This window comes from Ursus maritimus, unplaced genomic scaffold, assembly GCF_017311325.1.
Source record: "Ursus maritimus isolate PB19 unplaced genomic scaffold, ASM1731132v1 scaffold_3, whole genome shotgun sequence".
Lineage (NCBI taxonomy): Eukaryota > Metazoa > Chordata > Mammalia > Carnivora > Ursidae > Ursus > Ursus maritimus.
This window is the reverse complement of record NW_024425563.1, coordinates 57,537,948-57,592,484: the sequence shown is the minus strand read 5'-3', so window position 1 is coordinate 57,592,484 and position 54,537 is coordinate 57,537,948. Positions and strand designations below refer to the sequence as shown.

The 54,537-nt window shown below is 36.7% G+C and overlaps 1 long non-coding RNA gene across 1 annotated transcript; it reads right to left on the bottom strand.

The window, feature by feature from the left end:
- Positions 1-542: 542 nt before the first annotated feature.
- On the bottom strand, positions 543-47,509 carry LOC103658837. Its single transcript, XR_567290.2, has 8 exons — positions 47,399-47,509; positions 33,728-33,902; positions 31,885-32,019; positions 24,993-25,088; positions 16,612-16,913; positions 14,011-14,109; positions 12,693-12,818; positions 543-581 (listed from the first exon to the last, which is right to left on the bottom strand). It is a non-coding gene; the product is annotated as an uncharacterized LOC103658837 (long non-coding RNA).
- Positions 47,510-54,537: the final 7,028 nt, after the last annotated feature.

The window sequence follows — 54,537 nt, the reverse complement described above, 5'->3', positions numbered from 1 at the left end:
CATGCCCGTTTTCCAGAAGGAAACTGAAGCCTAACTACTTGTAACTGATGGAGATTGACTTGGTTTGTTTGATCACAAATGTCACATGTAAGCTTTCCACAGCATCAGGATCTTTCTCAGGTTGTACTGGCTTTCCCACAACTATAGAAAAGATGCTTTTTTTCCCTGTGTAACTAGTTTAGTTTCTTCTCAAGATGTCTGATTCAATGGACATACTATTCTCTCATGAGGCATTATAATGTAGTGCTTGAAAGTTTGGGCCTCTGGACTTAGTCTGGATTTAAAGACAAGCTGTTGACTTCTATTGTGTAATCTTAAAAATTTCTTTAAAAAATCTTGTGCCCAGAACAGTAAAAGGACACTCAGTAAGAACTAAGAAAATCTGAATAAAGTGTTAAGGCTTTAGTTAAGAATAATGTATTGAGGGGCACCTGGGTGGCTCAGTCGTTGAGCATTTGCCTTTGGCTCAGGGCGTGATCCCGGGGTCCTGGGATCGAGCCCCACATCAGGCTCCTCTGCTAGGAGCCTGCTTCTTCCTCTCTCACTCCCCCTGCTTGTGTTCCCTCTCTCGCTGGCTGTCTCTCTCTCTCTGTCAAATAAATAAATAAAATCTTTAAAAAAATGTATTGATATCAGTTCCTTAATTGTAAGCATATTTATGTAAGCTGTTAATTATAATGTTAACAACACTTTTGGGTGGGGAATATATAGTAACTCTCTGTACTGTCTTTGTAATTTTTTTGTAAAGTTTAAACTCGTCTAAAAAGTAAAAATTTATTAAAAAATACTGGTCTTGGGGTACCTGGCTGGCTCAGTAGGCAGAACATGTCTCTCTTGATCTCGGCGTTGTGAGCCTGAGCCCCACATTGGGTATAAGAATTATTTAAAAAAAAAAAAAAATACTGTGCTTTAGTGTCCTCCTGGTTTTCTTGGGAAAATTTGAGGAATTAATACATATACAATACTTAGTTCCTGGTAAATATGAATATGCAAATAAGTGTTAGTTATTCTGGAGCATTCTTAGGGAAGGGAGAGGTTTGGGCTGAGAAGGAGGCTCCCTTTTTATTGGAAATCTACTCAAAGTGTGCAAAGAAACAGTAGGCACGACTCAAGGGTTCCCACCTTCCTATGCACCCAAAGTTTGTGTTATAAAGGTCTCATCAGGAATGTCGTTCCTAAGATCAGGAAGTATCCCTAGATTTTCTAAGTCGAGTTTATCTGCCTGCTTGTCTCCAACCTGTTCCCAGTTCCAAAGAAGGTACAGGTGAGATTGAAGAGAAACACAAGAAGAGGAATTAAATGAAGCACTGAAGAGAAGCAGATTAGTCCCACATACAAGTTAAATATATTTAGCTGAAGGTTCACTGTGGCTCTCAGGGCCTGAACTATGAGACTCACTGTTGGAAACTCAATATCCTGCTGCCCAAGTCTGCCAGCCACTAGTGGCCAGTCACCAAATTCCCTCATTCCTCGATATTTGGCTGGAATGCTTTCTGTTGCAAATTTTTTTACATACGATGAAAAATTCCATGTAGTGCCAAAGAAAGAAAGCATATGTGAAAAGATAGCACTTTCATTAGTAAATGAAAGTTGGTGTCAGATGAAAGGAATTCATGACTAAAGTGACTGTGAATCAGCTTGAGAAAGCTCGCCACTTGGTTGACTTCCTGCACATCAAAAATTTGAGGGGCAATGTGCCCCTGTCCCTTCTTAACAGTGCTTGTTTCATTTCCTAGTGCAAAATTAGATCACAAAAACAGTAAGCCCCTAACTTTCCCCTATTGGTGAAATTATATCAATGCTTCCCAATCTTAAATGTGTATGCAAACCTCCCAGGAAGTCTTGTTAAAAGACACATTATAATCCATTGGTTCTCAGATGAAGTCTGAGATTCCGCATTTCTGACAAGCTTCTAGAACTTTGAACCCCACTTTATTGAGTAAAATTAGGAAGGGTTAACCAGAGATACACTCAGGCCCGCACATGAAGTTTGAACTCAGCTAAGGACCAGCTGCCCATCTGTCACTAGGAAAATAAACTTGCAGTGAAACTCAAAAGATACACACATGCCCTCACTTCTTTTTTAATAGAAATGATTGTGGAGCTCAATAATTCTCAACCCTGGCAGTGCCAGGGGAACAGACACAAATTGTCCCTATGTCATCTACAGAGATTTTGATTTAGTTGGTCTGGTGCAGGCCTGGGGATTAGTATTTTTTAAAGCTTGCCAGATGACTCAGTCATGCAACCGAGATTGAGAACCACTATGGAACTGACGTCACCTTAATTAATGCCTTTCCACTTAAGCTTATTTGTTGGCTGGCTTTCCTATGTCACCCAAGTGGTGCTAATTTCTGAAGCAAAACAAATTAAGTGGCCACCAGCTTCTAGGATTCTGAAATCAAAGATGCTTGAGAAATGCTGTATCTTTCTTTTCCTTTCTTTCCAGATTCACTATGCATATATTAAACCTACATAGATCATCAGAATTTCTGTTGAATGTGAGTGGCATACTTGAACTCTGTGGATGATGTAAAATGGACTTTGGGCAGACATCTGTGTAGGCTTGACACATCTATAAGGTGTGTTTAAAATCTGTCCTATCAAAAACCAACCAGACTCTGGAGATGACACTGAGAATAATGTGGGTGACAGAATCTCCCTGGCCTAACTAAAGGACAGGAGTATCATTGTAATATCAGCATATCACACATTAATGATACAGTGTTTACATAGTGCTATCACAGCTCTCAGCCCTGCTGCCTGCCTATCAGAAAGGACGAGAAAATTTTAAAGGTGTTACAAAGAGTAGGGACAGACCTTGCCTGTCCTTGGATCTGTGCAAGGAAATGGAAGCAATGTCTACTGTACTCAGCATAGGACTCTGAGTACAATCAGGACGGACTGCTGACAGATTTCTCCTTCACTCCACCCTTGGAGACAGGCCAGAAGCTAGGCTTCAAAGTATATCTAAGTGAAAGTTCATTTCAGTTTTATCAACAAACATGAGTGCAGCCAAGTAATTCTGAATTACCCTTATATAAACAATGTTTATCTGTATTTCCCTTTGAAAATAACTATTGTGTTTTTTGAATAAGCCAATAAAATATTGTTTTTCTTTGTGATTCCTGACATGTTTTTTTATACAAATTCCACCATTAAAACATACTTTTGAAGGTTCCCAAGATTTGAAAAACATTTAGTGTTTGGCCCATGAATGAGAGTGCAAACACAATAAGGAATACTCAGTATCACTGAGTTGTCAGAAGTGTCATGATAGTATTACCATGAAGCATTTCCCCCCCTCATCAAATTTTAGTTTCCTTATCAGTAAAATGGGGCAAATGCCACCCACCTTAGAGGATAATGAAGATTGAGAAAATATGCACTCTATTTAATAAGCTTGGAAAGCCTTCTTCTGTTAGTGGTTAGCTGCATGGAGCACAATACACTCAAATGAAGTCTGTGCTGTCCCACACTGAGTTTGTGCATGACCCAGTGGTGGAGATGACAGTCGAGTGAAAAAGAAATATGTCGTGCAGTTAGGATTAACCCAGGGCACTTCTTAGATCTGCACCAAATTCAAACGGACATCCTTTCAACTTTATGTACTCTCCAATTCATTGCGCTTCATTTTGCTTTAAATCAGTGCAAAGAGGCACAAACAATTGCATTTACATCTCCTCTTTGGCCTTTGATTTTCATTACTGGTGCTTCCCAAACATGTCCTCAGGGAGCCTGAACACTTCTGCAGAGGTATTGAACAGGGATGAGGAGGAATGAGCATGGCTTCAGACAGGTGCCTCCTCCTCCCAGCGTGACTCCTACTCACTTATAGTTACTTCTCTCGAATAAGACATCAAGGAAGGAAAGACTTTTACAGCTAAAATAAATGTGATAGCTGCTGCGATAAGGAGAATTTCAGATTGAACGCTGCTTACAACCTGAACCTATCTCATTCCTCAATCAACAAAATAACAAATGAATGCATAACTTCCTATTTTCCTACCAACTCTATTAATATTTCTTCAAAGTGGTATGTTAAGTGGCAACATGTATGTTAAGCTTCATTTCCACACTGACTTCTTATGTGACTTCAGATCTTTATGCCACTAAAAAGTGTTTTCCCCCTCCTATCTCATTGAAAAGCTTACTCAACAAAAATGCCCTTGCTTATTGTTAAAATATATTACGTGAAATCTAAATTTATTGGAATATACTACTGAAGCAATCTTTCTGGACAGTCAACAGTTAAAAGTGTGCAGAAATCAAATCAAGAACAGAAATGGCCACATGGCTACATTTTCAGGGGCTGTGCAAGGGGTCTCTACTATGTGCTCTGAAGTTTCCTTTAAACTGCTGTTGAGCTTTTAAAGATATTTGCTGATCTTTGCATAGCAGCCTTTGTGTAATTGCTGGCAAGCAAGATAATTCCAAATATAAAGAGAGAGGCACCAGATAAACAAATCAAATTACAGTAACACTTCATTAAATGCAAGGATGTGAAAGTTAATCCAATAGATATGAATACAACAGACTGATCTATGGAGCATGTTTGAAGACTATTACTTAAATACAAAATTCAAAAACTGTTAATGCTATAAAAGATTTTTCAAAAGAATTCCAATTATTCAGTAAATCTGATTCAGACCAGTGTACATATTTGGACTGATTTTATATTTGGATTGATAATCATAGGTTAAAAAGACTGTTTTCTGTCAAGTTAATCCAAGTAGGCTTGGGGAAAGGTAGGATTTATTTCTCTTTCATTAAAAGCAATGAAAAGAGAATAATTTTCTTTTCTCTCCTTTATTTTTCCCTTTTCTTTTTTTTTTAAAAATCAGCTCATCACTCTAGAGAGCACCAAGGAGGGAAGAGATGAATTATAACAACTATTGCATGGAATAAACTATACATCTCATAAAGGGTATCATAAACAGATTTCTTCTGTATTCCTAAGATCACCAAATAAATGACAGAAATTCTGAAGCCCCTATTCTGCTTTGCTAAACTTTGTTTTAAATATAAACTGATCTGTGCAGGCTCATCAAAGGATATGTAAGAGGATATCTATTATGGCATCTTTTTTATGGTGGGGATTTGGAGGCAATCTGGGACTCCATCCCGGCAAAATGGATGGTAAAACATGGAGGGTACACAAGCTGGAGAACGGTGAGGCAGTTTGAGGTTGTGGGTTAGATGACACATTGCAATGTAAATTTACTTTAAAGACATAGTTGTCAATGAAAAGTATAGAAAATAATGTGATATGTAAACTAAAGATATGTGCACCTTAAAAAAATACATATTTTGGGGCACCTGGGTGGCTCAACTGGTAAGTGCCTGACTTTTGGCTTCAGCTCAGGTCATGATCTCAGGGTTGTGAGACTGAGTCCTGCATGGGGCTCTGCACTCAGTGGGAGTCTGCTTGAGATTCTCTCTATCCCTCTCCTATTGCCCCTCACCACCCTCTCTCAAATAAATAAACAAAGCTTCAGAAAAAAACAAAACAAACAAAAAACCCCAAAACAAACGTATTTTGCAAAAGTAAGTATATATAAACCAAAAAAAAAAAAAAAAAGCAGGAGACATGATGAAAAAATGATGGTTTGGAAGCAACCTTGAAGTTAATTTAATTTAATCATTGCTCTGATATTAAAATTCTCTTTATAACATTCCCTCCAGGTGCCTGTCAAGCCAACATAGGAACTTGCACTGGGAAGCCTCTGTGTCTTTTGAAGGAGCACACTTTTTGGAGTGTACAAAGTTAATCCCTTAAAGCAAAACCTACAGAAGCATGAATGAGAACAAACCCTTTGTCCAAAATTTCATTCTCCGTAGGTTATAAAGCAGTATTTTCTCAAAGTTGAGGAAATGACCATTGACATTAGTATCAAATGATAGAAAGAGACAGTTGTTTAAAATGCAGATTCTTCGACTCTACCCCAGACCTACTGAATTAGAATCTCTGAGTCTAAAACTTTTGATTTTTAACAAGACTCCACCCCCATATCCACTAAGTGATTCCTATGCATACGGAAGTTTAAGAACTACTTGTATAAAGAAGCAACATTAAAGTATAATTCACTCTATGCATGTTGCTATTCATAAAAAAATATTTAAGATGTTCTGGGGGTAAGCTATTTTATATTTTTCCCACATATGAAATTCACACTTCATCTTTCTTTTCATTCATTCCTCTAAGACATTGGATTCACCATTAAATTTAACACAGAGGAAACAGAAGTCTACTAGCATATTTTAAATTTATGGGTTTTTGTTGTTGTTGAAGAAGAAGCCCAAGCCATCAGGAATAAACTTAAAATGTTATTACAATGATCTCCCTCAGTCAGAGCAACAAAGAATTATTCCATTAGTAAATATTCCTGTACTTATCCAATTCAAAAAAACCTTTTTCAATTCTGCTGAAGGAAAAGGAATGAACATTCATTCACTGGCAAAGCTGAAAGAAGGCATTAGGATAAAATGTTAAGGTCTGGCACTGAAGTTACATTTATCAGATGTGTATATCTATTTCACTAAGACAGCATACTATATGAGGATTCAGACAAGAGCAACACTTTTGAAATATAAACTCTGAAGCCAAAATTCATTGCCCCGAGCTAATGAGAGGACTCCTCTCTCTCTCTTGTTACTCTTACATCTTTAAAATCTGAAACTTTATATCTATGCTGAGGGGAAAAAATAGTGTAGGAAAAAGCAATACTTTTCTAACCACATTCAGCTGAAATGGACAGCATCTCCAGGTATATAGTGATCAGGTAATTATGGTTTGTAAGACTCTTATCTTCCTCACTGATTCACTTCTGCAAATTTTGGAATTCTGGCAATGAAGCCAGGACTTGAGACTTGCAGCATTTTTTCCTTATTTTCTCTTTCCAAAAACTAAAAGAAAACTCCTCATATTGCCGACACACATAGATTGACTACACACATGCGTGCATATGTGTGCACACACACATGCACACATGCACACCCTATCCCTCTGAGAAGAATCTGGCCCTTTGGTGCATTACAAAGAATACTAAGGGCCAAACCTTTTAGGGCTGGAAAATAACTAATGTTCTTGCCAGTGAGTTAAAGCTGGAGTATCCCCTTTGTCATAGCCAAATTTATGACATGGATCAAAAACTATAAAAAGCTATGTTGCATCCTGCCATTAAGGAGAATTAATATTTTCAGTGGTATGTTAACCAACGTTTTTCCAGTGTCTCTTGTTAAAAGCAGATTGTTGACTTTTCATCATGGTGTGCCAAACATTTTCATTGAAACCCTAACAAGACTTTCATCTTAGAACCATTATTTCTTAATGGACTTGGATAAGGGCAACGTAAAAGAATGGCTTTGCTTTGCAGCATTGCCGCATGCGGCAATGGCTCGTCATTAGCGTGTTGGGCCTTGCTGAATCATTACACATGTAGACATTTAAGGCATTTCCAGTGTGACTTGATTTTTTCCTTGAAGCACACTTCATGTTTAATCTTATGCTAAAGCAACATAGGTCCCCCCCTCATTTTCATGTATTTTTTTTATGATTCTTTCTACTTGACTATCCAGTGAAACTATAATAAATGAGATCATTTATACACACACACACACACACGCACAGAGTTTTGTTTCCTTTGTACTTTTTATTGAGGATATCTATCTCTGGGATATTCTTCTGTGCTTAGGGAATCAATGCATCTTTTAAAAAACCCTAAGCCCCAATAATTTAGCAATAAACTGTATGACATCAGCTGTTCAGAATCTCCAAATATATCTATATTCTTGTACATCAATGTCTTTATGTGAACTGGAGCCAACTGTACCATAGCAAAGGAAGCCTGAAGGCTAGAAGACAAAAGGTGCCATGAAAATAGAATGTGTCCTCTTTCTGAACCTTCCATTCAGCTGAGTTTTGAAATATGTAATATAAAAAAGATATGATAGAGCTAGTGGGCTGATGCTGACAGACTCTAATTTGCCCAATAATCTTTCATTTCTCTCAAATACATATTTAGAGTCAGTGACAATTACACACAGAGACGGAAAATTTGGCTTTTGGCTTGGGTTCTCACTTGAATGTGTTGGCCTATATCTCTATAGAGTGTTTTATGATGTGGTTGATCAAATTGTAAGATATGACTGTAAACCACACCACTGACTTGAAAACCAGCAAGCTGAGAGTCACCTGAAGCTAGCTATCGAAGTCAGATAAACTTTTGAAATCCAAGAATGTGTGGGAGTGGGCTGTTTATCCAATAAATAATATTTAATTCTAGAATCTAGATTTTATAGAATTTAATATGCCTCCCAGGAAGTTTTATGATTTGGAAAACTGCATGAATTAAATACATATTACAAAAATCCTCTATTTGGAATGTAAGTATAACCATTCAATCTTTATTCCTAGGAAACAAAAATCATTCCACTTCCTCTAAACGTATTATTTCAGTTCAGGTGTTTTTGACTGCCAGTAACATTTCCAAAACCAAAGCGGATTAAACAAGGAAAGTTATCAATATAGCTCATGTAAGAAATCCAGAGGTAGCCCATCCCAGGTGGGAAATTGAATAGCTCAAGTATACAGGGCTATGGTCAGCACCTCTGCCATCAGCTTTACCTTCTAATTGCAAGCCTGTTGTATCTCCAAGCATCACTACCTCACACAACCACATCCAAGGCAAAGACAAAATAGTTGAGACTTTCTATTCATGTTTCTCTTTCTTTTTCTCAAAGAAAAAACATTTCTCAAAAACTCCTCAGTAAATTTCCCCTTATTATTTAGCTAGAAATAGAACACAGATAGGTAACTAAAATTAAAAAAAAAAATTGTTGGAAGGGATCTTGAATGATTAAACTCTCTATTGTGTTCAAACAAGTATGCTATTAAAAATGAATGTACAGCTTGGGGAGTAAATGGGAACAGATGCAGTGACCCATCAGAAAATCAGAATGGATGTCAGGTGCCATAACCCAGAGCGTGTTCAGTTGAGAGCTGGCTGAACTGACGTGTCTTCATCTAGCCTTTCTAAGTGTTTAGATAAAAGGATTTAAGATAGCAGGTGATAGAAACCCAAATTGCCTTGTCTTCCACCAAACTGTAATGCCTTGGGGGCAAATAGTGTGTTTTACTCATGACTATATCCCTAATATCCAGAATGGGGCTTGAAACTCAGAGGGCACTCAGTATTTGGTGAATTAATCAATAGACAAATGTAGTCAATCACAGAATATCTGGATTTGCTTCACACCAAATTAAGAAGTTCTTTTCCTTTTTAACTTCCATCATCTGTTACATTCTTTAACTACATTTTCAATAGTTACCATTTTTAAGCTTTTGTCTTTTTATGCAGTAAAACTATAGTTGGTTAGAATATTTTATTAGTGAGATGATGAAATACCTAACCAGTTCATCATTGGGATTATAGAGTTTGGGCGGTCTGTGACTTTTGAAGGAAAGCAGAATTTGACATCCTAAAATATTTCTTTTTGGCATAAGAATTATTTTAGGCTGAGTATTTTTAAGAAACAACAGATACAGGAATAGCTCTGGAAACTGAGTAGAAGTTACTTAACATTTATGAAGGAAATCTCCATTTGTAAGGGTATCTTTCTCTCTGCACTAGGAAGAGAAGGAGGACTCTACATCTCTAGAAAATTTTATCAATAAAGAAGGTCACAACCTAAATCTGCATAACAATCACACCTTTATTTACTGTACTTTTCCTTATAGCCTCCCTTAAGTGGCACCCCTACCCCCAACATCTTTCCTCTTTAGCTGGAGATGATATTTAAGGTGGTGGCTCAGGCCACCTCAGGAAGTTACTCAGTTTTCCTGGGTATTTCCCATGTATACAGGAGGTATACAGCTAATAAACTTGGTTGTTTTTATCCTCTTAATCTTTTATTACAGTGGGTATCTCAGCCGAGAACCTAGAAGGGTAGAGGAAAATTCTTTTTTCCTTCCCTACACTGTATTTTTGAATCAAATAAGTATAATATAAATGTTTCAAAATAAGTATATTCTCCCTGGGTATATTTTGCTTCTACTGTGATGGCAGTTATGAGGTTAGAAATAACAATGAATTTTATAGTTAAGCATAAAATTTCTGCTTCCTCTTTGGGTGGAGACATATATTAGCTAGATTTCCTAACTTTATAAAGTCCAAAATAAAAGTTATCTTTAAGAAACACCTTGCTTTAGTGTACAAATATAGTATGCCTTAAAATATGGATAAATAGGGCTATGATAATGAAATTGCCTTCAAATTATAAACAAAAGGCTGATTATGAAATTAACATCTCATTAAATAGGTCCAAAACAAATTTATACTTTAAAAGAAACTAACTGCACCAAAGGAAAAATACTATGGGAAAAACAAAACTTTCAAATGTGATTAAAGAAAAAAAAAAATCTAACCAGAGAACACTATTAATACAATATTTGATGTGCTAAAATACTTTTAATTATTTCCGAATTCAAACCTGCTTTCTCTTACTTGAAATTGTTGCATAACTCAAAAGTGCCATTATAATTCAACCCAAATGGTAGGGTACTTCAATGAGCTGGTGGAATTGATTCTGGACATTAAAGAGATGCCGGCATAGTTATAAATTGCTATTCTAATCGGGACTGAAGAGGTTAATTCAAGATTCCACTAAAAAACAGACTGGCAGAAATGTTTCCAGGGCGTACTCCCCCCCCTTCTTTCTCTCTCTCTCTCTCTCTCTCTTTTTTTTTTTTTCTCAGTAGGGGTTTGGAGAAGAGGTTTGGAAGGGAAGGAGAGGGCTGGTTCCAGGCCCCCTGCATTCCCCAGAGCACCGTTAGGGAAGGGGGAGGGCTTCCTGCCCAGGCAGCCATCTGTAACATTCTGCGAACAGCAGGAACCTGGGCTGCTCCAGCCAGTAAGCCCTGGTGAGGATTCTGTCTGCATTCAGAGAGGAGTTTCCCCTCTTATTTCTTGCATTCTCTCTGCCTCTCCGTCTTTTCTTTTATCTGTCGCAGGTGAGCAATGGGGCTGGGCTCTAAGTAGTTGCTTGTATAAATAAAATAGCATCTCAAAGATGTCTGAACAATACTGTAGGGGACACTGGTTTGACCAGTACCAAAATACCCAGCCTGCCTCCTGGAATGTGCTGGCAGCAAGCTGGGAATGTCATCATTCCAGCTAATGTCACACTGTGGAACACTTTCTGGGATCAGTGGACGTGTGTCTGATGTTCCCAAAAGTTACTGCTTTCTAGGCTTGAGTCAATTAGAGCTGGCTTTTTTGGAAGTGGTGTCATTTAAAACTTATTTTATGCAAGTTATTTTTGTGCCTATAATTTGGGGCTCACACGTCTGTTATTTCCTCCCGTCCTTGGCGTGCATAATATGCTGCCTATGGAAAGTGGTAAAGAGTGACTATGGAAAAAGTAACAAGGGGTTTTTACTTTCAACATCTGGAGAAAACACATTTAAGGAAATGCTAACAAATAGGTACAGGGATTGATAAAGTCATTTATATAAAAGAATTTTTCAAATCAGTTTTACATAAAGCATACAATAAGAAGTTAACAATGAGCCTGATCTCACTTAAGAAGATGCAGTTCACATCTTTTTGTAGGGTCAACCAAATGACTAATGTCAAATCTCCAAAGCACATAGGTACAAAAAATTTTCTCAGAAAAGAATAAAGGCATAGGATTCCAATTTTCAAATTTTCCTACTTTCCACTTTTCAGTAAAGCTTTACTATTATATTTAACTTCCTGGCAGCAGACTAAAGAAACAAGCAAATTATACTGCAGAATATGAAACTTAAAAATCAGAAAGAAACCTTCAAGAAGCATTCCAGTGCAGAGATAAATATTAAGACAAACCATGCACCCATAGTTTTATTGAAAAAAAAAAAAAGTACAAATGTGAAAGTACTCTAGTCTTATACACCAAAATTACTTAAAGACAAAGTATGATTCAAGGGAAAATAAATCATAATGAATATCTACTACTGTATTAACCAAAAGAACGGTGGCTACATTTCAGCACAGTTTTCTACTTCGATTCTTTCACATTTTTATATCTTAAAGTAAGCATTAGTAAATATTCCCATCTGGTCTAAGTTTTTATTTTGACCCTGAATCACAATCTTGTATCAGTATAGCCTAATTGATAAAGGCATTGCATCAAAATTTGAAAACACGAAGAATCAAATATAATAGCTTCATTTTTCCTAGAATTACCTGGTGTTGAGATGAGAAAAAAATTTCAAAATCTGTATTTTGTGAAAAAATATGTATCAACAGAATAACCAAACACTGAAAATTGCAAGATCAGGTTTGTAGAAATTTATAAAGCTTTAGAAAATAAGTGGATTGCTTCCAGGTGTGTGGGACTAGTGCTTATGGGGTTACAGTACCCTTGATGGAGGATGGGGGAGGCACTTCCTGAGGTTGCACTAATTCCCTTCCTGTGTCCAATCATCTTGATGTCAATGTCCAGGATCAAGCTGTGAGTTTTAACATCTCAAAGCTTAATTTCTGTTAAATATTGCAAAGCAAAGGACTAGTACTATCACCAGGATGATGTGACTGCCATATAATACCAGAAAAACAAAACAGAACAGACTATTTGTTTATAATTTCACAATGACAAATAGTTATTCTAAAAAGGATACTGCCCTGATCCACACCATCAGTGCTCCTTACCTGTAAGACAGGCCACTGAGGAATCCAACCAGTTAATGAATTTGCAGTGAGAACTTGCTGTGTAGGATAAGAACAGCCCAACTCCTTGTGACCAGCACATTTCCTTCACGAAGGCAGATTTTCCTTCTTTAAATAAATGGATACACAAAATAATGTTACAGTCCAGAACGGAGGTCCTGGGATCCATTTTGTCTCTTTAAGGAAAATTAAATGTTGGCTGATGTACAATTCTAAAGTACAAGTCTCAGCAAATGATTTTATCTCCTTCATGCCTGTATTTTTCCAGACATTGTTTGTTTTATATAACTTCTAAGCACTGACAGCAGAGATTACTTCCATTTATTGATTTTTTCAAGGACTATTCTAGAGAAATGGTTATTGTGAAAATTCTCGAAACTTATGGAAGCCTCAGTGTTTCTGGGCTAGAGTAGGATATTCGTGAGCTCTTAGCCATGTATATGCCAGTAAGAGACTGAAAGTCACTATGGGGATGTCTATACCTGGTTAACCACTTTACATTGCCCATGGGGTTAATCAGTAAAACCCATAAGTAAGAATAATTCTTCCTATTTTTCAGATGAGGAAATTCACTTTAGGTAACATTTTCTAATCATTCCTCCGGTAAAGACAGAGAAAGTATTTGAATTAGATCTCTCTGACTTCTTGGTAGGACAACATGGACATTCTCTATTTTGACCTATACTTGGCTAAAGAAAGATAATTCCCCATAAACTAGAGATAGGTTTTTAGAGAACAGGAATAGTGAGGTTTAATTTATATGTTCCCAGAAACCAGTACAGTGAAAGCAAACGAGAGCCTCACTTAGTATTTGCTGAATGAATAAATGAATTGTGTGAACTCAGTAGGGTTTAATCGCTACCTTGGAAAGCTGTAGATTGAACATAAGATAAAGTGATTTGTACTTTACTAAGGTGTTTCCTTCAAATATATAATAATCCTTTAAGGATAAGAATAGTGTTAAGATTATGCTCACAGTTTTGGAATTTCCTCTTTATTTAAATGGTTTTCTTAGAATTGTCATATAGAAGAATAAAGGGTTTCGTATCCACACAATTTAAAAATATAGTCAGAGCATAGCATCACTAATAATTAAGAAACTGCAAATTAAAACTACAATGAGATACCACTTACGCGCATTAGGATGGTTACTTTAAAAAAAAAAAAAAGGAAAATAACAAGTGTTGGCAAGTGTGTGAAGAAACTGGAGCCCTTAAGCACTGTTGGAGAGAATATAAAGTAGCATAGCAACTATGGAAAACAGTATGATGGTTTGCCAAAAGGTTAAAAATAAAATTACCATATGATACAGCAATTCCGCGTCTGGGTATATGCTCAAGAGTTGAAAGCAGAGCCTTGAAGAGACATATGGACACCCATGTCCATTGCAGCATTATTCCTAATAGATAAAACATGTTAGCAACCCTAGTGTCCACTGATCGAGAAATGGATAAGCAAAAGGTGGGTGTATATATACAGGGGAGTATTATTCAGCCTTAAACAGGAAGGAAATTCTGACACATGCAACAACATAAATGAGCCTTAAGGACATTATGCTAAATGAAATAAGCCAGTCATCAAAAGACAAACGGTATGATTCCACTTCCATGAAGGAACACTTAGGATAGTCAAAATCCTAAAGACATAGAATGGTAGTTGCCAGGGGCTAGGGTAAGGGAGGAATGTGGAATTATTAATGCTATAGAGTTTCAGTTTTGCAGTGATGTGGTTTTGGAATATAGGTGAAGTTCAGTGGGGTGGAGTCCAGAGCCAATGACCAAGAAAGAATTCTTGAGGCGTCTTTGGTGCAAAATGGTGGTTTATTAAAGCACAGGGACAGGACCTGTGGGCAGAAAGAGCTGCTGCCCTGGGGTAGTGAGGGGTGGCTGATTTTATACTATGGGGTTGGGGGAGTTAAGGGAAAAGGAAGGTTTCAAAAGGATTTTCATGTGTTAAAGAAGACTCAGAGGATATCAGAGGCCTTGCCATTGTCAAGTTAAGGTTGTTTTTCCCCTCCAGCAAGGCATTAACATTAAGGTAGTCAGGAGCTTCCCGGAAGAATAACACATGTGTATCATCCAGGAATGGGGGGTGGGGGAGGTTGCCGAGTGTCAGATTCTGCTTTGTCCTCAGCTTGCCTTCTGTTCCCTCATCAGCAGGATGAAAAGAATTTTGAAGATGGTTGGTGATGATACTAACAGCACTAACAATGTGAATGTGTTAGTACTGCTGAACTGTACATATAAAAGTGGTTAAGACAGTAAATTTTATGCTATATGTAGATTACCAAAATAAAAATACTGGAAAAACTATAATAAGAGAAAGACATTGGTCCATACAGACAAGTCACTGTTTGGACTCTACTCAGCATTAGCCCTTCCCCGTTATTTGGTTTATTACTTTAATGTAGCTGAGTCTCATTATTTAATTGTACTTTTTAAATTATTATTGAGAGGGAGGGGGTGAAGATCTGTGGACCTTGCTTAACTATGTAAATGAATTTAGTAGCTTCCAAGTTAAAATAATCTCTTTTGTACCCCAAAAGTTCTTTAGAGCCAGTGCTTAGATATCACAGGAAAATATTGCTGAGGATTGTTAAGAAAACCAAGCTATAAGAAAATTCAGGTCTTTAAGAAATGCCACTATACTATGAATTATTTATTGTCAGTAAGATGTAAATTATTAAGGCCTAGGCCTAAAGAGACAACAGGAGTTAATGAGCTTTGTCTCTTGTCTCACGTTATATGGATTCTATGAATTGATTTTGGAATTCTAGCCTTTTGAGCAATGAAGTTTCCAGTGGCCATATGATAGCTTATTTAGCCAGCAGCCAATTAAAATATGTATTTAAAAAATTCAATTAGTAAACATTATTGATCATATACTCTATGCTAGCCCTGAGTAAGTAGGAAGTATACAAGTGTGACAAACATGGCTATCTTGGTATATGTATTTTAGAAAGTAACAGTTCCTAAATCTAAATAGTTACTGTGTATGCATGTACATGGTTTCTCTTTGAAAATCAACTGCCCAAAATTTCAAATGTTGTATTCTTCTATTAGAGTTTATAAGTAGTAGAGGTCAATTCACACATTTACGGTTAAAAAGATCTTTGATGAATTTTGCTTTAAACCATTTAATAAAGTCAAATAAAATTTTCTTCCTTCAGGGGCTCCTGGGTGGCACAGCGGTTGAGCATCTGCCTTCGGCTCAGGGCGTGATCCCGGCGTTCTGGGATCGAGCCCCACATCAGGCTCCTCCGCTATGAGCCTGCTTCTTCCTCTCCCACTCCCCCTGCTTGTGTTCCCTCTCTCGCTGGCTGTCTCTATCTCTGTCGAATAAATAAATAAAATCTTTAAAAAAAGAAAATTTTCTTCCTTCAAATTTTATCTTTTCTGACTAATTATATAAATTCACATATTTAAGAATTTATTTAAAGGGACCAGTAAGCAGGTAGAGATATGTAGAAGGCACTCTCGATATTGATTGAAATCATCAAGCCTGCTTTTAGCCATGGAACATGTTTTTATGTGTTATTAAAGAAGTTATTCAGAAGAAGGCAGTGTGGTACACTGTCTTGATTTTTCAGGAGAGCCCTGGTGTCCCACAGCCTTCTTCAGGTGTCATGAGGACACTTGACTTTCAAAGAGAAAACTGAACTGACAGAATGTGAACAGTTATAATTCACACACAAGTCAGCTCCAAAAACTCCTAGAAATAACCAGGTGAAGTTCTTTTGAAGGATGAGGTAAGTTTTTGTCATCATTCATGTGCAGGTAAAACCTTCCAAATTTGAGTTTTAGTTTCAGAATGAGCACAATTACTCCCCCCCCCCTAAAAAAAAAAAACAGGCCAGGCTGGGGACATTCATAGGAGACAAGTCTCCATTGATACATTTTACCTGGCATTTATCTTCTACCCACTTTGGATTCTTATTCACATTCCTGTGAAGAGATTTAGTTTCTTAGATTCAGTTTCTCTGGAATTATAAATGTGTTCGTGATACATGGAAGAGGTGGTTGTTGTTGTTGTTTTTTCAGAGAAGTTCAGCAGGTACATCAGCAGGAGGCACTTGTGATACCAAGGAAGCTTAAGCAGAGGAGGCTGGGAACCTCAAGAGCAGTATTCATCAACTGAAAGATTCACAGCACTGGCTTCTGCTCTGGCAAAGTGTATGTCTGGTAAAGGGTAGTAGTAAATAGTCTGTGGAGAAAAAAAGAGATGGGTCAACACTGGGTTGTATAGATGAGTCGTTACTCATCTATGACCGGTTATTAATGAAAGCAGTCACTAAAAGCTTCCAAAAGGTATAGATATGCAATTTTTATTTCCTAATTGCCAGTTGTGGAAAGAGCTTTGCAGAAAAACAAATCCTGTACTGGTGGGGAACAGAGACAAGGAAGGGAAATATCTGGAATATGGTGATCTCCTTTCTGGCTGGCCCAGATTAATTTGGTCATTCCAGAGTGGTTTTATCCTGGCCAGGCAGCACCATCAAGGAGTGCCAGTATAAAGGTGGGTGGGAGAAGTGACCACTCTCCCCCACAATGCACATGTTATAAAGTTTTTTACTAAGGTGGAAGTAGAGACATGACAATTGCAAGACTGTCATCTGATCTGGTAGTGATAGATTTCACCAAAAACTGGAACCTATATTTTATATTTGTTTTGATTTATACTTAACATTTGTAATGTTTAGATATAGCAAAACAAGTTAAACTGTACATATGTTCCACAACTTGTGTAGCTAATATCATGCATAACCCACATAAGGTTAAGTTGTCACCTGGAGGTGAGGACAGGGGCAAGTGCCCTGGTTGTTGTTAGTGGTAAATTTATCATTACAATCAGGTTAAAACATAATTACTATAACAAGGTAATTTTCATATTTGCCTAGTGACAGCCAAGGGGATTACATAATTTGTGAAAAGTAAAAACAGTAACAGAGTAACTTTTCTTGGTTTAGAGTTTTTTTGGTTTAACAGTGACCTCTTGGTGCCTGTCCCACTGTTTATTTCTACAGTCACATTGTTATCTCATCCAATCCGCACAACCATACTATATGAACTCCATTTTACAGATGAAGAAACTGAAGAGGCTTTATCCAGAAGGAAATAAAGCTGGAACGGGAGCTCTAAGTCCAGGAGTCTGTACACCTCTCACCAAGCAGGCTCTCAATAAACACATTCGTCCACAGAGACTGAGGGTTGCTTCCTGAATGTCCTTGTTTTCCTGAAAGACCTTTCAGCAAGAACGGCTCTGAGAAATAAATTGGGGCAGAGTAATTTAATGCTCTTGTGTCGCTCTCTACTCATTGCCTCTCTTTTGAATAAGAACGCATTGTGCATTCATTTCTCAGCAATATTGCAGAAGATCACTAACTAATTTAGGCTTCATTCAGGAAATAAATAGCAGGTTCTAATATGGGCTTGTGAGGTGCAAATACATGTGTATACATACCAGCATGAATGTACATCAATCCCTTTGCTCTGCTCAGTCACAACAATTACTATGAAAGCTTCAGTAACTTCAACTTGGCAAACAGAATGATAGGTCTGGGAACCAAATGTTAGCCTTAAGTGTGTTTTTCTGTTAGATCATTAGGTTTCTTTTTTCTCTATTTAACAGATGTGTAGAAATTAAATGGGTCTGGAGTCACTAATATTTTATGAATATGAAAAGCACTGTCCTTCCTGTGAATAAAGCCAACCATTACCCCACTAATCGATCTAAATAAAAGATTTTCCTGCACTAACAAATAGTATTTTCTGATGATTTTAGTTCCACTCTTTATCCTGTTCACCTCTAGAAACCTAAACAAAAAAGCCTATCAGGCTGTGAATAGGAGAAAATCCTTACTTTCGCATTCTCCTCTACTTGCCTATTTAAACTTGGCTCATGTCCTCTTCGAGGAGGAGTGAGTGGCAAGTCTGCTGCCCCCAACATTGTAAGCAACACCAGAACATGTGTTATGTCATCACAAACGAATCAGTGTATGGAATAATAGGAAGCGACTTTGGAAATTACCTGCTTTAATTTCCTCCCTCTAAGGGCGCCTGGGTGGCTCAGTTGGTTAAGCGTCCACCTTCAGCTCAGACCCTGATCCCAGGGTCCTGGGATGGAGCCCCACGTCGGGCTTCTGCTCAGCAGGGGAGTCTGCTTCTCCCTCTACATTTCCCCCTGCATGTGTGTGCACATGCGCGCTCTCTCTCTCTCTCTTAAATAAAATCTTGAAAAAAAAAAATTCCCTCACTCTATAGAGGAGAAAACCAGGGTACAGAGAGGGAAGTCCTCTGCACAAGGCCACAAGTGTAACAAGGGGCAAATCACGTTTATTGATATTAATACAGTTCAGCCTTCACTGTTCGAGGAAGGGCTGGTGGCTGTGAGTAGCTGTGACAGGGAAAAAGAATAGCACCGTTGCTACATGAACAAATTTCTTTTATTCATTCGGTGTATTCGGTCACAAGTTACTATACATGTAGTGAGCCTTCCAACACGCTAAATGTTAGGGATGCAGTTCCTAGCTTCCACAGGCATCAATCAGAATGAGTTGTCCTTAACAAGCCAAGGCCATTGAGAACTCTTCATAGCAAATGAGTATTGGACCAAGACAGTATCTCCTGCCACACAGAGTAAGAAGATTCAAGGGATTGTACATTAATATTTTCAAAATCAATCATGGTTGCCACTTTCTATTATCATGAAAGACAATATAGCAAAAATAGAGCTAGGACCCTGACTCACATAATTCACTGATTCTTGAATTGCAGTTTTCCTATTGTTTAAAAACATTCTGTCTCTCTCTCTTTTTAATTCTTTTAAGCTCTGGAACAGAGGTAAAAAGATGGGAGGGTTCTTTTAGCCAGACATTCTCAAAGAGCTAAAGGAGAGAGAGAGAGAACAACAAAAAACTCAATTTATACTCCTTTAAGAATGCCAGGTTAGGTAAAAGTCAATATCACTTTCAGCTAAAAATTCAATTTCAGGAAATACGTCACATTTTTTATAGAAAATATATTTTATCATTCAATTTTTTTTAAGAAACAGAAACATGTATGAGTGATTATTTTTTTGTAACAGGATTACAAAAAATGGAAGAATTAAAAATAAAATTCCTAGAAGGCAGGGGCAGTGCCTAGAATGTCTTTGTATGTCCAGGTCATAAATGATTGCTAAAATGTAGTGAGCACTCAGAGACTTTTGGCAAATCTCCGGAAGTATTAAAAAATCCTAGAGATAAAAGCTAATAGAAAATATGATTAATTTCAAATAGAAAATTGCCTCACTCATTCCACAACCAGTTCACTAAGCAAAGAAAATGGAGAGGCTCTAACTTCTAATTCTAAATGGCACAGTGTGCTGGTTGATCCTGGGGAAGACAAATCTGGTTTGAAATACTTGTTCTATCATTGTCATTTCAGGAAGATTCAATAATGCTGGCAACTATGAAGACCAAGTAGCAGAAGGTGATGTTTAAATTCCTAAATTCAAATACAGTTAAAAAGGCCAAATTCTCATTTAATATTTTAAGCAACGTTTCAGAAATGATACAGATCATTCCCTATATCTCCTTTATTCCAGTGAGATGCATTATTCCCCAAACATTAGAAATCCTTTTCTGGTTTCCTCACATTGAGATCTTCTACAGCCAGTTGTTATTTCTATCTCTTAAGGACATGGACAGTTGTTATCAAAGCAGAGAAGAAACTGAAGTTACAGAAGTGACTGAGAACCAAAAAGGATTTACTTAATCTGTTATTTTATGTGAAAACAGGCCAAGGGTTCTAAAGAGGAAAGTGAGTCTGTTTCTTGACAGATAATTACCGGGAGGATAGTTTTAGTGACCGTTCCACTGCCAGAAGAATCCACAAATTGGGAGCCTGGTCCATCCATTCCCCTCTTCTGCTATTTCAGCAAGATAAGGTGGTGTCCATTATCCCCACTGTCTATGCCCTGGGCTTTCCATCTTTCTCTAGCAATCAAGGACAGTTGCTTTCCTTGTGTCAATGCCAGTTGCCTCACCCAAACCCCATTTTCAGAAATCAGTGGAATCTGCCTTCAGTTAGAAAATTTCCAAAAAACTTCCTAGGCAGAATCATGGAAATTAAAGATGTGGAAGACCTCATTAGATCATCTAGTTCATCTATTTCCCATTAAGGAGTTTTCCAGATGGAAGGTTTTCATATGCTAGATGCCTCCTCTCATTTCTGCAGAGCCTAAAGTCAGATTTTGAGCATCCAAGCCTAATGTGGAGAGGTGAATAAGGCCTGCATTCAATAATTTCATAGACAGAAAAGTGCCTTATCCCAAAGGTGTTATCATATTACAACAACTTTTGGATGGAAATAGGTGACACCTCATCAGCACAGTTATGTGAGAGTGTTGTATGGTCCTCCAAGCACCGTGGCCTGACATTTCTCTTGCAGAGAGCAGGTTTGGTTGCTGTATCCTGAGCACAATGGAACCCATTGGGAACTCAGTTTTTTTCTTTCCGTTTCTTTTTTCTTTCTTTCTCTTTCTTTCACTCTTTCTCTTTCTCCTTCCTTCCTTCCTTCCTTCCTTCCTTCCTTCCTTCCTTCCTTCCTTTAGTTTCCTACATAAAGGAACTGCTGCTTGGGGGATTCTCCCAGAACTCTTTTGGAAGAGAGGAGTGATGTCCTATGGTACATAGGTAAATCTGCAGGAAGACATCAGTCAGTAATAGACACTGTTTTCACTAGCAATTCGTTTATGAATCTTCCATTCCTGTATTTCTATCAGCATCACATAATGCTGTCAAAATATGGTTTGGATTTCATCCTTACTAATTATATTAAAGGGCCACCTTAGGTAGGTGCCATTGTGGTTAGATGGTTATGATCACATTAGGGCCTAGAATAACCTTCTGATTTTTTTATAATACAGAAACCCAACTTTAAAACTAGTAGAGGGGGAATCCTGGCTTACTTTCTTCCTTAGCTGTATATATTTGCATAGATTATTTAGCCTGAGTTTCAATGTACTCATTTGTGCAGTGATTTTTCATAAGGCAAGATAAATGTTAAACTGTCTGGCCCGGGCTCAATGCAAAATAAATAATAGTTTCTTCACCCCCCCTTTTAATGGTAATTAATCTAGGAACCTTGGAAGAATCCCCAAAATAAGAAATAAATGTGAAAATATTTCCCCCCTGCCTCACTTAAAGAAAAAACCCAAATTAATTTTACATTATTCTGGTTATAATACTTTGTTTCTGATGACACAGCTCCTTGTGTACTTTTTTGGAAGACAAAGGAAAATCTTGCATTCAGTGTAAACAATTAAAAGAATTTCAAATATTAAGCCTAAATCCTATAGTACTCCATGAAGCCCTTGCCCTGACATATTAAAATACACTTTAAAACACTGAATAATATTGGAATTGTCAGACATGCCTTACTCATGGGTCGAAATGGTTAAGTCTCTTGTTGCAAGTAGCAGGAAACAATTTGAACTATTTGAACTAATAAGCACAAAGGCAACTTACAGGAGTGATTTGGAAGCATCTTTTCTTGAAATACTCTTCCCTCAGATACTTCAAGTTTTTCCTTTTCTTCCCCCCAACTGTTATTCAAATGTCACTTTCTCAGTGAGGCCTTCCTTCACCTCCCTTGAAACAATTACAATCCCCTGCACATTCCCAATACACCTTTCCCAACCTGCTATATATTTACTCATTTATATTGTTGATTTTCTACCTACACTTACAATATGTAAGGTCCATAAGGGCAAGGATTTTAGATCACTTTATTCATTGATTTTTGTCTCAGCAACTATCACAGTACCGGACACGTAGTGAGAACTTAGTAAATATTTATTGAATAAATGAATGAATCTGAATGTCATGGAATCCAAAGAAGAACAAAAACTTGGCTTCAGAAAGAACCAAGGTCATATGCTTTAGAAGCAGGATTATTTCAATCTTCCCCCTGGAGCTCTGCCATTAACAAGGAAGTCTATTTTTATGGGTAGAATGTGTCTTCTGAAGTCCCGAAGTTCATTCTCTGTCAACATACTCAAAAGAATTTGTTTGAAGGTGGGTGTAACTGACTTGCCTGCCATTAGCATCAAATGGCACCTCAAATATTTCTGCTTAGATGCAGGAACAGTGGCCAACACTCAAATGCTTACCAAGTAATATGAAGGTGTGAAGCAGACTGGGTGTGATCCACTGGAGAATAGTGTAGCCTAGTAGTATACAGCAGGGGATAGTGTGTTGAAGCAGTGAACAAATTCTCCGTTTAAAGGGTGAAGCCCCTATCCAGTCTGGCTGACATTCTATTGGGCCAGAGCCCACTTTTCCCAGAGCCTGTGATTTTCAAAAGAAGCTGTAAATAGGGATCTTGCTATACAATCTCCTAATTTCAAAATTGCGACAACTGTTTGCAATGTTTTATTAAAATACACCTCGAAGGTCATGCAAAACATCTTTAGAGGACAGATGTGGCCACAAGGCAAGGTGTTTGTAAGTTGTGGGCTAGAGAATCATCCAGCTCTAGTTATTTGAATTTTATAATCTAAGCCATCTTCACTTTATTTGTAACATTGATAAAATTACTAACAAAACTTGTTGCTTTCCAAGCGAGATTTCTAATATACATACTTTGTAAGTTTTTTCCTTCTAAAGAACCTCTTACATTCCCTTGATTATTTTAGTGATGTCCATTAGGACCTTTTCTAGTTCTTTCTACCTCCATCTCCCTTGAGTGCTAAGTAGAACAGGTGAGAGAATATTGAATTTGCACATGGGAAATTCAGGTTCTATCCCTGGATTTGCCTCTTACTGGTTGTACAAACTTGAACAAAGTTATCTAAACTATTTACAGCTATGCTCTTCCACTCTTAAAATAAGAATGACAGCACCTGATTCTTTTCACCTGATGTGAGGCTGTGAGCATGAAAGAATTTATAAACATGAAGGGCTGAAAATGTAAGACTTATCTGAGTATAGCAACACCATTGCTTTATATGACAGTTAAATCCCACTGAATGCTTTATTTCTAATAAAATGCTTTATTGCCAATAAAATTTTTTATTTCCAATAAAATTTAGAATGCATAATTGCATGGTTTTGTTGTTGCTGCTGTGACTGCAGCAATATTCTGAAATGTTCTCCAGACACTATGATCTTTTCCTTAGGCTATAATTTATAATTCATAGTGTAGTACCTTATAAATTTATCTTCCTTGCAATCTAACTCATCCCATTTTTATTTTCAAATCAACTTTCTGCATATCCTCTTTTCGTTGTCAATTATCTCCTTTCAATCATCCCCAATTGTATTTATGAAGTCATATTTGATCCTTCTTTCTCATTTATTCTTCATTTTGAATCACTTTCCTTGTTAATCTCTAACTTTAAAAATCATATCCAGATATTATGAGTTGCTCAAGTAACATGTTTTTCATGAAGCTCCCAATTCCTCCAACTTAAAATTATCTCTTACTCTTCTAAGTATCTATATATAACTTTGTTGATTTAAAGCTTAATACATTTCATTTTGATTACTGTTTGTATTCACATATCAAAGTAAGTACAATGACTCAATCTTGTTCCGTTCTGTAGCCTTCACAACTCTTAAAGTAGGACTTTATATATAATAGGTACTCAAAATAAACTGGATGAATGGATTTGTCCTTAACTCTATTTTCTTTATTTTCCTATATCAAAGTTAAGTGTTATTATTTTTTTATTTTCACTGCTTTCATTATATTCTTGTATGTTATACTTGTCAACTCAGTATTTCATCAGGCAGAAGACCCTGGAAATTACAAAAAATAAAACTTAACGGATTCTCTCTTTTTTTTCTAGGTAATATATTTAACATGTTGGTTAGGATTATGTTCCAGCATCAGTCCCTAGGGAATCTTGACACTAACACTCTTCTAAGTAGAGAAATGATCATTTATTCCTACACATTGCTTCCTGTCATTAAGCCATTTCCGTACTTAAGACAAAACATTTTCCATAACAAGGAAACCAATTTTTTAAAAATTCTTTGACCACCTATAGGATGCACACTTGTCAAGTCTTTCTGAAAGTAGAAACAGAATTACATCCTATTTTGTCAATATCGCCTCTGAGAAATCTAAGAGACTCATGTATTCAATAATCTTTGTGGCGAAATTGCTAAGTGTCAGGCACCGTAAGAAACCGTAAGGTCACATAGAAGAAAAGCCCATTTAGTGCTCAAGAAGCTTGACCTTGACAATTGGCTAAGTGCTCAAATGAGAGGAAAGAGGGACAAATCTCTAACTCTACCTTGGAGGGAGGCCCATGAAGGTTTAATTGAGGTAGACACTTCAGAAGAGCCTTCAAAGAAAATCCACTTGGTGTTCAAAAGGCAGGAAGTGCATTCTGTAAAGAAAGGGATTAGCAAATGAGAAGGCACAGAGGCACGCACCAGCATTCCAGTGCGGTGACCTACATGCAGGCTGTCCGGCCTTTCTGGGAAGGAGCCGTGGAGTATGATACGACCAGAAGAGACCCCATTGCAGAGGCCTTTGAAATATTTTATCCAATAGTCCAAGTACTTGAACATTTGCAAGCAGGCAAAAGGAAAAATAAGATATGTCCCAGAGACATTACTCTGACGGAATAAAGGAAGTCCTAGGGAAGGTACAGTTTGCAGGTTATCTAAAAAATCTAGTTCAATGCTCTAAGCCATCAGCAGCAACAATAAGGAAAGGAGGGGACAGGATGTATTACTGTGGAGGTTTAATCAATAGGAACATACAATTGTGATTGAAATAATTAGTGGAGCATTATTTTCCCCTTGTAGAAGCCACGTTTCATATCTCCCCCAAAGTTATATTTTTCTAGGAATCTGAGATTCTATCATTTTTTCCAGGTGCTGCCATCCTGACGAGCATGGGGATACGAATCACCACTCTGAGGTTCCCAGGTTTGCTTCCAGTTTCCTCCCAATGGACACTGTGCACTGGAAACCATTAGTCTTTGCTACCGCAAGTCAGCTTAGTATGACAGTTTGCACATTGTAGCCAAAGTTTCACCGGGGTCCCTGATGACTTATTTAGATCTAGTCTTTTAATTCAATAGAGAACATAATCTTTACTTACTCAGTACAACTTTGTTTTTAGATGTGAACCTGCCATACTTTGTGCATCCTTTGTTTTCCTTTAAAGATGATCTTATTTTCCCTTCAAAGATTGCTGTTCACCCCCAATTTCTCATTTAACTTACCCATGAGCTATAGTTGAGTTACTGTTTTTTTATGTGACATGCATTTTTTTCTTAGGTTTCTACTAAGATTGTTATAGGTGACTCCAGGCTTCCTGTGTTCTAATTGCTCTCTAAATGATTCCTATTTCCGTTACTGGTTTATGCCAATAAGTGAGGATAAGGAACTATGAGACAGAATGGCATTCTGATACATTACATATTATATACCATGAAATTAAAACTGTTGGGTCTACCCTTAATTCTGTAATTTTGTTTTTTTTTTCCAGAATCCTAGAAATATAATTAAAGTACATACTAATTGTTCTAGTCATTGCATATATTCACCCTAGTATTGTTTTTAAGCACAGAAAAAATTGGAAACAACATAAATGTACTAAGATGGCATATTCAGTGATTCAATTATGTGTATTTAGATGATGCACTAAGCAGACATTAAAAATTATTATTTTAGTCTGCATATTTTGACACGAAAACCTATTCATTATATACAATGAGGGAAAAACACATTGCACAATTAGATGTGGAGTATGGCCTTACTCTGTGATAGCTTTCTTTTTATATGACTTTGAGTGATAGAATTTCAGGTGACTTTAGGGGCACCTGGGTGGTGCAGTCAGTTAAGTGTCTGACTTTTGATTTCAGCTCAGTCATGGTCTCAGTGTCGAGATCAAACTCCACACTGGGCTCTGCACTCAGCGGGGTGTCTGCTTGAAATTCTCTCTTCCCTCCCTCTGCTCTTGCCTGCCTCCCTCCCTCTCTCTCTCTCTCTAAAATAAATAAATCTTTAAAAAAAAGAATTTCAGGTGACCTCGAATTTTAGCTATTTTGTATTTTCTGTCAAAGGGAGCACATTGAAAATTCAGAACACTTCTCTTTTTATTTCATAATACTTGTCTTGGTTTTGAGTTTTGCTAAAATTTTCAGAATAAGGTATTAGTAATACAAATGATCAATGGTATATTTGAAGAATGTTTTTATGTGACATTGCAAAACAAAACAAAATAAACCAAAAACCTTCTGTAATTTTCTCTAAGTTAGCAGCCCTTGTCTGACTAGAAAGAAACACTGGACCTCACCTGTCCTAAAGTCCAGTGGGAGTTCATTTCACAAATGGTAATGCTGCCATGACTAAATCTGACACTGCAGAATGATTACTTCTAGGTTTATATTTAAACTTTAAGTTGTGTGTGTGTTTTTTTAATGTAAACAGGGTTGTTGTTGTTTTCTTTTATACATTCTTTGTTGAAAGAATCCCAGCTCCCCACCCGCCTGTCCAGGGCACAAGGACATCAATTAACATTACTATTCCGTACTAAGAAAACGAAAGGACAGCAACTGGACAAGTTGACATTCAGATCTGTTCTTATTTTCTTGGTGGTACACATCCTGACATTTTCCACCTGATAACTAGTGTTGATATACTGGGTGCATTTCTCTTTCCTTTTATTCGATTCCCCTTTACTCTGGCAAGTCTAATAGGAAGGGGAGATGACTTCTTCCAGTATCCAGTGGGTTTTTTTTTTTTTTCCTTCACAATCTGGAAAATTTCATTATGAAATCTGAAACTCAATATTATGCCACCAACACATTTTGCATGTTAATTTGCCAAGAAGATAAATCACATTTTCTCATGTTTCCAGAATCCCCAGGATTATAGGGCATCCCACACTTGCTCCCTGGATGCTCGGCACTGGAGCCCCATCTGGTTTTCTTTTCTAAACATGTTCCCCTGAGATTTTCTTTAATTTGAATTGTATTAAATTCATCAAACTTCTTAATGAGCCTTGGGCCTTGTTCGACTTGTGTGGCGGTCTCTCCTGGATAGTAGTGGAGGGGAATCTTAACTGCCTTCAGTCCGTGCACTTCTAGGCGTTCCCATCAGGTCTAAGCCCTGTTTCACATTATGTGAATGTCATAAATAACTTGGTTGAAAGGGTCAGTGTTTTCTTATCTTGAAGAAAGTCAAAGGGCAGTTTGCATTTATCTAGGAAATGTACCTCACAGATGCTAGTCTTAAAAGCTCCTCAGGGGACGGGTGGGGAAATACTATTATCCTTACATAATTCTAAAAACCTGGGGGGTAGTGAACAAACTGCACAAATTCTTCTCTTTCCTTTTCATCAAGGCCACAAAGGAAGAAGAAAAAAAAAACCCTGGTAATTTCATTTTTCTTACAATTCGGTTTCTTCTCAGTAGTGTATACTTTTCTTGTCACGTCTTACCTTATGTCCTTTAGGATATCTTTTATTTGTACACAAAGTGGGTTGTAAGAGGTTTCCTTTGGTAGTATCCTGGAAACTGTCTCAAGTATACCTCCCCAAATCACAAGAGCAAAGCCAAGGTTTTTTCCTTTTGTTTTGTTTTGTTTTGCTGTGATGAACTGGAATCTAACCTAAGAAATTTAACTCAAATCAAGTTTTTAAGAAAATAGAGTTTTGTAACTGTATTTTAAAGGCCCCCTACACAGTCTCCAGCTGTCTGGATCTGTTCCTGGATGGAAATCGTAGATGAAGTCTGTGATAGCTCCCTATTGAATTTTCAGGCCACCACCCAGTTTTAGTTCATGCTATCTGCTCCTCGCCAAATTCCACTTCCTTTAGACTATAACCCACATTCATTTATTTATGTTTGAAGTCTGGGAAAACCAGCTTCTAAATACTAAGAAAGTTGAATTTTACCAATTCACCTTAAAGAACTGATAAATGCCTGCAAAATTCTTCTTTAAACAAATATTTTGAGATAATTCTACTGTATTGTTGACTTCTGTAACTGAATACAGGTTCTTTTTTCTTTAAATCAACTTTGTTGAGGTATATTTTACATACAACAGAATGCACTAAAGTTAAGTGTAGGGTTGGATCAATTTTCACAAGTACACATACCTGTGTAGCAACCCATTCAATCAAGATAGAGAATAATAGTTCCAAACCCCCACCCCCAGAATGCAGACACTACATAATTTCTGAGGTAGGAATGAGGCTGGCAGGTATGGGAGACTGAAAGCCGGCCAGTATAGCTGGCTTAGTTGAAGAAGCAGAGAAGAATGACATGAAAAGACGTCAGACAAGCAGGTGAGATCTGATCTGCATGAAATAAAGTTTGACCTTGTGTCCAATATAAAGAAGCCACTGACATGTTGCACGGAGAAGAACAGTATGATCTGATTTACATCTCATTTTCCTTCCATCTCCATCTGTCCAATCCTACACTTTCCACTGGCCTAGCCCCTATTTCAACCTTCCTGATCTCATCCACAAGAATCTTTAGGGCTTTTTAAAAATATTTTTGTATTAAGCAATCTCTACACCTAGCATGGGGCTCGAACTCATGACCCCAGTCGAGGCAGCCAGATGCTCCTCTTTGGCATCTTTTTTACCCCCTGAACTTTCCTACTACGTTGTGTGTTCCAATACTTATGCCACTGCTTCCATTCTACCTTCTAGCATGTAAAAGGGATGGAAGCAAAGATGAAAGGAAGAACTTTTAAAACATATTGTCACACTGGCCATGACACTACACTGCATAATTATTCTAATTGGCAATTTACTGCTATGTAAGTAGTTATATGAAGAGTGGGACACTGTAGAGAAAACAACCATTTGTTAAATGCATACTTTCTGGCATTACTCCAGATACTGTCGGAAGCACTATACAGTATAGCATTTAATTTAGTAACTACCAGGCTTAGTAGATGCTGTTTGCATTAGCGAATGAAGAAATAGTTCCAGAGAACTAAATCAACGTGCTCAAAGTCACCTAAGTGGTAAGAATGCCCAGGTCTTTATGGAACCAGAAGCCATTCTATTTTCCTAATCCATGATGTCTCCTTAAAATTGAGATTTTCTTTCTCAGAGAAATAATATCAGCACTTTAATTTGATTCTGTTATGTCTGATTCTGATACCCATGCTCTTTGCACCTAACCCTTCCACTTTCAGAAAGGAAAAGTTGGCATGATCTCTAGACTGAAAGGTCCAGAATAAATTTAAATTTATTCTGCAGAAACTTTTATCCAGAGATGAAACAGAAAAACCTTGCACCAGCAGGGAGGAGGCCAGTAATCTCCCTCTGCGTCCTCGGTGTCTTTGAAAGAGAACATGGTTGTCAAGTACCCCAGAATTAATGATATCTTTTGATGGAAGCATAAGAAGTTCTGTGCTTCAGGACCCCCAGCCACAGAACAGGAAATGAAGCTGCTTCCAAGAGAAATGAAGTTGCCTCTCTGGTAGGGGGAGTGAAGGGGGAGGACAATATTTGAATGGGCAATTGATCAATAGGAAGACTACTATAAGGTGATAAAAGAACTGTAAGTCACAAAATTATTGGCATACTAGTTTAAATAAAAGGGATTGTCTCCAGCCATGCTTTATGCAATGAATTCTTTGACATATGTTTCTAAGTATTATCTTTAACAACGCAGGTGCTTCCATCCAGAGCCAACCCCTCTCTTTACCTAGGATAAAAGGATTCCCTTGGACTATTTATCTGATCGACCAATCAGGATATGTGTTTATTTTGTTACTAATTTTAACTAGAGTGTTTGCTGCTCTCCACTGTCCCAGACATGGTGTGCTACAGTTTTGGATGTGTGACTTTTCACTGACTATATCCAGGATTAATTTTGAAATCGTTAAAACATAGGAACTCACTGAAAATTCTTTTTTTCAATTAGATTTCTACCTGGCAAAAATTTCAATAATTCTGGGTGAAGTATAAATGATCCAAGTTGGTTTAACATATGAAAAACATGTCTTACAACATTAAAGGAAGTTAATATTTAACATGACCCTTTGCTGACATATAATTTATTTTGTAATAATTAGATCAGAATCTAGAAATGATAACTAGATCATATAAAGGGTGTATAACAATTACAAATGCATTACATGATCTATAATATCTCCTATGAATATATTATTAGATGGCACAGAACCATACTAGCTGGTAAAGTGATTTTCAGCTCAAAATAGAATATCTGAGTTGTTACTAAGAGTTTTCAGATTGAAAAAACAGTGGTAGCTCTGGCATCAAATTATTCATCTTGGTGAAGAATAAGAATCTCTTTGCCTATGTAGAAACAGGTTTGTAGCATGGCGTGACAATCTTGGTGAAGTTTTCTTTTTTTTTTTTTCCTCAATACATTTAGAACTAAAATTCATCTGGCTTTCCCTAGGTAGTTTTTGATTTCAGTAGTACTGTAAGATAGTCGCTTCTTAAAATTGGTGTGAATAAAAGACCCTAATCCATACGCCCCAGATATTTCTTTCTTCCTGAATCTACTGGAATACTATTTAAAAGACCCTAGAGAGATTCAGCAACACATCAGGACCCTTTGTCCATTGTAACTGACTATAAAATACATTGAAATAGTATAGGTGTCATCTTTAGTGGTTTCGCGGGGAGGGAGCGGGGGGGGGGAGCAGGCAGCAGAGTCTTTTGACTTTGTAGATTAAAAAAAAATGGCCCTGACTTGTCTACATTGCTTCTATTTACAGTCCTTTGGAAATACTGCCAAGAATACAGGGAGAATGAAAATGAAATTCTCTCAAACTGTATCTATCTACCTACCTACCAATCTATCTACCTACACAATATTAGATTTATCTGAAGGTTTCCTGCAATACACCAAATATTCTTTTAAGAATAAAGAATGCATTAAGATGTTAAGAATGCTTCTCAACAAACACAAATCAGCACATCAGAGCCCTGATGTGTGCTTGGTCTGAGTTAAACCATTACTTCTTGGGTCTTTCTTAGGGACCCTTCTAGAGGACCCAACTAAATAATAATAATTCAAAGTACTAAGAAATTTTAAAATAGGCTAATGTGGTTTAATGTTAAATGTTTATCTATCTATCTATCTATCTATCTATCTATCTATCTATCTATCTATTAATCAAAGGTCTTTGCACTGCTACCACCCAAGAGACAGATTTCAGCCCTTTACTTACCGAACTTCATCGTTGCTGTTGCTGCTGCTTTTACTACAAGCAAACTTTCCTTTACTCCCATTACACTTTACTTATAACATTTTTCAGACCTTTGAATATAGATCTGGCAGTGGAGATACATCTGGAACCGATTATCTAAAAGAAAAAAAAAACTCATCAAAATAAATCATATTTAAGAAATTACTTTGCAATTTCTCATCCTACTCATTGATTGATCACTTCAGCATTATTGGGTGAATTGCATATAAAAAAATGAATAGAAAGTTTTGTTTTTCTTTGGGTTAATATTAATCAATTCCATCAAATGCTTACTATTCGGAAGTGTTTTTGCAGGATACTTGATCTCATCAACTTTGAAGGTATAAACATAAGATTCATATCTCTGATGAAAGCAGTATCAGGGTTCTCAAAATTCACGAATCCCCAAGAAGGTAATGCCTCAAATGTAAACACTGCTAGTTGCATTTATTCACTTGATTCCTCTTGATATGTTAAAAACAAAAACAGTGACAATAGTAGTCTTCATGAAAAGCATTGTTATGGTGGCCTCACTTCTCCAGAGCATCAGCTAGAATTTGTGTGAGGCCAGGAACAAGAGATGGTATTTCTTTCTAAAGTTACCTCTACAGGGACACCTGGGTGGCTCAGTTGGTTAAGTGTCTGACTCTTGATCTCAGCTCTAGTCTTGATCGCAGCTCAGGTCTCTATCTCAGGTCAGGTCTTTATCTCAGGGTTGTGAGTTCAAGCCCCACACTGGGCTCCACACTGGGTGTGGAGCCGACTTAAAAAAAAAATAAATAAATGAAGTTACCTCTATAAATGTATCTTTCAATTTCTCATTTTTATGTTTCTCCTTTTTGGAAATAATTAATCCTTTGAGAAAATACAAATTAAAGTGTGTTTGCTCAACTGAATTTGAGACTTTCTTTAGAAGAATTCCTTTCATAAAGCATGGATCAAATCTAAGCTCATATTTTGAATATGGAAATTCTCTTGGTGATGAAAGTTATACTTAGCAAATGTGGAATGTGTGCTTCATACTTTAAGTGTTCTTAAAAATAATAACCATGCCAGTGAACTTCAAGATGATGAAGTTTAATGGGCCCTGGAGTCTGAACAGATCTCACTGGTTGGATCCAAATATAAACTTGCAACCAGAAGTGTGTGTAGAATCAGCACAAATCAATAGAGAATCATGGCTCTGGTGGGAAAAACATGTGTGCCAGTCAGAGGAGCCCCTGGCTGGTGTAAGTGATTGAGGAATTGAGAACTTTGGCTCCACTAAGTGTAACTGGGTGCTAGACAGAATTCCACTAGGAAACTTTTGCTGAGATTAGAATAGTTTGTAAAGGATGCCAAGAAAAGCATAGTTGGTGCTGCTAGGGCAGACTAAGGCATGAAAAGTGAAATCATTAGACATTATACAGGATTCTAAAAGATGAGGAACTGTCTAATAAAAAGTGTTGTCTTTACTCTTTGGACCTGCTTTTTTGTTTGTTTTCTTTTTCCTTTTCCCCCTCCTGTCATGGTCAGTGGTTGACCTACAACTAGGTTCAGTTATTTGGAATCTCTGGCACTAATGTCATCTGGCCTCGGATTTCCAATTAATTATTTTGTGAAATAGCTACTATCTTAAAGCAATTCATTTATACTGGCAGAAGGTCAAAGCTAGTGTCAGAGTTTTGAGTGCCTAAAAAAATGGGAATGTTTCCTTCTTATCCTGACAATGAAAGCGAGTAGGTAGTACCAGAGGGAAGTATGGGATTTCTGGCATGATTGGCTTTTGCTCTGCACAAGAAGGAGAAGGAATGATTTGGAAAGGCATAGGAGATTTAGCTTTTACCTGGATGGATCATGTCAAGTTTTGGTTTTCCCATTTCTCCTGAATTTCATTTATCCTTTGGACAATGCTCTAATTTTACAAAATGGTTGTGAAAACACTGCTGACAGCTGAATTTACACCCAGGGGTTGTCGTGGTCACCAGGAGATTGGGTCTGCAGTGAGTGAGCAGAAGAATCTGGGAAGAGGCAATGGGCACGGAGATATTATGTTAAAAAGACTTTCTGTTAAAAATCCATCTTAAATGTCATAAGACACCACCACGCACCCTAACTTTTTCCAACCAATATAGTTACAGGGTAGTTCAGCCCTCAAAAATAGTATGAGAATATGAAAAAAGTAAACCAAATTAACATGTTTATCATATTATTTTAAGTCTTCAAACATCTTTACTATTACTGTATTAGGAATTTAGAATTAAAAGCTGAATTTTTGCCATAGACTAAGCAGGTTACCTTATTTTCAATAGAGTCACGGAAAGAAAGGAATCAAACCAATCAACTGAAAACGATTATTTACTGAATAGTACTCTGTTGATAGTTTAGGAACTAAACAAGTCCTATGACTTATAATCTAGTAACAAAGAAATGTTATCTATCTATTCCTTTACCATTCTTTGTGGAAAGCTGTAGACTTTTAGATATTCTTTACATTTCCTTGGAGCTGTGTACCTTGCTGTGAAGGAAGGAGGCAGACAGCTGCATTTACAGACTGTCTACTTTAAGTCAGGTGTTTTATACACACTATCTCACACAATCTGGATTAACTGCTACTTGTGGGAAGCAATATAGTGATCTTTTTAGTGAATAAAAACACAAACCTCAAAGGGAAAAAATAACTCCATCAAGGACATATTGTTAATAAGTGGTGAAGTTGGATTTTAAACCAAATCATTCTTAAATACAAATCCATATTTGATTTACTTCGCTGACAAGCTAGAAGTGGAAAGCAATTAAACATATTTTTAAAAACTTGTACTTTTACCTTTAGCACCCAGGAGTGGAAAAAAAAAAAAAAGTCTGCTTCATCCGCACTTCATTCATTCATTAAGAATAGCTTGGAGCATGGTGCCTGGGTGCCTTAGTCGGTTAAGCATCTGCCTTTGGCTCAGGTCATGATCCCAGAGTACCAAGATCTAGCACCACATCAGGCTTCCTGCTCAGTGGGAAGTCTGTTTTCTCCCTCTCCCTCTGCTCCTCCCCCAACTCGAGTTCCCTCTCTCTCTCTCTCAAATAAATAAATTCAATTAAATTAAAAAGAGAGTAGTTTGGAGCAACAAACTAACCAAGGCCCAACCAAATAAACAATAAATATACCTGCAGCCTTGGCCACATTCTCTCACTCTGGAAACGCCCAGTGTTTTATACTTTTTTAATGGGATGGTCAGCCAAGTACAGCCACAAGAGGAGACGTAGGAGAGTCTCAGGAAAACAAAGATTATTATACTCGTAAGTCCAAAACAGAAGGCATGCCAGGCCAGGCAGGGCCACATAGGAAAGATACCAGTGTGGTCAGGAAGTGGAAGACAGGAGTGAGGGAAAAGCATTGGACCAGAGCCTTTACTGGGGGTTTCATGGGAAAGACAAGGCAGGGCAGAGGGAACAGTTTAGGGACTGCCTAGTTTGATAATTTTGGTGGGCTTATGTAGCTATAGTGGTGGTCCCTAGCTGCCTGGTACCCAGTCCTGGGATGATTAAAGCAGAGGAATATTTTCTTCTGGGGTGTATGCCAGATAGAAGAACTATGGCTTTGGTTTGGTTAGTTTGCATCTCAAGGGCATGCTCCAGGCTGGACACTTTGCTATCTCTAAGAATTGGCTGGCATTGGAACGGGCAACCCCTTACCAGGTGGAGACATTTTCCAAGATGTCAAAACATAGCATACAGAAAACAAAAGGTATATTACAATACACCAGACTGCTTATCTCACCTGCCATGGTTATTGCTGTCTCTTGGCTTTCAAGTCACTATCCCTTCAGGAATTTGGTTTGAGAATATACTGAATGTTCCTGACCACCTGATTAGCAGACATTCTTCCTACTACCTCCCAGAAAGCCTGAATCTGAGTTTGTTCTGGTTTCTGACTTCCTTGATATAACCGACATAACTTGAGAGAAAGGTGATCACGTTATTCTCTGCTCGTGGTTAATTGCAATTGTGTAAGGGTAACTGGCCTCCCTTATTAGCAGTTGAGTCAAGTTTGAGCATGTGACTCTATTTAGACCAAAAAGATGTAAACATTTCTGGAGGGTTCCAGAGAAGCTCTTCATGATCTGCTGAGAAGGATTCAGGAAGCTTCTCTCTCTTATGTTGGGTGTGAACTAAAACACATGTGACCTCAATGCCTTGGTTGGCCATTCCATGAGCACAAGGGGAAGCATTCTCAGGATGACACCAGCACTGCACAGGATAGAGCAGAGAACTTGTGAACTAAAGGCTTTGTGGGGCTGGGGGCACTATAATCGTCCCTCTGGGTGTCCTCTTACTGTTTAAACTAGGTTGAGTTGAATTTTCTATTGCACACGTGGTTCTGAAAGTTTGCTACCTGTGACAGCAGCTTTAGATAATTAGGAAAAGGCTCGACAGGACCCCTACTCCAACAGTGGCTCTGGTATTAACCCAGAACCACTGTGTAGAAGCCCTACTATTCCACTTCTGCCTTCCAGGAGGTGTTGTATTGAAGGGAAAGAGTACAAGGTGAGGCATTTTCCATGAACCTGTCCCAGAACTGGAATCACATAATAGGAAGTTAGTTGAGCATCTATACTCATATATCTCTGGGTTATGAAGGTATAACACAAAAGCAAAACAAAATATCCAATAACAAGTTAACTGTTTAAAAGGAGGAGAAGGGCGATAAATAAATAAACAGATAAGTATATAATGCCAGGTGACATGAATATTTTCATGTAAGGGCAGAAGAATATTTTAAGTAATTTTTTAAAAAAGTGCTGTGAGGAAGAGCAGGAAAGAGTCAGGGGATAGACAATGGTAGTGGGGGTGCTATTTTATTTAAGGTGGTAAGACAATGTCTTTCAGAGAAAGAACATCTAAGCAGAAACTCAAAAGAATGGAGAGCAGCAGTGGTGAAGTTATCTGGAGGAAAAATCTTCCAGGCCACAGGAAGAGCAAGTGCAAAGGCCTAGAGGTGGGACCATGTCTGGTATGTGAAAAGAAAACCAAAAGACCAGAGTGCTGGAACAGAGCAAGTAAGGGGAGTGGTAGACCATGAAAACAGAGACAGGGCACACACGTCTTGCAGGCAGCCTCGGAGAGAGTCTACCTAGGTTTCATGGGCTATAATAAAAACTTTGCACGTTCCTCTTTTCACAAGTTTTGTGTAGAGTGATGACATTCTCACCAAAGTGAGAACATAGACTACAGCGAGGCCAGGTTAGACAAGGAACATGTTAGGAGACAAATTCAATAGTCCAAATGAAGAAAATCATGGCTTAAATTTGGGAAACAACATGAAGGTAGTGAGAAGTTGCCAGATTCTGATTATGTCCTGAGAATTACTGAAAGATCAGGTATGGAGTGTGAGACAAAGAAAAGCATTGGGGATTATTCCATGATCTTGGCCTGAATAAACAGAGTCACCTTTTTCTAAGATTGCCATAACTAACTGCAAGATGGGCGATTTTGAAGGGGGGAGGAGTTATAAATTCTATTTTGGAATTAGCGATTTTCAAATTTGAAATCAGTGAAAGAAAGAAAAGAAAAAATCAGATTGTTGTAGACATCTGGAGAAGTGTTGATAAGTAGACCAATATACAACTCTATAATTCAGAAAAGAGGGTTAAGGTTAAAGACCTAAATTTGATGGGGGGCCTCGGTGGCTCAGTTGGTCAAGCGTCCAACCCTTGGTTTAAGCTTAGGTCAGGATCTCGGGGTCATGGTGAGATTGAGCCCCAAGTTGGGGTCCATACTCAGGGAGCAGTCTGCTTGAGATTCTTTTCCTCTGCCCCTACCTAATGCCACTCGCATGCTCTCCCCTCCCCCCTCTTAAATAAATAAATAAATAAATAAATAAATAAATAAATAAATAAAAATTTTAAAGGCCTAAATTTGAAAAGTATCAGACTATGACTGACTTGAACATTGGCAGATAAAATCATTTGGGGAGTAAGCACAGTTAGAGCAGAGTTCTAAGACTTGATTCCTGGGTACCCCAGTGTCAGCAGTTAGGAAATTTAAACATAACCTAGGGAGGGAGGTTAGAAGGGGAGTCCCGTGAGCTAAAAGAGAAAACAAAAGAAAAGCGGAGACAGGGATGTTCCAGAGGCCAAGGGAAGAATGTGTTTCAAGCAGGCAGAAGTGAGCAAGGGCATCATGCACTGCTAATTGAAAGAATATGATGAAAGCTGGAAAATGACCATGATTGTAGAAGGAAAAGGTCAAATTCAACTTCCTTGGCTTTTCTTTTCTGCAGGTAACACCTTATCATATTTCTTCAGCATTTGGAACGCAGACTAATTAGACTATTTATTTTGGGGATTATATTTGATTTTTTTTTATCCTAGCCTAAAATGAGAGCCAATAAGGGTGTAATCCTGAGTGTGATTAGCAAGCTGAAAAGCTCTCTCTGTGCTTCCAGCTAGAGTAGAATTCAATGAGTGGATTAGAAGTCTGAGGGTTATTCGACACAGTTAATGAGACTCTTGAAAATATGCAAATAACCCCCCCAAAGCATTATATCTCTCATAGAACATTAATGCACACATTTTCAAAGCTACCAGGAGACAGTTTTAAAACCAACCTAATTGGATTTAGCAACAGTAAAAGGACAAGGACAGCATAGACAAATGCTTTCTGTGGACACAATTTGATGTGTGATATGGTTGAACAGTGGCAAGCTATCTGGAGATTTTTATTTAACTTTCATTATATATAGATGTTAACTTATCAGAGGACCTCATGCCAGTTAGATAGGGTGGGTCTTCCAAACAAACACATTTCCACATCTCTGAAACATCTGAATGCATGTTAAGTTTGTGAGCCTATACAGTTATAAATTAAGTTCCAAATGATATTTTAATGAAGAATTTGGGCTCCTAAATTGAGTATATACTCAAATTTGGAGGTTTCCTCTGTGTACTATTTAATATCGACAATTCAATATTCAAAGTAAAGGCTTTGAATTTTATTTTTTTGTCATAAAAACAATGTTTTTAGGCTAAAAGGAGGTTACGGAGTGCAGTACAGTAAAAGGGAAGGATACATTGTTGTTTAAATAGTAATTGGCCATGAACTTTATGTTCCTTCTTGATTACTTCTCTGTGACAATAGGACTAAAAACCAAGAAATGGATGGCTTTTTATTAAATTTCAGTTCTTACTGGCTGTTTTATGCAAAGAGATTATTTTTGTCTTCTAATATAAGATTCACAGAAATGTTAGTTTTCACTATTTTGGCATTAGTGATTTTCTGTAGCTGAGCATTTGAGAAATACCTCAGCAATACTGAATGACCTAAATAGGAATATATTGTAGACAATATATTTGTTACTGATTAGGGATAAATGTCAATCAATTTTTTAAAAAAAAAATTTTTGAGAGAGAATGAGAGAGCACATGTGTGAACGAGCCAGGGGAGAGGCAAAGGGAAAGAGAGAAAATCAAGCAGGCTCCACACTCAATACAGAGCCTGACTCAGGGCTCCACCTCAGGACCCGGAGATCATGACCTGAGCTGACATCAAGAGTTGAACACAACCGACTTAGCCACCCAGTCACCCCAAATGTCAGTTAATTTTTAAATAAGAGAATAAATGATTGTGTTTATACGTAATTATAGTACCAAATGATTATTTAAACTTAATATTTTATGTTCCAGACACTGCCCTAAGCTCTCGACATACAATTAATTCCTTTGAAGAATTCTAAGATATAGGACTATTTTACCAAGGAGCCCTATTTTAAATAGTAAAAACTTGGGTTAGGAAATTTGAAGTAATTTGGTGAAAATCACAGTATGTTGGCTTGCCAGGTTGTTAATCAATACCGTACACTGTGCTACTATGTACAAGTCCAAATGTACAGACACAAGGCTCAAAGTATGAGGGACTTGAAATCTTTGTTACAAATATGAATTTCTCTTCCCAACAGACTTAACATTTAGTCTTATGATTCTATAATTAGGATAACTTGTGAAGGTTTTCTGGGCTCTTTTAATGAACTAAGATATGATGTTATCTGAGGTTGACACTACCTCTAGCCAACACAATAGCACAGAATACTCATTAGCAGTCATTCTTTCCAGGAGAGTCTAGAGACTAGGAATAACACAAGTTTATAATTTCTTGGTATATGAGCCACTAAAAGAATTTTTCTAGAAATGGTGGAATGCCTTAGACATGCAGAAATATATAGTTCTTGGAATATACTTTAAATAAACCCATCATAAGGAAAATACAGTAGTCATTTGACATTCTTCATAATCTATCAAAATATTCATGAACAAGCTTTTCTTTAATATCTGGAAATTTCAATCCATTTTCCCCTTGAAATATTATTTTCCTTCTCCTTCCCCTAACCAAAGTTTATCCTAATGTAATTTAAAAAATTTTTAAACATCTTTATATAAACCACCTTTTCATCTTTAACTGTGACAATAATGCACATATTTATGCATCTATACATTGATACTGAAATTTTAAAAGTTTGCTTTGATGATATGCTCTTAAAAGCTAAACATTTTAGGGGCACCTGGGTGGCTCAGTTGGTTAAGCGTCTACCTTTACCTTCCCTGCTCAGTGGGGAGTCTTCTTCTTCCTCTCTCTGCTCTTTCCCACACTCGTGTTTGCATGCGCCCTCTTTCTCTCTCTCAAACAAATAAATAAATACCTTTAAAAAAAGTTAAATATTTTATTCTGGATTTAAATTTATTATTATAAGTACTAATATATAAATGACCAAATTATTGTATTTTAAATTTTGATAACTATTCATAAGAACATAAAAATTAATCTATAAATACATCTCTTAAAGAAGTGGATATTAATATTCCTTTATTTCATGGTCTAGGTTTTACACATTGAGATAATATATTATAGTAAGATTTGGTGTGGGAAAGAGCTATACTTCTTATTTCAAAAGTGTAAGTATGATGATTAGGATAAAGGAGGTAGAGAAGAAGATTCAACTTGTCTCTTGACCACAGACATATTCTCAAGCAGATGAGTTTTGGGGAAGAATACATACAGAATTCAAGGATACTTCAGTGAATTAATAATAAGGTTAGGGTTTTGTGATGAGAATCATCCTGGATTTAAGGGATAGCTGTGTGAAAACAGAGGCAGAGACTGAAGTGATACGTCTATAAGCCAAGAAACGCCAAAGATTGCCAGCCACCATCAGAAACTAGGAGACATGTGGGACAAAGTCTCCCTTTAGAGCCTTCAGAAAGAATCAATCCTGCAGGCACTTTGATTTTTGGACTTCTGGACCCCAGAACTGTGACAGAATAAATTTCTGTCATTTTAAGCCACCAAGTTTGTAATAATTTCTGGTAGTAAGAACTAAATATTATTTTTAAATGCTGTATTTCAGCTTAAAAAAGCAGATTTCACTAAATTATATGCGTTATAGACAGTTTAAGAAGAAACAGAAAGGGCTTCTTCATAGCTCTAGAAAATAGAAAGTTAAAACTATACCAACATTATGCCAAACAAACAGTCCCAATAAATTGTCTTCATCAGTTTCTTACTCGATTCCAGGAAATAAATTCTTATTTCTTGGGTTAGTGGTCTAATTTCATGAAGCAGTCTACTAGGTTAGTTTCAAAGTCATCTGTGATGTCAGCCCCAAGGCCAGCACTCCACAGTCAATTCTTTGAAGTGTCAGTCATCTAAAGTCAGAGATACAACTCTAGCTTTTGGCTTATGGCAGAGACTACAGGCAAACATCAAAACCATCTATAGACTTAATGGCTTTTGTTAATTTATCACTATAATCAATAATATTATCATCATAATCAATATCCAAACAAAGGAAAGTAAAATTCTCTATTGGAGTATGGCATGTAACTATTTTATAGAAATTTTGATCAGTTTTCCTTCTGGGAGTAAAAACATACTATTGATAGAAAGGGCAATTGGCAAATTTCTGGGTACTTCCTCTATTTCCTTAAATTGACAACATTTTACTGACACATACATTATCTAGGAAAGGCTGTCTTTTCCGAACTGACAACTTTTCCCATGAAGCTTCTGCAATAGTAATAGATCAAACACACATAAAGTTGTCTCGCTTCTCTTTATTTACAAGGTGATAGAACAAATCTTTGTGATTTCTCAGACGACTCCGAGAACTCCTGAAAATAGTTTTAGGTATAAAATAGATCCTGAAAATGTTTTCATTCTTTTCTAAATTAAGGGACAAGTTTCAGGAAGGCAAAACCAAAAGAGTCGTTAGAGAAAATTTGGGCACTTTAATAAAATAGAATAATGGGTGTCTGAGAAACAATTCCCAGTTTATTTAATCAAATTGACAATAAAGTTTTTTAAAAATGAAATTAGAAGATAGCAACATTGTAAGAACTTTAGCTCTTTCATAACTGAGGAAGCTATGTTCTTTCTTGTTTGTTTTTTATTTTAATTTGGCAAAGACATAAAAAAGTCAGTATAAAGCACCGAAAATTGTTCCAGTGAGACACAGTTTCTGCTATTTAAGCAGGTTACAGAGAAAGTGAAAAAAATCCTCTCATAATGTAAATGAAGGCACGGATCAGGAAACCAAAGTAAGCCCATCAAGTGTGAGCAAATGTTCCTAAAATTTTAACATATTCCATCTCTTCTTTTCAGATTTAGGTAATATAAACCAAAGCTAATAAATTCCAACTCTTCAAATTTTGTCCTATACTCTGCTCTTTCATATTCTGACCCATTATTGTAGGACAACATATGATCTGAGGACCCCTGGGGAACACTTAGGAGGTCAGTGAGGTCAAAACTATTTTCATAATAATGTTAAGATGTTATTTGTCTTTTTCATTCTCTCACAAGCGTGCATTGGAATTTTCCAGAAGCTACATGATGTGTGATATTACAACAGATTAAAAGCAGACTGATAACCCAGCTGCCATTTATTAATTCATATATTAAAGACATTTACAAAAAAGTAAAACAACGTTACTCTTCTAACTAAAACTTTAAAAATGTCATTTTCATAAAAATATGTTCTATTAACATGCAATTGGTTTACCACTTCTATCTTTAAATAAACCAATAAACCTGTGTTTAAAAAATTTCTCAGTTTTAAAGTTTAATATGACAAATATTGATATTATAACCCACAAAATAATGCTCTTTGGCCTAGAAAATAACTTGTAATAGTTTAAAGGAACTCAGAACCAAAAAGTCTGGGAAACGCTGTGTCAGGAAAAATGGACTCCTTTTCTTTAAAAACCAAAAGCACAGGCAGAGTTGTTATTTCTCTGTCACTATCACTGCCTGAATAGTCTCTACCACCATATTAATTATAACTTTTAACCAGAGTAACTAACTTCTAAAGTCATGCAAAGAAACACATTTCTTAAAATGTAATTTGAATATATATAGGCCCTTTTTTTATAGACTGAACAGAAAATCTGAACTATACTGACAGACAAAATACTCACATCTAAATAACAACAATGAAAAATAGCGTGGGAAGATGAGGGGCACTAGACACAAAGGAGCCCATGTTTCAGAGAGTAACAAAATTTCATTAAAATCACAAGTTATCACGTAGAGGAATGCAATATTCACCAAGAGACAGGCTCCCTGTTTTATGAATGTAGCCAGAAAACTCTAACAAGCGCACAGGAAGGAGGCCTGTCAGAGTCACAGCCAAAACAAATAAACTTCAGTTAGAAAGACTCGTGTTAGCCCTACTGAGTAGCTCCATCTTCTACCTCCCTAAAGGGATGGGAAAGCCACTCCTACCTAGAAACTCACTGAAGATCTAAGGACAGAGAGGAGCTACAAGCGACTTCCTTTGTCAAGAAGATTAATTCAACTACGATGCCCTTTGTTTGCTGCTTTTCTCTGCTAAAACGTTAATATTAATCCTGTTCTTGGATCGTAGGAGGAAATGGTGGCATGATAGGAGAATACCTTCAGTCCAGCGAATGGGAAGAGAGCACATGTGAATGTGAACAGTCAAATCTCTTTGAGGAATTTATAGGAACTGCCCCGCCCATCAGAGAAGGTGCCGCACAACTACTAACAAAAGCTTGTTCCCTGACAGAGATGCTACTGTCTAGGCTGGTGGGAAACTTTATTTGTAATTTTTTTATGTTTTATTTGTAGTTATTTATTTAAGTTGCTTGAGTGTAAAACAACAAGAAATCAAATTTTTAATACATATTGAGAAGTATTAGAGAGAATGGTTATACTCACTATAGCCAATGCCCTGGAATAGAGATACTCACACACATGGCTCAGGCATATGACCCCACATATTTTGTGGAGGACTACCAGCACATAATTAAAGCCTTAAAACCGTGCCAGTCCTTTAATATGGCAACTCCACTTCTAGAAACTTCCCTTATATGAACATCTAGGTGTTCAGAGAGTGTTAATATAGTGTGTTAATAATAATAAAGAGAAAGGGGGGCCCGGGTGGCTCAGTTGGTTAAGTGTCTGACTCTTGATTTCAGCTCAGGTCATGATCGCAGGGTCATGAGATCGAGCCATGCATCAGGCTCTACTCAGGCATGGAGCCTGCTTAAGATTTTCTCCCTCCCTTTCCCTCTGCATCTGCCGCCTCTCTAAAACACACAAACATACAAACAAACAATAATAAAGAAAAATAACAAACTAAGCATGCATGAATCCAGAACTGGTTGAAAAAAGTAACAATTCATCAATGTAATGAAATAATATTAGTAGGTACAAATAATGATGGGATTTCATTTATTTCTTCATTCATTAAACAAATATTTCAGTGCTCATAATATTTTAGCCACTGTTCTATAAGCAAGTCATACAGAAATAATAAAACAGGAAAAAAAATAAAACCCTGCCCTCCTGGATCTTACATTCTAGCTGGAGAGACAGGCAAAAACACAATAGTTAAGTAAAAATACATAGTATATTAGATTGGACTATATTCTTCAAAATAGTACTAAAAAGAAAAATAAAGCAGGGAGATGGGATGGTGGGATTCATGATAGGGTGGATGAAGGACCCATGGAGAAGGTGAAATTTGCATCAAGATATAGGTCAGAGAATAACGACAAGGATATCTGGAAAAGTAAGATATTACAGAGAGAGAAGAGCTAATAGCAAGGTCCCTGAAGAACAGCAAGGGGTCAGTATGGGCAGACAGGTGTTAGCAAAAGGTGAGTCCTAAGAAACGAGGTCAGAGAGGAAAAGAGATTCTAGTGAAGACCTTTAGCCATTGGAGAGAATAAAAGAGAGAAATAATGTGATTTGTCTAAATGTTATAATAAGCTTCCCTTGCTGCATAAAGAAGAGATTAAAGTGAGCTAAAGGTAAAAGGAAAGAGACCAGTTATAAGTATTCTGTAATCATCTAAGCAAGGGATAAAGATGCTTGGACCGGGGCATTGCAGTGGAGGTGGTAAGTGGTAAGATCCAGGGCTTATTTGAAAAGTCAATAGCATTTTTTATCAAATCAGATGTAGGATGTCAGTAAAAGAATTCAAAGATGACTTGAAAATTTATTTCGTGAATAACAGGACACATAGAGTAACCACTTACTGAAACAGGGAAGATGAGCAGGTCTGGCAAATAGTATCAATCAGATTCAAACTTTCACTGTGACGTTTTGAATCTTAAGTTTGATATGCCTATGAAATCTCCAAATAGAGATGTCAAATAGTCAGCTGTATGTATTTAGCCAGGAAAACAGAAGAGGCAGCCAGGCTGGCGAGTTATATTTGGGAGATGCTATCTCGTAAATGGTATATGGTAAATGGTATATGAGCACCACGGGAATGGTTATAGAGAGACAGGAGAAGAGGTGTAAGGACTGAGCCCAATAAAACTCTAATGTTTAGAGACTGTGGGACTGTGGAATTGAGGAGAAATCAGTAAAGGAGACCAAGAAAGAGCAGCCAAAAAAACAAAACCAGAAGTAGATCTGGAAGCCAAATGAAGACAGTGTTCAAGAGAAAGAGAAGGATCCACAGTGTCAAGTAAAGGTCAAGTAAATGAGCAATGAGGATTGAACATTGAATTAGAAGTTAGTGGTGATCTTACAGAATAGCTTCAGTGAAATGGATATTGAAATCTAATTGAATCTATATTTAGAGATATTTAACATTTTTAAAGCCTATTAAAGGGAAAAATTAGGGCTTAAAATGATACATATTTAGAAAATACAGTATAAATTCATTAAATATATATATATGTTTTTATCTGTGTTTTATATGCATATGCATGGTTGGTTGGTATTAAAATACATATACAAGAAAAGGATAAAATAAAATTCACCAAGATACTGAAGGGACTATTTTTTCATCAAGTGATAGATTAAATTCTTTACTCTTTGTACTTTCTCTGTAGCTTTTTTCTAACAAGTATCTATTACTCTTGCAATCAAGAAAAAAGAAAAAAAAGAAAGAAAGAAAAGCCTAAACAATTTCCTAAAAAATAAGGAACAAAAATGTGCCATGAAACAACAAGGTAATCTACATTATGGTAAAAGTATCTGTAAGATAAAGAATAAGCTAAAAAGATTTTTGCTTCCTTTTAAATTGGAAATGTTTTGGAAAAAGTTTGATTGTAAAATACATTTGTATTTAAACACTTGAAGAAGTTCTTAGAACTCTTTCTTCTTATGCTGTTATTATTTAGTAAGGAGTGTTCTTTTACTTAAAAATAAAAATCTGATTTCAATTGCTTTTCATGGTCTAAAAACAAGATGCTGCATTTAAAAAACTCATAAGAATATGCATTAGAAAGTTGTAATTTTATTCTTTTTTTTTACACAAATTTCACTATTATTTTTCCTACAGCTCCATAAGTGTTTAAGGTAGTAAGACTTATATGTCTTTACACATTTTCATAATGATACTTCAGGAAGGCCTCAGTTTACCAAAAAGATCCTCAAACATAATCATGGCCCAGGAAGCAGCTGTATCCCATTTCCAAAGGGGGGAAAAATACATCATGCTGAATTGTTTAAAAGAAGTAATATAGTGGTGAATTTTTTTCTTGTGATTTAGTTTGAAATACTGTGCCTAAAATGCTGAGCTTGAAGTCCCATAAAGCTTGGTATGCTTTGCAAAAAGCACTCCCTGCTTAATTTAGGCCAGGCCTCCTTTTGCTTTGAAGGAACAAAAAAGAAACATTAACTGTTCCTGGCCTTGTTAGGAATTGACTCAAGATTTCCGCAGTGGTCATGGTGATGTTACTAGCAAACTGAGCTACTTTTTGAATGAATGAATGAAGAGAGGAAATCAAAAGAAGACAATTATTTATCTTAACAGAATGTAAATGTAAATACTTGAATGTAAATGTAAAGGCTAGCAGTCAAATCTATTTTTCTTTTATGTGAGATGGTTTCTTTTCAAAGCTATAGTAGCTAAAGGCATGTGCTACTACATTTAGATCAAGTATCATTGTGCTATGTCACCTGTCTAAAATCTAATATCAGATAAATTTAAAGAAAATATTTATATATTTAATCTTGAGTCCAAATAATATAAATGGAGCTTCAGACTTACCTGATATTTGTTATTTCTGTCAACTTCTTGTTTTCTCTCCTAAGAGTCACCTTTTTTTCTTTTCTTGTAGTCACTCTGAAAATAACTGGTCTTCCAATTATCTCCATAATCTGAGCTTAGAACAAAAAATATTAGTGTCAATAGCCAAATATCTACTTCTACTGATCTTATACAGAGGAAAAGTTCAAATTCAAAAAGCAATCATATGGAATATACATTCTAGTTTATAAAATAGTCTCTAGAAATGTAAAGCAATGAGGTATAGATAAAAAGTCACCAAAGGGAATAATATGAAAGACTTGAACAAATTTCATTGTTCCAAAGGAATGCAGGAAAGAAAGACAAAAGAACAAAAAAAGATGGGACAAGTAGAAATAAAAAAGAAAGATGACAGACTTTGACTTAACAGTGCCAACAATTACATTAAGTGTAAATGCACTAAACACCCCTATTTGAAGGCAGAGATTTTCAGAGTAAGTTTTCAGAAATATTAAATATATAAATATAAAATACACTGCTCACATTGATAAAGTTGAACAAAGATGGTGGACTTAAAGATTTGTTATAAAGATACAATATATAAGAGACTATCTTATGTGGCATTGGCATAAGTGCAATGGATCAGAATAGAGTCCAGAAATAGACCAATATATATATAGTCAACATATTTTTGAAAATATGCTAAAGCTATTTCATGGAAGAAAGGAAAGTCTTTTCAACAAATCTAACAGGAAACTGGATAAACGTACAAAAAATTAAAAACTAAATGTGATTCACAGAATATATACATGAGGAGAAATTATTAGTGCAATGTGAAACTGGAAACTATAAAGTGCCTACAAGAAAAAAATAAGAGAAATATATTTGTATATTTAGATAAAATTTTTTTAGAAATAAAAAAGTACTAATTTTAATTTTTTTATATTTATTTGACAGAGAGGGAGAGAGAGAAAGTGGGAGAGTGAGAGAGAGGCACCAGCCAGGAGAGGGGCAGAGAAGCAGACTCCCTGCTGAGCAAGGAGCCCAGTGTGGGACTCGATCCCAGGACTCTGGGATCATGACCTAAGCCAAAGGCAGACACTTAACTGACTGAGCCACCCAGGCGCTCAGCAAGTACTAATTTTAAAATAAAGAATTGATAAGCTGGATTTAATAAAAATTCTCAAAATTTTGCTTGATGAAAGATATCACAACATGAAAGTCAAGCCATACAATGGGAGAAAATATTCACAAGATCTCACAAAGAATCTGTATCAACAAAATATAAAGAAATCCTAAACAATAATAATACAAAGACAAAAGAACCATTAGAAATGGGCAAGAGACTTCCAAAAGTCTCATATATTTTTTATTATCAGGAGATGCAAATTAATATCACAATGAGGTACTATTTTACAAATACCACTGAAATTGCCAAAATTACACACACACACACACACACACACACACACATACACACTAATTCTAAATGTTGGAGAGTGTACAGACCATTTGGAATTCTCATGCATTCACTGCTGGTGAGTATTTAAAATGTTACAAATGCCTTAGAAAGTTTGTCATCTTTTTATAAAGAAAAGCCAACCTAATGGTCCAGCAATTTCTCTTCTGCATATTTATGAAGAGAAATTAAGGCAGGTTTCTACAAAAAGATTTGTACAAGAATATTTATGGAAACTTTATTTATAATAGCTTAAAACTAGAAACAATCAATGTCTACTAACAGGTGAATGGGTAAACAAATAATGACATATAAACTGACTCATCAGTGAAAAAAAGAAAACTGATACAAGATGAAGCTCCAAGATTTTACAGGGAGCAAGATAACCACAAAAGTGTGCATACTGTATTTTCCATTTATACAAAATTTCTAAAACATCAAAACTAAACTATAGGGATGGAAATAAGAACAGCAGCTGCCCGGTGGTAGAGGGATGGAGACAGACTGGTAAAAGGGCATGAGGGAACTTTTGAGATTGGTGGAAATGTTTTATGTCTTGATTAATCTAGTGGTTACATGGGTGTATACATTTGTAAGAATTATCAAACTGTACACCTAAAATCTGTGCAATCCTATTCTCCTTAAGTTATACCTCAATTTTTAAAGTGTGATCATATTATGGAGCTCTAGCTGCAGGGATTCAATCACTTACAGGGTTTGGGGATATGAAGTAACATACTATCTTCTCTTGCCCAAGTATTTTAAAGAGAACTCTACCCATAGGATGTAGTGACAATAACCCTTTATAGCAATCTGGTACCTAGATTTTTAAAACAAACATAACTTCTTTGCCTTAAAATATAGTCTCAAGGTAGGTAAGCAGACATCATTATTCCATATCATCACTGAGAAAAATAAGGTTTGTTAGCAGGACGTAGGGTTAGAAGGAGAACCTCAGCTTTCTGGCCAATAACCAATTCAGCTCGTATTTCACTATATCTATACAAAACAGTTGCCAACTTCAGATATTGATTGATTGCCCCCATTCAACAATCAGCCACTGATCTGGCTGGGCTGTTAGGTTATAAAGATCAATAACACAAGGCCTCTCTCCTCAAGAAAATTTTAGTCTATACTCATTCTCCTGCAGCACAACGTACGAGGCCAGCTGTTTTGAACAACCTTTACAGATATTACAATGTGGATGCATTTTTCACGGTATTTGGTATGCTAAAATCAAATGAGTCGTCTTAATCAATAATCTACCAGAATGCATTCATTACAAAAAACAATACTTTTGGAATTCTAATCCATCACTTGTTCAAATCTTCCAACTTTGAATAGTTTTTATTGCAACAGACCAACCACTACATGTGTGCCTTTATTTCTCAACTAGAAGTGCAGGCCTCAAAACCCCAGAAAGGAAACATTTGTTTTGGCCTTTTTTTAACTGTCCTCATTGAGACTATATGCACAGCTAGGAGAAGGAGGGATCCTGTTGAGTTTCCATAAAACCACCAAACCTGACACCACAGAACAGTTTGTTCCTCTTGTTGGTTTTTACATTCCTTGAAACTTGAAGGTGATGACAGGAAGAAGGAAGGTTCATCAGCAAAGAAACAGGAAAGTTATCTCAGAACAATCAGAAGCTTGATTTTCCTGCATAATATTTTTTTCTCAAATAAAATAGTTTCGATTCCGCTGTGAAAATTAAAGGAATTTTAATTGTTTTTAAATGGTGACTTTACCAAGGGTATTATTCAGCCCTAATATTTATTTTCTATTATGTCCTAATATTTAGAATTATGCTCTAATTTTGGATTTTAAAATTAACAGAACAGAATGTACCCACCGTAACCTTTGAACTTATTTCAATATATTGAAATTCATAGCTTTTAACCTGGAGAAAAAATAAAATGTTGATATTTTATATGGCCTTTCTGGCAGATTACAAATATCCCAAACTACTGTATAAATAGTGAGCTCTGGAGCAACTGAAAGCTTCACTTGTAACTTTAATGAATGTCAAGAGTAAATTATTTAACAGTTTAGAGGAGGTTAATACCATACTTATTATCCATTTTTCATATAAAATGTGGCTTGCTATTAGTCTGCAGAATAAAAACAGTTAAAACTATAAATTTTATCATAAAAATCACAAGAATAAGAATGATAATAAAGAAAGATTTAAATAGTATTCAGCAAGAAAATCAATGGGTAAAGTTTGAATTAACAAGACATAATCGGAAGTGATGATGAATATGAATATGTTGAATAACTTGTTAAATCTTGCAGCCAGCCTAAATGAGAAACTGATCAAAAGGAGAAACAGTTTCCATTCCTAGTTTCACCATTACTTAGATGGGTGATCTTAAGCTTAAAAAAAAAAAAAGTCTTAGAATGAGATGAGGATTCAAACACTCAGTAAAGGACTTTTCTCTGACAGCAAAGACCAGAACAGCTAATCTTATAGCTTCTGCCTAGTCACTTACATTAATGAGAACTCATGCTTTACAAGGCAGATGTTATATTTTCTACAAATTATCTGAAATTACTTCAGTTTAAATAAAATGATAAAAATGTGCCTATTAGCTTTCATCTGTGCCCCAGGCATAATGAGTTAACTTGAAGAATCCTAATTAAGATTACAAACCCCAGGGATGGTTAACTAGTACTTGGAACGTCCTCATCAGGGTTCTACCTTCCAGAATGACAGTCGTAATCAATTGAATCGTCCTGAGTCTTGATCCCTGCTTACTGTCAGATGGTGGGGTAATTAGCCTAAAGAAAGTAAGCAGTGATTTTTCTGTGACAAAATGAGTATTGTATAAGATAAAATGGACCAATCACTTCTGCTTTTGGTTAAATGAGGTATATGAATCTTGGATTAGCACAGTTGCTCAAAATTGTGTACAACACCTAGGGTTATGTCCCTAATTTTGATTAGCAGACTAACATACTATTGCTATTGGAATATTGTCACATTTGCCTCACAGGACCTTTTTGTTTAACTGTAGGAGTGCCCAAAAGAACAAGTTCGCAGGTTGAATTCCTAACCTGTGTGTACTTGCTAATAAATATATATTGGCAGAAGTTGGCCTGAGACTTGCTTGTATCATAAAACACGAAATAGTGGCAAGCTGCTGGAGGCTACAGATGTCTACACAAAGGAATCCAATAATTATTTTTTCCAGCTTTATTGGGATATAATTGACATATAAAATTGTGTAAATTTAAGGTGCATAACATTGGTATGTGTACATACTGCAGAATGAGTTCCACAATAAGAGGAATCCAATAATTATGAAAGACTAAATCAGTTAAGTTCACAACAGCAGCCCATTCTGTTTTTATTTTTGTATCAATGTCTCAAAATACCATTTATTAATTTGCAAAGAGAATATCAAATTTTAAGCGAACCAGAATATGTATTATTAGCTGATGAACACATTACCCCTTCTGGTTTTATAGCTCCCACAGGAAATATTTTTTATATTGAGCTGACACTGACTTCTGTAAAACTTCCATGCATTTGTCATGGCTTTTGCCTTCCGGGCCACACACGTAAGCCTAATCCCTCTGAAGAAGGGCTAAACTTTTAAACATAAATTCAAAGTAGAGGACCCAGAACATGACTTAGTTTTTCTATTCTGATTGAGACTTCCCTTCCAGTACACTATAAAATTCAGTCTTAGTTGATTTGAGTGTTTACCCCTTTCCAAGTTATGTGAAAACCCTAGGGTCTCACAAAAAGTTAGCCTATTTGGGGAGTCCTTTCTGGTCTTTAGTCCACATTTGTCCCTTCTGATTTACTCATTATTTAAGACAGACTGATCGCTTGAAGAAGGCTGCTCCTGTGTGAAGCTGGGACTCTGGGATACTTGCCATGGTCCCCAGACCTGGTGCTGGTGGTAGGACCTCTCTAGTCACACCAGACCATTCTACTCTAACATTCTGCCACTTCCCCAGCATCGTGGGAATCCTTGCTATTCAAAGAATTCCAAATCTTCGTCAGCTCCTCACTAGGAGAAACATCCCTAGCTCCAGGAATTTCTGCTCCCCCATCTCTAAGAAGTCTGTTCTCATGCACAGGCATACACATACCCATTAGCTACATCTCACAACATTTCACCATTTCCTTCCCTATCAGTCTCCCCCACCATCCCCCCCCAAAAGGCAGTTCATGTTCAGATTTTTTTTAAACACAGGTTAGTTTTATTTGCGCTAAAATTTGTATAAATGGAATTGTACTATATTCTTTTTTGGTGTGTCTAAGGCTTCTTCCACGTGGCGACATTTTTTAAAATGATTCTTGCATATCGTTTTTATCAGAAATCCATTCCTTTGTATTCTACTATAGTAGTATTCCATCATATGAATATAGCACGCGTGCAGTCATTCTCCTATTTATGGACATTTGGGTTATCTCCAGTTCTTAATTACGATGAAAAGTGTGTTTGTGAACATATTTTTAAAATTTTTTTATGGTTAAACACATTGGAGTAGAATTGCTAGATCATAGATATATGTTTAATACTATAAGAAAACACCAGACTTTTATTGCAAGTGAACACTCCATTTCACATTCTCACTAAAAATGAGTTTCTCCACATCTCCATCCACATTTGTTGTCAGTCAGTCTTCCTAGTTTTAACCATTCTGCTAAGTATTTAGTACGATCTCATTATGGTTTAAAGTTTATGTTGTCTCCTATACTTCGTGTCTTTTCATATTAACTTCAACTATAAGCCATGGTGAAACTATCCCCTGCATGTCCAAGGTTCAAATCTTCAAATCTTAAGAAGCATCCCAGTTAGAAAAATACATACAGGCTTACTCCTAATATTTACAAAGGCTGGAAGAGGAGTATAAGGGGGAGATCAACATACTATCGTCTAATATTTAAAACTTCTAAATCAAGACAGCAAACTATTACTCAAACATGTTTTATCTTCCCACCTTGATATATCTACTTCAGAATGACCTAGGGATGAAGACCTACATGTGGAAGGTAGGGAAGACAGTCTGAAGCCCTCTGAACTCCACTGTATGCCAGCCTTGGCCATCTCCCATCCGCCATGAGGTTTCCCTGAGCACATCCATGTGGATAGCCCAGGCCCCCAAGTTTTGTTCAAGTAGACCCCAGTATAGTATCTGGAAATAGGCTGAGGAATAGCAGTCAAGGAATTATGGAACTACAGGCACCAGGAGGATGGGTCAGAAAGGGAGAATATGGGGGCGCCTGGGTGGCACAGCGGTTGAGCGCCTGCCTTGGGCTCAGGGCGTGATCCCGGCATTATGGGATCGAGCCCCGCATCAGGCTCTTCCGCTATGAGCCTGCTTCTTCCTCTCCCACTCCCCCTGCTTGTGTTCCCTCTCTTGCTGGCTGTCTCTATCTCTGTCAAATAAATAAATAAAATCTTTAAAAAAAAAAAGAAAAGGGAGAATATGGATGTCAGGTGGGCATATCCTTTACCCCCACAAAATCCTTGCTCTTTGGGAGAAGCGTGCACAGAGGCAGAGACCCCTCTTTACAAGTCTGAATGCAGTACAATGAGAACACCTATTTTATCTGCTACTACAATTTCATTTTACTATTTGCTTGAGTGACACCAATTTCTTGCTGGGCCACCATTGCTGCTGTGTTGGCAGATTCTGAAGGGATCTCTCATTTCCTCAGCTATACCAGTCTTTCCCCATT